Source organism: Mus musculus, chromosome Y (genome assembly GCF_000001635.26).
Source record: "Mus musculus strain C57BL/6J chromosome Y, GRCm38.p6 C57BL/6J".
Lineage (NCBI taxonomy): Eukaryota > Metazoa > Chordata > Mammalia > Rodentia > Muridae > Mus > Mus musculus.
In genome coordinates, this window is record NC_000087.7 from 25,700,458 (window position 1) to 25,772,546 (window position 72,089).

The window sequence follows — 72,089 nt, forward strand, 5'->3', positions numbered from 1 at the left end:
CTACAACTTCTAGAATAGATAAAGAAGGTTCTGATTCACTTGAGCAGATGAGGGCATTGTCAAAGATTCTAGGGCAGATGATACAGGTCATAGTGTTCCCTGTCCAGATAAAGAAATTACCATGACTCCTTTGGAAAAATGAGTAGATCCTGAAGCATCTGAAGCATATGGATCTGTTTGTTGGACCATTTGTGGAGTAATCAAATAATAATTTGGTCTGTAGCATGAAGTTTAAGACACCTCTGTAGGTTTAGAGTGATTATGTGTAAATGAATGGATTCAAAATGCTTAAGGAAAAAAGTGAGGAACTAAGATGGACAGAAATTGCAAGTTACACTGGTGAGTCACTGCATATAACATGTCCTGGGGTAGCTGTTGAAAATGATTGTCCACCTGATGCAAATGATGAATATCCTAGAGTCCCCTGGGGAGATGGCAAAGGTTCTATAGAGCCTTATGCAGTTCCTGAAATACTCAGAGGTCCGTGGATAGATCTAAAAGTCCTTGCTTTATTTGGAGCAGGGTCAGTATATCCCTGACACAGCTGGGAAGTTGGTGAGTCTTCTACTGTATAGTATGTAGATGTGGACTGAGTTCCTATACCTTGTTTATGTAAAGAAGAATTTAAAAGCCTTTGGAACATGTAGAATCTTGGGTAGACCTTTGTGGACATGTGGAGAGACATAAGGTCTCCTGTGCAGAGAGGCAGGGACTCACACCTCCAAGAGGAGAATCTGAAGATGCTGGAGTCCCTTGTTCTGAGGAGGAAAGACCTAGAGAATTAGAAGAACATTCATATCATTGGTATGTATTCATCACTGCCTATGATGAGATAGAAAGTTTCAGAGGCCCCTGGGTAAATTTCAGAGGTGCTAGATACCCTTAGCCAAATGGGAAAGTCTCTGCACATCCTTGGGTAGAATATGAATGTCTAAAAGTTTTTGGAGGTGATGGTGGCAAAGTTCATAGAGTCACTGAAGTTGAATGAGAAGGTTCTATATCCTCTATCACTCCAGGCAAATGCCCTAAACTACTCTGTGAGTCTTTTTTTTGTGTGTGTGTGTGTGTCAATATCCATGTGAAACCTGTTGAATTTTCCAGATTTATATGGTTGAAGAAAAAATAACTTTGTATGTGCAAAGTTCCCTCTTCTGTCCTGAAAATTTTCTTGGGCTTTTGAAAAGATGGAAAAGCTTCTAAAACCACATAGGTACAATATGCTCCTGAACACCTAGTAGAGGTGTGAAATCTCCTCCTTATGATGGTGAAGGACAAATGGATACTTGACATTTCTGACTAGGTGGGGAAATTCCAGTGTTTTTTGGGAAAGCTGGGAATCTTTATGCAAAATGTTAGTAAGTTGGAAAAAATCCCATATCTGTTTGCAAAGAAGTTGGAGCATTCAAACTATTTTGAGCAGATAAAACATTTTGTGCAGTCCCTTGTTTAGATGTGGACAGTTTTAGAGACATTTGGGTAGAACAGAAATGTCCAAAGGCCTCTTGGGAAGATGAAGAACTTAGAGTTCCCTGTGAAGCTAAAGAAACTCACAGAGGCCTCTGATCAGATGACACAGATTCTGGTAGCACCTGAGTATATTTGGTAGACCCCAAAGGTCCTGGAGTGGGAGGCAAAGTTCTCACAGTCTGCACAGTGTGCCCAGACAAAGAACTTTGCACAGGCAAATTTCCAATTGCAACTGTTCAGATATGTACTTCCCTATTATGGCTTGTGCAGATAAAGAATGCCCCTCTGTGGCCTGAGCAGATGTGGAATACCCTATAGTACTTTCTTTAGATTTAGTCACTTTCAGACACCTTTCTTCTGATAGACAAGAATCCCACAGTTCCTTACTCAGATCTCAAAGATGATGGTGTCATCTGTAGCTATGTAGTAAGATTCAGATGCAGTCCAGCACATCTGTAAGTGTCTGAAGTCTCTCGGAAAGATGGAGCATATTCATTTGTTTCTGATCTAGCTGGGCAAGGAGCTGAATGCAGTAGAGCCCTGTCAGTAGGCCTTGAGTGATGTGTCATTGCCTGGGCTGAGATGGAAAGTGCCAGAGGCCCCAGGGCTGATTGCAAATGTCCTAGAATTTCTGGACCAGATGGAAATATTTCTGCACCACCTTTAGGAAAAGATGAATGTCTACCAGGTTCTTGAGGTGATGGTGGCAAAGTTCATAGAATTGGCAAAGCAGATGGAGAAGTTTCTATATCCTTCATTACTTGAGGCAATGGGCCCACAGTAGTCTCTGTGTCTTTACATTGTCCCATTCCCAATATCCTTGTGGATTCTGCCAAAGGTTCTACATACCTTTGGATGGATGACAAAGAAATTTGCATAGTCAAAGTTCTCTTTGCAGCTGTGGGACATTCCTTAGACTTTAGAGAGGTCAGAAAATATCCTTGAAACTCTGGACTAGAAAGAGGGTGATCCTGAGTACCTAGTACAGATGATGAGTATGTTACATCTCGTGATGAATGATGAAATGGATTTTTGAGATTTCTGGCGAGGTAGGAACAGACCAATGAACCTTGAAAAAGCTGGGGATTTTTGTCCAAAATGTTAGAAAGAGGAGAAAATCTCATAGCTTCCTGGCAATATGTTGGATGATGCACAGTCTTTGGAGAAGATGTCACAGTTTCTACAGACCCTAATTTTGATGTGGACTGTTTTAGAGACCCTTGCTCAGAAAGGGATATTCCAAAAGCCTCTATGGAAGACGAAGAGCCTAGAGTTCCCGTTGAAGTTAAATAAATTCCCAGAGGCCTCTGATCAGATGACAATGACTCTGAGACTACAAGAGTCACTTGTGTAGACCCCAAAGGTCCTGTAGTGGTAGCCAAAGTTTCCAAGTCTGCTTTGCAGACATGGACTTTCATACTGTGGCTTGTGCAGATAAAGAATGCCCCATAGTATCCTGAGCATAAGCATACAACCCTATAGATGTTTCTTTAAATTTAGTCCCTTGTTCAGATAAGCAAGTTTCCACAATTCCTTGTTCAAATCTTGAAGATGATTGTGTTACCGGTAGTGATGTAGTAAGATCCAGATGCAATCCAGATCTTTTGGAACTTTCTGAAGTCCCTTGGGTAAATGGAGAATATTCATTTCTTTCTGAAACTGCTGGGGAAGAAGCTGAATGCAGTACAACCCCATTGGCAGATCCTGAGTTATGTGTCATTGTCTGGGCTGAGATATAAAGTGTCAAAGGCCCCTGGATTGATTGCAAAGGTACTAGATTCCCTAGACCAGTTGAGAGCATTTCTATACCTCCTTTAGGAAAAGATGAATGTCTCACAGGTTCTCGAGGTGATGGTGACTAATTTCCTACAGTAGGGAAAGCAGATTTAGAAGATCTGGCATCCTTCTTCACTTGAGGCAAAGGGTCCAAAAAAGTCTCTGTGTGTTTACATTGTCTTAATTCCAATATACCTATGGAATCTGACAAAGGTAATGGATTCCTTTGAATGGATGACAAAGAACTTTGAAAATGCAAAGTTTCCATTGCAATTGTTAAGTTTTTCTTGTGCCCTTGAGAAGTAAGCAAAAGTATTACAGCTACTCGAGTAGGTATTATATGACCCTGACCATCTGGTGCAGATAGGTAGTGTTCTGGATAACCTGGCAAATATAAAAATTTCTTCTGATTTTTCTGGCTAGAAAGGAGAGGTTCATTAGTGTGGGGAACATGATGAACATTGTATGTTGAGTACATGGAAAAAATTTGAGAGCCCTCTAGTGTGTAGATTGATATTTGAAAGACTTTGTTAGAGATGCAGAGTACCTACAGGTTCTTGTTTGGGTGTGAACAGAGACTCTTGGACAGATAGGGAAGTTCCCAGAACCCTTTGTACAGATGGTCATGATCCTACCATTCCCTCTGCAGGTAAGGAAATTCCCAGAAGTACTTGGTAAGATGGAAAAATTCCTATTTCCTGCTTGTCACTTTCTTTATAACCTGGGCTGGACAACAAAAGTTGTTGAACTCCCTGGGCAGCTATGGGCTGTCCCAAAGTAGATTCTTGATTGAGGTAAGCTTGTCCATTCACCTGAGTAGATGGTGAGAACAATGGAGAGATTTATGCTACAAGAGTTGCTTGTGAATACAAGTTGTCACAGTTTCTTTTCATAGATGGTGGAGGGGATTGACATGCTTGTATTGGTGAGGAATGTCCAATAGGCTTTGGGACTTGTAGCAATGTTCCTGTCATCCATAGGACACATGAATACATTCCCAAAGAACCTGAGACGAAAGAAAAATGTTAATGAATACACTTGGCACACTCTGATGTTCCCAGAATCTTTTGGGAAGATGATGACTGCTGGATAGACTGTTGAGCATATAGTGAAAGGCCTAGACATGCCTCAACAGATATGAAAATTTGGTAGACTTCAAAGGTGCTAGATCCCTTGGGACTTCTAAAGAATTCTCCTGAGATCATTGGTCAGGTTGTGAATATCCTGTATGACTTGAGGGATGTGGCAAAGGGACTGTAGTACTTTGGAATATTGGTGAGGAATCCTGAGATTCTACCATGTTGACTAGTTCCCTCGCTTCTGTTGGAAAGATGCTGAATGTTCTAGAAACCCCGGGAATCGTCAGCAAAAAATCCAAAGTTTCCTGGACAGGTATAGAATATTCTGGAACTGCTTGTTTACATCTCACAGTTGTTGGAGTACCTGATGTAATTAGTGGAAATTTCTGAGCACATGGTACAGAAGACAAAGGTTTCACAGTCACTTGGGAAGATAACAATGTTTTTTTTTGTTGTTTGTTTGTTTTGTTTTGTTTTTGTTTTTTGTTTGTTTTTCTTTCTTTTTTTTTTTTTTTTAGTTTTCCTGGTGGATGAAGAATTTTTTTCAGATGGAGATGTTTCTGACTTCCTAGGTTCAGATTTGGGAGGTCACATAACCTCTGTAGAAGGCAGAGGATTTGTAGTCCCATGGAAAGATGGCAAGGTATCTAGAGATTCTACCATGTGTGACAAGTACCATAGCTTCTTTTGGAAAGGTGCTGAATGCTCTTAGAATTCCTGAGATAGAAGTAAAAATCCCTCCTTCACCTGGACAGGAACAGAATCTTCTAGAAGCCCTTGGTTACATCTGACATTTGTTAAAGTTCCCGTCATTGTGCATGGAGGTTTCTGAGCATGTGTTGCAGTTGATGAAGGTTTCACATTCCCTTTGGAAGATAACAATGTTTTCTTAGTCCCCTGGTTAGATGGAGAAGATGTAAGAACCTCTGTATCAAATGGTAGATGTCACAGGGTATCTTACAAAAATAGAGAACGTGTAGAAGACTTCCCAAAAAAAAAAAAAAAAAAACTGAAAATTTTCTCAGGTCCTGGTTCAGATGGTGAATTTTTTAGGGCCTAGTTTCAGATTTGGGTAGTCCCATAGCCCCTCTAAGAGACAAAGAATGTTTCTCAGTTCCTTGAGTAGATGGAAATATTTGAGCCTTCCCATGAGCATGTTGAGTAGATCCTAAAGCCCTTGTATTACTTTGTGATAGTTCTACAGTCCCCCGTGGTGATATAGACTGTCACAGAATGTCTTATTCTGATTTGTATTTTGTACCTTTCCTTGTGGGATGATATAAAGACTCTAGTGTTCCTTGTGCCAGTGATGACATTTCAACATTTCTTTGCAAATGGAAATACCCTAGTGTAGATATTGAAGAATGCAGAGTCTGTTTATAAGGTATGTAAGTGGGCAACATGCTCTTGGGTAGACAAGAAAGTTTCCACAGTCCCTTGGTCATTTGTTGAACATTTCAAGGTATTTTAGATAGAGATGTTTTGGGACTCACCTGAGGAATAGTTGTAGCTTTTGATGTTTTTTTTTTGTTTGTTTGTTTTTTCAGCAGGACATGATGCAAGTATTACCTTTTAACAGAATTTCTGAAGTGTCCTATTTCAGAAGGATCAACAATTAACCTGGTTTTTTTGTTTGATTGTTTGTTTTTTTTTTTGTTTTTGTTTTTTTGTTTTTTGTTTTTTTTTTTTTTAATTCCTAGAAACTGGATGCCTGTGGATCACTTTGGTAGAGGGCAAATGTCTACTTCTTTCAACCAGACAAGACAAGGAAAATAAACACTCTAGGGTAGATGGAAATAATTGTAAAGCACCCTGTTCAGATATGATAGACATATGACCTTTTGCACAGATGGTGAAGGTCTAAATTTCCTTGTGTATATGTACAAGTCTTGACAATAGCTTCAGAATTAGGAGAAGGCCCTAGAGATACCTGCGTAGATGTGGCCTCTCTTAGAGCTTCATGGACATGTGTAAAAGGTCTAAGAGCCTCATGGGCATTTAGTGAAATTTTTAGACCTCCTTGTGTAACAGTGGAAGTTCCAAGAAAATTTTCTTCAGCTAGAGAATTGGATAACAACTTCTGTGTAGATATTTCAGGTGTCATAGACTACTTGATGGGCAAACAGGTTCCAAGGGCCCTTTGGAAGATGAAGTAAAATCCAGAGCTTTTTCAGGCATTTGGAATATATTATGGAGACTTATGCAGGCATGGAGAAGGACCAACAGCCCTTGTGCAGGTGGATAAGAATGTGTATTTGGAGAAGAGGGCTGATCCTCTTGAGAGATAGAGAAGTTCTCATAGTCTCCTGTGAAGTTTGGGGAGATAATATGAATTCTTGTGCACAGGTAGAATACATGGAATTCCCTTCTTAGGCTGTACAGGATGCTACAGACTCTTGTGCGTGCAAATCACATCCGATAGCACCATGTTCACATAGGATTGGATCCAGACCCTTCTTAACAGATGGAATCTGTCCTAGAACATCTTTTGAAGATGTATCATATCCATGAGCCATTTCTAAAGATGGGACTGTGGCTAGAACTCTCTTCTGTAGATTTATCCTGTCCTACAGTCCCTTTATGTGATAGAGTAGTATGCAGAGACTCCTGTACAGGTTTTGGAAATCCTAGAAACTTGGACATATATGGGGAATTCTTCACAGCCTCTAGTGTGCCCAGTGGCAGCTGAGAGGGTGATATCCTCTTAGTTGTGTATTCTACGACAAATATTGAAATTGTTTAGCTCACTGGAAGTGTTTTGGAATAATCTCTCAGGTGTTTGGGGCCTGCTGACAAATCAAGAGGGCTCTTTTGGCTGATAAGAGATATCTGAATAATTCTTGATCAGATCAGGACTTTCTGAAGACCCATTGTTTGGACAGAGCATCTTTCAGTCTTCTACTAGAATGACAATGTTTGTGTCACATTTCATAGCAGGAGAATGATATAATCTTCCTTTCTGTGGTAGAGAAAACTTAAGAACTGTCTTTGAATCTGTTCCATAGAGGGGGATAATCTTCTTGGTCCCCTGACAGAATGAGAATTTATCATAACCCCTGGGGAAGTTGCCTATGGTTCTAGTTCACTTTGTGCAGAAGTAAAGTAGAGTCCCTTTGGAGGACTTAAGTGATTCTACCACATCTTGAGTATGTGTGGAACACTCAAGTGCAATTCCATGAATGGCAAAGTACTTGAGCTCCTTGTGGAATTTTTTTCTCTCTGCTTGGGCAGGTATGAGCTGTGTGAGGCTCACTTAGGAAGTTGTGCATTTAATTCCCTTTTACTGTAAGAGATGACATGAGCCCATTTTATAATGATAAATGACTTTGAAATCCCTCTTGGTTTAATGGGGAAGTTTTGAAACCCCCTTGTTCAGCAGGGTCCGCTCTCAAACTCATTTTACTAAAAGCAGATTGCATATGGCACTTTGGGGGAGAAAGGGAACATCTTTGGCTGTCATTTTGAGAGGACCTAGCTCTCTTCCCCGCCTTGGCATCTGTCAAACATGTTGAATTCTCCTGGGAAGAGGAGGTGGGACTTGATGCATTAGGGACTAATAAGACATCACTGACATTACCGTTAGGCGAAGAAGGTTTGGAGCCCTCTTTGTCTGATGGGGCCTGTTGCTTGACAAGAGAGTTCTTCTCCAAAATGCTTTGGAGGAGAATTGGAAAGAATACAGTTATGTAGGGTAGGGAACAAACTTTTGAACTCCTTCTGGAAGAGGAGGCATTTATGAATTTCTTTTAAGCACACGTGGGAAGTCTATGGGATGCCTGGGCAGATGTGCAATGTCCCATAGAGTCTTGGAAACTTTGCGTTAGTTCTCAAAACTTTTTGGTACATAAGGACCTGCCCTGAGAATTTGAAGATCCCAGATCTCCTTGGTTAGATTGGGAAGGGTGTAGGGAACCTTGAATGTGTGGGTAAATTACCTGTCCATGTTGTCCAGCAGACGATGGCCCAGGCACTGTGTTATCTTCTTTGAATTTGTGACTGGTATCTCCAGCCCTGTGTTTGGAAGATGCTGCAGGCACTCTGGCACCCGACTGGTCAAAATCCCTAGGTTCTTCAAACCCAGTGGACATAGGCTGGCTTCTTTTCACCTATCTATGCATGGACACAGCAGATGAGGCCACTCATTTTCTGGTGGAAGGTGGTAAAACAGATTGTCTGGTACCCTACTCAGTGGGTTACTCATGAACTCAGGAAACATCAGAGAAAGTGTAACTGATCATTTTTTTTTTGTTCTCTTTTAGCTCCTTCAGAGGGCCCAGGGTCGTGTAAATGGCTAAACGCTTTATAAGAGCTTTGGGTTTCTGTAGCTTGTCTGCAACATGAGCATCAGATTTTTTTGAATGTGTGGTCTTCATAGGGCTTTAGGCACCTGAACTTGTGCCGTTTCTGTATAAGGAGCCCTGGAGGCACAAAGTCCTTCGGGTCTCTGCTGGTCAAATGCTTCCCCTGTTGGCTTAAGGTGTTAAATACAGCTGGGGGTCAGTGAAGTGGGCCCCAGGCTATTCCCCGATTGGGGTAGGGTATCACCTTTCTTTGGGCGACACTGAAGGCAGTACCAGGCTCTAGAAGCAGGGAAACCTGTGGTCTGTGGTCATAGGGTCAAGTCTGTGCTGAGGCTCGCTGCCATCTCTCCACATGTCTTGCCATTTAATCATTAAGAAAATTGTTCAAGAAACATGAAATGGGCGACTGACCCTTAAAGGGGCAAGGAATGGACTTGCCAATGGTGACTTGCAGAAAGAAACAATGAAGCAGCATCCTTTAAGAGTGATGCTCTCTCCTGAAAATTTTGGACATATCGTAAGGCAAATCGCACAGAATATAAGTAACAGTGGCCTCAGGAATCAAGCAAATTTTGAGAACGGCTGTCCTCATGCCTTCTCGGGCCTGTCCCGAGCCTAGATAATGGCTACCCTCTTGCCTGCACAGGCCAATCTGGAACCTGTAGATTGGTTGTCCTTGTTCTTGCACTGGCCAATCCTAGGCTGCCTCACTTTGCAGTTCTGCTTCAGGTAGCACGGCAATCGTCCAAAGTTTCTGAATGAGGAAGGACCCGAGGACTCTCTTCTTTAGGGTTCAGAGTGCTACCTGGTCTGGTGCCCACTCTAAGGGGTCATGACAAGGAATTGTTGAAGTCAGAGCATGATATGAAATAATGGACATGTTCTTAGGAGGCTGTGATCTCAAGTCCATTTTAAACCAGGATAGATCCCTATAACCTGTGGTAGTCAGTGAGATTTTCAGTGACGTCAGTTTCCATCTCATAAATGAATGGGTAAGTTTTATCCATACAATTCCTCCTCAGAGGCTATGGGGATAGACAAACACTGGCATACTTGCTAGGGAAAGAACTGGTGATAGTATTTGAATAGAGCAAAGAATGCATGGAATTGATATCACAGATATTATTCTGTATTTTAAAAACGAACTCTCCTAGATAAATTTGTGACAACTGTGAGTCTAACTGGATGCTGAAAGACATCTCTGAATGACTAATACTTACTGAAATATTACTGTGCAATTAACATGTTATTGTTCAGAGAATAAGGGCAAAACAGTAATCTATTTATAGTACAGATGCAAGTTTTATTTCCAATATTTTAACTGTTTTTGACTAGATTCAGAACACAGACAAAGTTGGACTCCTGAATGTAGCACTAGTGGCCTTAAAGAATTGTTTTGTCTGGCACAGTTAGCAAGTTGGGTTCTTATTCATTTTCATATTTGGATTGCTTGTTGAAGGTCATATAAATCTCCTGAAGCACAACAGGATAATGGCTCACATCAGTGGCAACACATGGAAAATTCAGTTTATGTCCAATGATGCAGCTGGAATATAGTTGCACAGGATTGTTTATTAAACACTTAGTCAAGCTGATTCTTTGAAAGGTCATGTTTTATAGAAATTGGTACACTGAGAAAGTGTAAAATTGAGGCTATAAGTGAAGATCCTACTTTACTGACACAGAAACTTGTTTTGCCTGTTTTGTACACTTTGCCAGTTTTCTAAGAGCAGTTTTTGATCTTGCTGGATGAAAGGTGTTTATTGGCTCCTCTCTTTGATTTTTGTGAAGGATTTCTGTTTCCCTTTGGCTATGCAGCAATAAAGGCTTGCATCATTCAGAAACTCAGGGACACTTTCTATCAACCAGTTATTTCCTTGTGCCATTGCCTCAGTGCTATGCCATAAGTTCTTTCTTCTTGGAATTCTTGAATGCTTTACCACCCCCTCTCTTTTTTTTTTAACTCCAACTTATCTCAGGAGTTTATATTTAAAAGCTATTTGCTGTCAGAATATCCACTCTTCTCCTACAATCTGGGGTAACTTGTATTCCTGGCTAATTCTGTATTAACTATTCTTATCTGAATTTCTAGTTGGTCTTTTGCTATCTCTGAAAACATTGAATTTAAGTAACAGAACAATCCTGGTAGGCATGAAGAACTTGCTGCATGGTAAAATGGGTAGGAAATTATATGTACCGATTCAGATAATATACACCTTTTGAGAATTAGCTGTGCAATCTTAATGTCAGAACAAAATAGCTTTCTGGATTTAAGTTACTGTTACTATGTTTCTTTCAGATAATCTATAAAGGCAAAATGAGTAGTGGTTTATAAATGGAGAAATGCTTGATTTAAGCATGGTGATATTGAAAAGAAAGTTCAATTTTTCACTTTGAAATTAAATCTATGAAGGTGATTACTTGACTTATGTTTTGAAAAGTTTTCTGTGAATTTTTCTAAATATTGGATATGTTTTTAAACATATCATTATTAATAACAGCATTATAATGTTGTTCAAATAAAATGACTTTTATTCATTGTAAATGTAATAATGAAAATAACTGAATAGGTTTGTAGCATTTAACACAGTAATTAATATTCTTTAATAAAGCTTTTAAAATCTATTCCTTTTCTTAAGTTTATTCTCTTACATGAACAAACAACTGAATGACCAGGAAAGACATAAGACCAAGTCTTTTTGTAAACTAAATTAATATCTTTTGACATTTGGCATGTTAAAAGCTTGACACTGGAAGTCAGTCAAACAAAATGTTGGTTTGGATATTTAATAGGGCCTTGGTGTACTTTCTTTTTCATGACTGGAGCTGTATTGATGACACCATTGTGCTTTTATGCTATTTCTCCTAGCAGAGTTTTGTGGGAACAGTAAGACACTCTTGTTTGTCCTGTCTTAATGTTTTCTTACAATTTATCTTCTTATGACTCCTCCTCATCCCTTCTCTCTTTCTCTCAGTCTCTGTCTTTCTGTTTTTCTGTGTCTCTGTCTATCTTTCTCTGTCTCTCTGTCTCTGTCTCTGTCTCTGTCTCTCTCTCTCTCTCTCTCTCTCTCTCTCTCTCTCTGTGTGTGTGTGTGTGTGTGTGTGTGTGTGTGTGTGTGTGAGTGTTTGTGTGTGTGTAGAGTGGATGAGGGAGAATGGAGGTGGATCTTAATGGCATGTATATATAATGTTTTTTCATGTATGAAGCTGTACATATATGTAAGTGTATATGTTCATGTGTGTGCATGTGCATGTACAGACCACATGTTAAAGCTGTGTAATTTGATGACTTTCACTCTGTTTACTGAGCAGGGTTTGGGTTGTCTAGCAAGGCAGCTTGACCCAGGATTTCCAGTCTTCCTCTGCTCAGAGTATAGGTGAGCAGACACACTCACTCACCACTGGGTACTGGGTTATCTGAACTCTTTTCCTCACATTTGTGTGGCAAGCACAATATCCCCTTAACTATTTCCCAGCTCCTATTATTTTTAAAAAAAAATGTTATTAGGAATTGGCTTTTACTTCCTTTATTTCTTTCTCAGCAAGTTCATTGATGGCATATATAAATATGTTGATTTTTTTAATGTGACTTTGTATCACTCCAATTTGCTGAAACTGTTTGTATATAAGTTTTCTGTTGAAACTATTAAGGACAGGATTGCATTTTCTACAAATGGGGATCAATTGACTACTTCCTCTCCCATATGTATCCATGGTGGTATGTAAACATGGGCAGCACTGTGTAAATTAGTACACTGGTTTTCAAAACTAGACTTATGAGATAGTCTAGCTGTCACACACCAAGACAAATACTTAAAGATCCCACGTCCTACATCTGATATATGTTCAATGCATGTTTATTGCAATATTCACAATAGCTAGGAAATGGAACCGTTTCTTTTCCATTATGAACTTAATAGATGAAATGTGGTATATAGGGCCGGTGAGATGGCTCAGTGGTTGAGCGCTCTGACTGCTTTTCTGAAGGTCCAGATTTCAAATCCCAGTAACTACTAGGTGGCTCACAACCATCCATAATGAGATCTAATGCCTTCTCCTGGGGTACCTGAATAGAGCTGGAGTGTATATATATATATATGATATAATTTTAGTCAACTGAAAGGTAGCTTGCCACAGACAAACCTCACTTGGGTCCTTGCTCCATGGGCATATCTTGGATTCTGAGTAAAGGTGGGCAAGGATTTAACAAGAAGAGAGGCTGAGAAACAGACAAGACACAAAGGAGTGTGGATCTGAATGTAATTTGTCTCAAAGGGAGCAATAGTCTTATAAGTGACTTTTACACAAAATAGAGGAATGCCTACAAAGGACTGGCAGGGACCAATTGGGATAAAATTCAATGTTAAAAACTGGGATCAAAAGTAGCCTTCCCTAAGGTTTGCTTAATCTTAGAAGTCATAGGCAATGGTTTTGCGCCCTTGCAATAGTTCCTCTTCTAGTCTATCATATAATACCTCGGGCCCCTAGGTCATTGCAAATTCCTGTGTATGTTTGAAGCTCAAATATCTATAGTTCTAATTATCTATTCTGGTTTCTTCTTATAACACAACCTTTCTTATTCCTAGATAATAGTAAATTCTTGCATATGGTAGTAGTTTGCCCTGAGAATTCTAACTCTGTGGAACAGATAGTAATGCCTGATTTCTTTCATTATCTCTCTTACAGTACTAGAGGTAAATCTGAATGTCACTGAATAGGCAGCATCCTTGGTGAATTCAAAGACCATAGTTTGCTCAAGGAATGCCTAGGACAGGAATTCCTAGGTGAGGTATCTAACTTAGCAATATGTCAAAATCAATCCTTAGAGGCACTTACAAAAACCAATATTAAGGGAAAGCACACAGATCCATTTACCGACTAAAACAAGGACATTGGAACATTCATTATACAGGTTACCATGAATACAGGAGACTAAGTTTCCGTGAAGTTTTCGCCTCGGGACCATGTCTAGGCTTTTCGGCCTGTCAGGTGGGTCACTACTGGTGTGTTTGTAGCAGTAGCTGAAATCAAGGCATTTGGAGGAAAATGGATGGAAGGAGAGTGTTTTGTTAGGTGAGTTAACACAGATTTGGAATAAGGTAATTAACATAGTTTTGCTCTCATACGGGTTTGAGGCCATTTTTATATAATTTCGTGCATGTGTGAGGTTGAGTGATAGTATTCTCTTGCAGAAAGATAGAAAACCTAATATATTACTTATCATAATGAACATAAAGGGGAGTTAGCAATTGCTGTATTATTGCTGTGATCAACCACTATTACCAAGGCAACTAGTAGAAGGAAAGCTTTTTTTGTCTTATCATTCCAGAGGGATAAGACTTTATCATGATGCCACAACTCTTCCCTGCAGCAGAGCTGGTGCTCCAGAACTCCTCCCACATACAGAGATATCTTGACTACTAGGAGGTCTGTCATAGCCAAGCTCACAGATGAGATACCGCTTGCCACAATACTGTGCCTACCTGGGACCTCAAGGGGCCCAGTGAAAGCAAACCATATCTGTCTTGCCCTGGTAGAGATACATTTTCCTTCTGGCCGAAAACTCGGCCTGGGCCAGAGCCACTGCTCCAGATCCAGTCCCACAACCATCGACAACTTTGATTCCCGGAAGCTCCACCACAACCAGTTCACAATCAGCTCGTTGGAGGAACAGGATCCAGTCAGAAACAATAAGGCCAGTAAAAATGTGAGATAAACAAATGGTGAGAGGCAAATATAAAAATTGCAAAAGACCCAAAAAACACTGAAAGTTTAAAAAAATCAGGAAAACCAAAAAAAGAAAAAAAAATATATATATATATATATATACATATATATATATATGTATATATATATATATATATATATATATATGACCCTAAAGCCCTAACAAAATATACCAAATTTCTAAAAAATAAAATAAAATAAACAATGACAAACAAACAAACAAAACAAAAGCCTTAAAAAAATAGAAATTAAAAAAAATCCTAAAATCCTTTAAAAGCCCTAAAAGACCCTAATACCCTAAAATACTTTAAAATTCAAAAGAAATCAAGAAACATCCATCCCTCTCCAAATATAGACCTCAAGAAAACCCTAAAATCCCAAAAAATCCAGAAATATTTTTAAATCATAAAAAACTAAAACCCTACATAAAATCCCTGTCATTCAAGCCCCCCATCCTAAAAACTCTAAAATACTTAAAACTCCCTAAAAGACTCCTAAAATCTTAAAAAAGAAAACCCTAAAACACTTTAGAATCTTTAACCAAACACTAAAAGAGACCTAAAAAGCTTTTAAAATAACCTAAAATACTTTATATTTATCTATCTACCTATCTACCTTTCTACCTATCATCTACCTACCTACCTACTTAACTACCTACCTACCTATCTTATCTATGTATCTTATCTATCTATATCTATCTATCTATCTGTCTATCTATCTATCTATCTATCTATCTATCTATCTATCTATCTATCTATCTATCTACCTATCTACCTACCTACCTATCTATCTATCTATATACTTTTTACGGTTTTTCAAGACAGTGTTTCTCTGTGTAATTCTGCCTGTCCTGGAAATCACTTTTTAGACAAGGCTGGCCTTGAAATCAGAAATCTGCCTGCCTCTGCCTGCCATATGCTGGGATTAAAGCCATTGGACATCACAGAAAGGAGACCCGAAAATACTTAAACAAACAAACAAAACAAAAAATAAAACAAAAATACAAAACAAAACAAAACAAAACAAACAAACAAACAAAAAAAACAGGAACTCTAAAAAGACCATTAAAAATTCTAAAAACACTTTAAAAATGCCCTAAAATTCCCCAAAATCTCAAGAACCCTAAAAAGACCTTAAAAATTGTAAAAGCAAAAAAAAAAAAAAAAAAAAAAACAAAACAGAAGAACAAAACAAACAATAACAACAACAACAACAACAACAACAACAACAACAACATGTCTTTAAAAAGTTGCCTGAAACACTGAGGAAACCCTAAAATTATTTTTTATATGAAAGAACTTAAAAAAAAAATCCTAAAAGACATAATTAAAACTTTACAAACCCTAAAGAAAAATCTAAAATTCTAAAGAGAACTCAAGAAGTCTTACTAAAAAAACAAATGAAACAAAGAAACAAAATATAAAACAAACTAATGAAAAAAAAAAAAAAACCTAAAACTCTAAAATAACCTTAAAAAAATAGAACCCCAAAAAAGACACTAAAAACCGCAATGCCCAAAAACCCTGTGTACTGTGGCATGAGAATAGGCACACACGAATATATTAAATGAACAAATGAATTTGAATAAATAAATACAAATATTTTGACTTTAGGCCATGTTTCTGCTATAAGCATTAAAGTTGGCAAAATCAGAGCTGGCAAGAAGGCTCAGCAAGTCAAATTTCTTTTTTTGCTCCCTGGCATCTGGATTTCAAGGACTGAATCCATATGGGAGAAAGGTAGAATTTCACTGAGTTATTCTTATACACAATAAACAAGCAAAAATAATCAATCTGTAATAATTAAGGCCAAATGTTGGCTATTGCATTAACTGTGGTGGAATTAGAACTGGTTATGCTATACATGTTGCTGAATTCCAAATTGGTTGATGAATGAGTTTTACTGGGATTCCTTACAGGAATAAGTGTGAGGGGTTACTTACAGGAGCAGAAATGACTCAGGGACAGCTGCACCACCAAACCCACCCCACTGTGGTCCACAAAAACGGGAACCTGGAGAATAGAGCAGACAGCTCAACAGGTTGGAGAGAATCCTTTCAATGTAGCTCAGTGGATCTAAACCTCTTCCAGGCAAGGTAGCTCCAGCTCCCTCTTGTTTCTGCTTCTTTCAGACAACTAGTCTCAACTTCACCAAGACTCTGTAAGACCCCCAAAGCTGGGCCTCCACTCAAGTCCCAGGATGAGCTGCCCAGCACCCCAAAGACTCAAGAGAAAACCACACCTAATGCAAACTGCAAGAGGTTTTATTATCAGGTAGCTGAGGAGGAACTCCTTCTGCCATGCAGGGCAGGGGAGTTTGACCCTGAGCAGTAACATTACAGGACTTTAACAGCTAGCTGAGGAATTGGAAGAAGTTGGAAGGAGAGTTGGCTATAGGTGGGGGTATAGTGGGGGAGTAGTCTGCACCTCCTCTCTATATCCATATCTTTGTAGGTCTTCCTACAATTATCGCATCTCTGGCTGTAAGGCACAGAAACAAAACGCCTTTTGCTGGCAATAGAATACAAAGAGCTTCTTTCTGATGTTTATTTAGAGATCAAGGGAAAAAAAAAAGGTTGGGAAATGTCCAGGGGCTCTTCCTTCCAGGGATAAATGCTATAAGACAGGGTCTCACATACCCTACTCCTTCTAGTAAATAGTTCTAATATTAGAACTAGGAAAATTAAACCTCTGGCCCAGCTGTCAAATAAAGCCAACATGAGGTCACATCTTCAGAATTTGTTACATTGAGAGCCCCAGAAACGCTTTAATGAGACTAAAGAGTTTCTCACCAGAGGTGGGATGGAGGGAGGAGGTTCAGTTCCTGAGCCAAGGCCAGTTAGTGCAAGCAGGGCTGGGTCAGTGGGCCTCGGTGGGGCCAATAGGAGGAGCCAGACACAGGCTGGAGGAGCAGCAGCAGAGCTTGTCACAAGCACCAGTTAGGGTCCTTTTCGTCTGGGTTTATGGTTGTTAGAAAGGTGGTGTCAGGCAAGGATAGGATGCTCTATTTGAAATTGATGTGGTCCCATTGTGGTTCCTGGTACCTATGTATTGTTTGTTTGTTTGTTTGTGTGTGTGTGTCTGTGTGTGTGTCTGTGTGTCTGTGTGTCTTTGTTTGATTTTTTTTCAGCAATTCCCAGGAATCATTTTTGATCAGTTATAGGGCCTTCAAGTGAGCTGGCAGGGGTTGGGAAAAAGGAACACCAGGTCAAACATTCTCCCTGCTTCATTAGGTCTCCCATGGAGGAGTTCAAAGGGTGTAAGTATAAATTTCCCTGGGAACAAGGCGAAGGAGTGTTGTCCAAACTTTTCTGCTGGTCTCTAAAGCCAATCTAGTTAAGGTTTACTTTAATGTTCTCTTTATCTGCTCTACCTGTCCTGAAATCTGGGGTCTATAAGCAATTGTCTTATCTGAGCAACGAAGGAGGGGATGTTGTCTGATGAAATTACCTTAGGGATGTCAAATATTGGGAAAATTTCCTCTAATATCTTCTTTACCATGACATTGGTGGTCTCCTTCTTAGTGTGGAAGGCTTCCATTCACCCTGAAAAAGTGTCTAAAAAAACTAATAAATATTTATTACTGTACTTGGCTGGATTAACGTCAGTAAAATTTATTGCCCAGTATGCCCCTAGTGTGTCACCTCTTAGCTGCTTTCCCGGGGCGAAGCCTGAATTTTAACTGTTAGCAACAGAGTATTCCCGGAAGACTGACAGGGGAATAAAACACCCAGTTCTAAGAGCCTTTTGAGGTGAGGTCTGATGCCCTTGAAGGCCTCTTTGTTCATGGGGTATTATCATACCCCAATAGGAGTCGCACCAGCTTTGAGCATCACAACTATGGGGGCACCCTTTTTGTCATTTTTATACCTGCAGTCTCTGGCCAGGCTTGAGGATATCTCTCTAACCAGTTCCCTTCTAGAACTTTTCTCTAACAGGTTTGAGGCTCACTTTATCTATATTAGTTTTCTGATTTTCAAGCTAAAATTATAGAGATGGTGGAATCCAAGAGACTGAAGTTCCTTCTGAAAAGAAACTTATGTGGGCTTTTATTTTGATAGTAAGTCTCTCCCCAACAATGGGGTGGAGCATTCAGGAATGATGAGAAAGTAATGAGTTACTTGGCTTCTTCTTAAATCAACTTTATTATCAGTGGTCCAAGAGTATGGATTCTGACAAGTAGCCACTATTACTACAGTTATCTTGTTCTTCAATTTCCCCAGTGGCTCTTTCAGGACTAAAAATTCTGCTCTGGTATCAACAAGGAAATATGTTGTGGTCGCCTCCACAGTTAGGATTACCCTAGGCTCGGGGAGGGGGGCCTGAGGCCCATCTGCCCTAGGCATTGTCATCTGGGTTAAGGACCTTGGGAGGACTGATATCTATTTTTTTTGGGGGGGGGCAGTCTTTTGCCCAGTGTCCATTTTTTTTTTTATTGGTCCTTATCTAGAGGTGGTTGCGAAGGTCCTCTGGAGTTTTGACATCTTCTTGGTGCTGTGTTACCCAGGTACACTGTCTGCCTACATCCTCCTCCCTTTCTATAATATTCCTTATCACCTGGAATTATGTCTAAAACCCTAGTTAAATTTCTTACAGCCTTCTATCTCGTATAATTTATTTTTTTTCAGACTCTCTCTTTACTCTTTCTCTTTTTTCTTCTCCAGTCTCTCTCTTATAGTACACTTTCTCTGTCTCCTTAACCAGATCTTTCAAAGATAATATTTGCAGACTCTATAGACACTGTAACCTTTTAATGTCAGAAGCAGACTGGCCAATGAAAGCCATGGCCATCGCTGCCTGCTGGCCCTCTGATGTAGGGTCAAAGTGAGTGTAAGGCCTGTATGGTTCTAAGAGGTGCTCAAAAAAAACACTGCTGGGTGCTACTTTTCCTCTTGTAGGATCCCTCTTACCTTGGCCAAATTAGTGGGGCACCTACCAGCTCCTTTCAGCCCTGTTACTAGAGCCCAGAGGAAAACTGTCAACTGCCCCCTACTGTGAGGATTTTCAGGGTCCCAGTCAGGACTTGTCAGAGGCAAGCCTGCATCTATTTCATTCAGAAGATGTGACAGCCATTCATTGACCCCTAGCATGTTCTTTCTGGCCTCCAGCAGTATCTTTTTTTTCTCCTCTGTGGTGAAAAGAATGCTCAAATTCTGTTGACAGTTATCCCTAGTGGGCTGATGAGAGAACATGAGAGATTACATTAGATGAGTATGGCTAGAGGGATTTCCAGAAAAGGGGGCATGATATGCCTTCAAATTATAGGATCAGTAGAGGAAAATGGCCAGTACTAAAGGGACTGCAGTTGTCTGGGTTCTGATGGAGGAGGGCCGTAAGTATATAAAGGCAGCACTGTGCAGTCTGTTTCCTCTAGGTTCCGAGCTCAACAGCCTCAGGTTCCAGCTGCTGGTCCCACCCCCACATCTCCAGCGGCACCTCAGACATGTTGAGAGGTCTGGGAGGGGACGAGTTGGGGATATGGTGGTAGGGTGTTATGCCATTGTGGAGGTTCTTCTAACTCTGGATATATCTTTGTGGGAGCCAGGGTTGCAGTTCAGACTCCACTATTTTTATCTCAGTTTTTTTTTTCTCTGAGTGGCAGAGAGTTAGGTCTCAGGAGTCTGGCTTTTTCCACTGAACTCAAGGTTTCAACAAGGATGGGGGGGATCCTTGGCTAAATTTTTTTAGATGAGATTCTATGGCACTTGATTTGGTTGAGACCCTGGTCCCCTCTGCCTAAACAACATTTTTAAGGGCAGAAATCACAATCAAATCAAGAGTGTCCTCTGGTGTTAAACCAACACCAAAAGCGTGCCATTCCCTAGAGCAGAAAGTTCTTCAAAATCTCTTTCTGACATCTACAGACGGGTTGTGAATCCTAGTCTTAATTTCAGTCCAAATCACAAGACTCATACGAGGGGAGTGCTAAGAGTCTGTCTCATTGTCAGAGTCACATTCAGGGAGACAAACAAGATATACACACAATAAATTACGATAACTGCAACCAGTACCCAATCAGACAGCCGAGTAAGCACACTCTTAACTTTGCACCCAGTAACAGAAACAGATGACTGAGTGAGCACACTCTCACTTGGCACCCAGTAACAGAAATGGATTGCTGAGTGAGCACCTTTCAATTGGCACACAGTAACAGAAACCGATGGTTGAGTGAGCACCACTCAATTAGCACCTAGTAACAGAAACAGACGGGTGAGTGAGCACAGTCTCAATTGGCTCCCCGATGGGAAATACCCAGGCATCCCTGGAGCTCCCTCAGACCTTCTGGGATGTCTCCCAGGTTGGCAGGCAGTTACTCCTGACACGTCTGTCAGTAACACTCCCCTCCATCCCAGACAGGGAATTTGTTGCTCTCATGTGCACAGGCTACTGTAAACTAAGAATACAAAATTCAAAAAAAGCCTGCAGACAAAGACATAGACAAAGACATAGACAAAGGCAGGATCTTACCTCTCAGCAGGGATTTCTGAGAACTGGGGTAGGCCACAAATCTCAGCAAATGAGCACCCACATGTAAGACCACCAAAAGCTGGGCCTCCACTCAAGTCCTAGGATGAGCTGGCCAGCACTCCAAAGACTCAAGAGAAAACCCCCCCTGATGCCAAATTCAAGAGTTTTTACTAAATCTAGCTGAGGACAAACTCCTTCTGCCTTGCAGGGCAGGGGAGTTTGACCCTGAGCAGTAAGAACAGGGGGTTTTAACAGCTAGATGAAGAATTGGGAGGAGTTGGGAGGAGAGTTCGGAGGAGATGGGGAGAGTTGGGAGGAGTTGGGAGTAAACTTGGCTATGGGTGGGGAGTAGTCTGCATATCCTCTCTATCTCCATATCCCTATAGGTCTTCCTACAATTATCACATCTCTGGCTGTAAGGCACAGAAACAAAAAGGCTTTTTGCTGGCTATAGAGAACTAAGAGCTTCTTTCTGAATGTATTTTAGAGATTAGGGAAAACAAGGTTGGGGATTGTCCAGGGTTTTACCTTCCAGGGAGAAATGCTCTAAGCCTTGGCCTCATATTTCTCTTTTGTACCTCATCTTTCTGCATATGAGAGGGACTCTCAGCTTTTATTCCTTTCTCTGGCAGGGAGAAGCCTACTGACTTTTGTCAGTTTGAGGGACTCCTTGAAGCTCTTTGAAGGTGTTTGCCTTCCTGCTTAAAGAGCTTCCTGGATTTCTTTTGAGTTGTTTATCTCTCTGCTTAAGGAGCTTCCTGTAGGGTGGAAGGTTTCAATCCTCTGAGGATACTATTATACAAATGTATATTAAGGGCTTTTGGAGTTATAGTAGTAATAAATTCAATGTTTCTTGTATTGTACAGTTAATAATTTTATGTCACAAAATAATATTATACTAATAATTATTTAAACTGTGTCTTATACTGCTAATATGGTTTCACATATACATGGGAGTTTGGTAGCCTCAGGACTCTGTCCAGGTAGCTGGATCATGTTAATGAATTTTACACTCAGATTGCCATTCATTTTATTTTTAGTTGCCAATTTCAAGGGCACACCATTTACTTTGCGACTACCAGTACTTTAGATTTTTTTTTTTATTTTCATGACAGGGTTTCTGTGTATACCCCCAGCTGTCCTGAAACACACTTTGAACAGCAGCCTGGCCTCGAACTCAAAAATCTGCCTGCCTCTGCCTCCAAAGTGCTGGGATTAAAGTCCAGTGCCACCACCACCTGGCTAGTACTTTAGATTTCTAAATGGTCCCCTCTGGTAAGTTGGAACAGGAAGAAAATTGTACAGCTAGTCCCCAAAACACACAATCCTGACTAGGTGAGAAAAAGTATAATCGAGGCTGTGTACCCAACATATCCAGTATAGCCCACAAAGGGCATGGTACCTGATACCTGCATTGACATTTTTTTTCGGTCCTGTCAGAGATTAGAGAAACTAGACAAGGAATAGATGTTTTGTTCAAAGTGGTTTGGGAATCCACACCATTGAATTTCCCAAGTGACTGCATTAAAGAATGTTTGGCCCAGGCATTGTGGGGCTTCCAGCTGAAGTTTAAATCACCCTTCCATTAGGTAGGTCAGTTTTCCCCAACAACTTAAGTATTAGTTCAATTTTGGTTTTGGTTTTGTCCAGGATCTCATTATGTAGGTCAGAGTAATCTGGAACACACTGTGTAAACCAGGCTAGCCTCAAAATCACAGAGGATTCTGACTCTGGAGTGCTTAGGTTTAAACACATGTGCTATTACCACTCCTAGTCCCAATAATTGAAGTTTTAGTGAGTCAAGATTTGTAGCAGGACCGGGGAACCTTGTCTCATACAAAGGATTACAGGAATCCAGTTCTTTTTTTTTTTTTTTTATCTATCCAGGCCATAGTTCTTCCATGTTAGTTTTTTCACATGCATGGCCAAAATACACCCTTAGCTACTGGACTCTAGTGTCTACCAGGATGCCGCACATGCACACTGTAGTGAAGTCTGCTTGGCAGTCCAAGAGCCCTGGAAGCACTCATGAGTCAAAGAGTTTCAAAATGAACTCAACTCCTGGAGCTTTGGCATTCTCATAACCCACATATTCATACCCTATCCCCTTGTTAGTCTGGTGTACAGATCCATGTGCTCTCTTTTAGTAATATCTTATTATAAGTGCCTTTTAAGATTGATTTCTGACATAGCTAAGCCTTTGCCAGTGTTCCAATGTCCTAGAAAGTCCTTGAGCTGACCATGGGTTTGGAATTCAATGTTGCCTATTCAGTGACATTCAGAATTGCCTTTGGTATTACACTATCACTTAGAATAAAAGCCAAATCACTCCCACATACAGGAATTTACAATGGTTTAGGCAGTAGATCTGGCTGTGGTTTTAGGGTAATGAGATGGTTAGCTAGAGCCAAACTCCCTAATTAGAAATATGACTTGGGTGTGAAAGCCATTGCCCTAGGAGTGTAAGACCTCACACCTGGCTTCTAAGACTTTAGGTGACCTTAGATAGGGCTGACTTTGTCTCAGTTGTTTTATTGACCAGTTCCTACCTGTCTTTGTGTTTACATTCCTCTGTTTTGTGTAAGAGCCATTAAGCACCCAGTAACCTCATTTGTACTTTGCCAATGTGTCACCTAACTTCCCTATTTTCTTGTGTATAAAAAGTTTGATGCTCAATTTGACAAATGACATTCAGATAGTACACAATCTCACGTGTTCATCTTTCTGTCATTCGCAGACTCTTTGCCCATCTCAGACTAGTGACTCTTTCCATGCAGAAAGAGGGACCCAGAGGGTCTGTGGCAACAGGACCAAAAACAGATTTCTTGCTATGGGAGCAATGAGAAATGGGCTAATTTTTATTTCCTCATGAAAAGAATGGAAGATCTGGATGTCACTTAATGCATGATAGAAACTCTCTTGACATTTAACACAGACACTGTGATCGTGCCCTTTCCAATCTGCCAGCCAGTATTCTGTCAGGGGTTTCTTAAGTTAGTGATATTGAAATTAGAATGTTTCCAGGTCCCTAGTTGACAGTCTGATGCAGAAGGCTCCTTTTGAAGGAGCTCCATTTTTGCACTTGTAGTGCCAGGTTGTTCATAAGATGTGCTTCCAGTAGGAAATGTAAAAATGGGCTTTAGGGGTACATCTGGCCAGAGTTGAAGGATGTTCACATATATAGTTATCATTTAGCCTGTATGCCCACTCTGAGTGCTACCACTGACTCAATGAAGTTGATCAGCCATAATCTAGGTTTGCAGAGACATATAAAATTATTGACACTGGTTGTCCTAGGTTAGAGAATAGTAACTTTTGGATCATTTGTCCCTGTCCTAAGGGATGGCTCTGGTCGTCTTGTCATTCCACTGTTGGGGAAAACTGCATATCAAAAAATAATGTCTCCCATGTTGGTAGATGGAGTTTGTGATTTTTTTTATACTTGAAAAGTGGATGTGACAAATGAAGCTGGGTCCAAGTAAATCCTTATCCCAAATGAGTCAGACAAATACAGTAGATAACAGAATTAGCAGGCTGGGCCCACAAAGCAGGGGAAGATCAGTCCAAGCAAGTAGTTAAAAAAAAAAAATCTGTTCATGCTGTAGGCAGCCAGCACCTAAAAGATGGTGCTGGTCTCCGGTACACCATCGCAGTAAACAACACCACTGAGCAGGTGCTAGACCAAATCTGGCACCAACCCCTCCTGAGTGGGTGCATGCAAATTAACATGTCTGCAGACTGACCAACCCTAGCAGGAAGCATAGCCCTCCCCAGTGCTGGGGTGTATTTAAGCAGTCCTCCCTGGGTTCCTGGGGTTCCTGTAGCATTGAGGCATTCCTGCTCTTAAGCTGTTGAAAAGAATTCAACTGTGTTGAATTCTCTTTACCAGGAAGAGGTAGGCGAAACATCACCCCAGCAATTGTGTTCCTCTTTTCTTGCCTTTGGGAGGGCCTCAGCAAACCTAGCCCTTTCTGAGCTTCCTAAAACTTGGAAGTTTTATTTGCTTCTGAGTTGTAGGATCCTCCATCCTCCTTATAGGAAAAAATGTATGAGAATTTTGCTTCCTATAAAAACCCAGCAATGTTATATGTGTATTTTTTTTATTTTGTTTTGTTTTAATCTCATGTCTGTCCCCAGCTGCAGATAGTTTTTGTTTGAAATTCTAGTGATTCTTGAGAGTGAATAAAAGAAAGAGCTCCTGAGAGGACCTAGGGCAGATGCTGCTCCTGCTGCACCTGCTTTTGTTATCACAGGATTAAATGAGCAATGCTCTTGTGAATGGAGCAAGTTTGTGGATTTATTTGTGTCAAAGGGCACTGATGGACATACATTGTTGCAAGGAGAAAAACAAGTGCATAATTTAGCATTCTTAGTGATTAGGTAAGGTTAGGTTATCTGAATTTATCTGAAGGCCAAGCCAAATGAAATGTTGTTTTGATTCCTTTTTGGGAATACAAAAATCCATGTCTCAAACTAATATTTATAGATTTTGTCAGTTGCTTTTAATGTGTTAGTGTTATGAAATATTACATGGCAAGGGAATACATTTGCTGGACCCATGCATGTTGTGACCTTCAGAAATTACACCACGGAACAGACCTGGTATAAAGGGAATGATTGGGAGAGGGTAGAGGAGTGAGGAAATGGGGGAGGTATAGAGGCATAGAGGCAGAAACAAAACCATTAGGTCAGAAAAATGTGGGGCAAAGAACAGATAGAGGGCTAGCTGAAAACAAAGAGAGAGACAGAGCTATAGAAACAAGAACAATGGGAACAGAGAGGTTGGGCCTAGAACAGAGAGAGGGGGCTAATCAGTCCTTTTATCCTGCCTCGAAGTTAGCAGTTTAGTTTCTTTCAAGAAAGAAATATATTTTCTATGAATTTTGTAAGTTAACAGGAAATATTTTCATCTCTGAGAGCAATGTTAATTTTAAAGTGTTTATAGGAAATTTTTGTGGGACTACTTTCTTAAGAACAATATAAGCCTGGTATGTTGTCACATACCTGTAATAATACCTACATGGAATGCTGAGATCACCTGGAACCTAAACATTCTAGAACTTCTTGGACAATACACAACATACTATGTGCCTATTTCAAAAATGAAATGAAGTGAAATAAAATCAACCCAATGTACCTTCTTTATTTGTATCTCTTACCTTTGGAAACTAATAAGATAATGAATCAAAAAATAAATAAATTTCAATTATCTGTATGAATGAAAACAATTTTAAATGTTAAGAAGGTTAAAAAAATCACTACAGTGATGGGGAGGAAAGAGCCTGGGTGGGAAATGGGACAAGAAGGTGAACATGATCAGGTATTATGTGTGTGGGGAACATAACTGAAGTGCTGAGGAAAAGCAAAAAGAATGGAAACAGGCAACTTTTTGAGGTAGGAGGTGAGAAAACCCTCGGTTATATCAGAGACCTGGGAGGTGAGAGACCCTAAGGACTCAAAGGGAGGGACCTTAGAAGAAATGCCCTACAGTGGGGAGAGGGAACTTGTAGAGTCCTCCTCCAGTGGAGGGACAGGACATCAAGTGGAAAGATTGAGTTACCATCCCACAGTAAAAAGCTCTAACCCAGAATTGTTCCTGTCTGAAAGAACTGCAAGGAAAAATCATGGAGAAAAGCCTAAAGAAAAGGAGATCCAGTGACAAGACCAAATTGTGATAAAGCTCAAGGAGAGGCATCAAGGCCTGACACTATTACTGATGCTATTCTGTGCTCACGAAAAATGGGCTTATCGTGACTGCTCTCTGAAAGACCAAACCAGCAGGTGAAAGAGTCAGATGCTCAAATTTATATGCAACAAATAGACAGAAGCTGGGAACCCCTGTGGATGAATTGGGGAAAAGCTGGAAGAAGCTGAGGAAGAGGTCTACCCGGTAGGAGGACCAACAATCTCAAATAACCTGGACCTCCCAGGATGTCTCAGACACTGAGCCAGCAACCAGGCTTCATACACCAGATGATATAAAGCCACCAACACATATACAGAAAAGGACTGCCAGGTCTGGACTCAGTCAGATGAGGTCCATCTAATCCTCAAGGGACTTCAGGCCCCAGGGAGCAGGGAGGTCTGGTGGAGAGGGGACAGGATGGTGGGGACATACTCTTGGAGATGGGGATTGTGGGCTTGGGGCCCTGGGAGCATGGGGGCATATAGGCAGGAGATATGGGGTGTGGAACAGTAAGAGGGGGAACTAGGAGAAGAATAAAATCTCGACTTTAAAAAAAGTATAAGAATAAATTTTAAATAATTCAACTATATTAGTGTGTGGAATTTCAGTCCACGGGACTATATACCATTCACATATTCATTTAGATTTCCTTTGGAAGTTAATATAAAGATGCACTTACACTTAAACAAGAAAATGATTAAAGATATTTAAAAATAAAGAAGTTCTATTTTAACTCTAAAGGTATAACTGCTAGTTAACTTTGTAATCACATCACTGGGATTAACTTCCTTCTCAGAATCATCAGAATAACAAGGATTAAAGAAACTTTAAAACTCTGTTTCATAGGAAACAAAAAAGTTAGAGATTTTTTTATTTGTTTTATATATATACCAGCAAGTGAAAATTTTTCATGCTTCATTTTTCTGAAGATGGGAAAGTAGAAGAGTACTTCAGATTATTCTCCATGATGGCTCTTTCAAACATAGACATTTTTTTTTCTCAGTTCACCATCTACACCAAAAAGCATATCTTAGTTCTTGGTCCCCAAGTTCATCAAAACCTAAAACAGAAAAGTACCTCTTATTAAATAAATTCCCAAGGATACAAATATGAAAGATTCTGTGCAGATGATGTATAGGGTAAAGGTTAAGGTCAGGATTAGGATTAGGGTTAGTGTTAGGGTTATGTTTAATAAAGCAGGATAATTATAGTGTTATTAAAGTATGAGGTACATCTGAGGTCAAATTCCCATTTTATCATTTTATATCTTTAATAATTCATACAAAGCCATTAGGATTTTATGGATAATAGCAGTCATTTCAGTAAGAAATAATTCAAAATAATAAGTAGTTAAAACTTTATGATTATTAAAACATATTTAGATTCCTAAGGTCATTTTATGGACCATGTGCAACATACCTCCATGGACTTCTCATGCATTTCTTTAACTGCTTCCAGGGTCTGGTTCTGACTACATTTGGACAGTTTCAATGCTTGTTGTTCTTTTTGACAACTATTCTACAAATGTAAAAGGAAAACATTAGTATAACAATTCTGTTTATTTTTGTTGTTACTGCCATGCAACATGCATGGCAGTCTAACAATAAAACACTAAATGTATATCTAATACTAAAACATTTATGTAAGCAAAAATAATTCTATATGAAAGTTAAAAGGAATAGTTTTCCAACTGATTTAAAATTTTAACAACTATTTACTAAATATATATATATATATTTACAATAATATGAAATAACATTATGCTACCAATTGTGGGGTAGGAATTTTTTTTAATGTGAAAGAGTTTTTCATAATGCACAGACTGGCCTTAGCCTCCCAAGTTCTTATGTTTATAGGCATGCACCATGTATACATGAACTCGGTAAAATCCTAGTCTTGGAAGCTTAGATTGGTTTTCTCTAGATTCCAATCTCAAGCAACATATAGAAGTAGTAACATAAAGTTCTCATTGTATTCTTTAGGGTTGCGCACAACCTTGATAATTTGCATTTAAAAAAAATTAAGACAAGCCCTTTACACCTTTTCACCTTGGGCTACTACAATCCTGTTTTGCCCTTTATTCACTGTGATCAATTTTTTACCTCACATTTGAACTCAAATCATCATAATTAAGTAAAATTACCTCTAATTTGCAATGCTTATCTTTAAAAAAAGTGCACCTGCATACATTTGGAGACAAAGGGTTAATATTGGGTGTCATCTTTGATTTCACAGTACTGTTTCAGAGACAGAATCTCACTAAACCTAGAGCTCATCATTTATGCTACACCTGGTGGCTACAAAGATCTGGAGATCTTCTTTTCTCTGAACTAAATCTGAGATTGGTTGTTTTAAAATGCTCACAACCACACCAACTTTTTTTTGTTGTTGTGGTGGTGGTTTGTTTTTAGTGTTGCTAGTTTGTTGTTGTTTATTTTGTTGTTGTTGGTGGTGCTGTGGGCATTCATCCCAATGCAGGGAATATAAGCTGGGGTCTCCATGCCTACACGGGAGAAAGATTACCAATTAAACCATCTTCCAGCCCTGTAAATCAATCTTATTGGGCCCACATGCAGCATATGACACATTTAGGGATCTTTTCTTCTTTAAAACTTTCCTTCACTCATGGTAGTTTTCTTTCTACCAGTGGTTCTCTTCCTTTACTGGCTCCCTCTCACCAGCTGCCATATGCAGAATTACAAATTTTGAAGTACCCTGCTGTTCTGTCTTTAGACTCCTTATTTACAGGGATGATCACTTTCCCTTGAAATGTCATCCAGAGTCCAATGTTTAAAAACTGTCTTCAATTGGAGTATTTATTATTTATCTTTAGTTCCTATCTCTTTCCAGAACTGACTCATAATGGCAGGTTCCTCAATGCCTTCTGAGGCAAGAATGAATTTGCTGTTCCTTTCAAATTGAATACTTTCCAAACTATTAACCAGTAAATAAAATAAAATAGTTAATATGATTATCGTTGTCTCAGATCTTACTTAGAAACCAGGTGATGACTCTACAGGTAGAGTAATGGAGACGTGATCTAAAATTGTTTGCTGATATTCTTCCACAGGAAAATTCTTCCAGGGCTGTTGAGATTGTTTGTTTCCATCCTCTGTTGTTACTAAATCTTTACTAAATTTAGGACTGTAAGAACTGATTTACCAAATTGAGTTGGTTTTTTAATATAAACAACAGAGTCCAGGTGAAACCAATAAATAAGCTTTCTCTCTTCTTTGAACTCTGATATATTGTGGTTTTTTTGTTTTTTTGTTTTTTTGTTTTTTGGTTTTTTTTTTTTGTAGTCACTGGTAATCATCTCTTGATCTTTCTGCAAATGTCTGCCTCTTGAAAATTTATGATCTGGTATACCATAAAATGCCTAGTCGTTTTCATTGATATAGTATGCAATCAATAGTTTATATCTCAGTAAGACTAGAACAGAAGCAAGGATAGATAGATAATGGAACTTAATTTAGTTTCATATGCTCAACTCAAGGCTAGTTGTTCCATTCCTACTTAGTAATACTAGGTTAAATATTAAGTTTTTTTTTATGGTACCAACCACTGATTTTTCTTTTTCTTCATTGAATTTCTGTACATCCATATCAGACTTCTGAAATGTAGTTATATACTGCTCACAAAATTTGTTGTTGATGTTCTTCCTGTAAAGCACAGTAACAAAAGCAGGCACATTTCATACCAATATGAAAATGAACACTCAGAACAAATTCAATTGAACATTTCATACTATAAAAAGAAAAATAGCAGTATAAAATATCTAATGGGAAATCATTATAGATTTTTCCGCTAACATATTATCAGAGAGGTTTTCATTTACGTTTTAGCTTTTCAAAATTAAAGAAATATAAACACACACAACACACACGTAACACACACACACACACACACACACACATATATATATATGTATATATATATATATATATATATATATATATATATATATATACATGTACAAAATTTAATTATATTTCAATGTGTTTTTTTTTTCATTATTTTCTACCAAATATAAGTTCTAATTTATTTTTCATACATTGCCTTAGTAAAGACAGTGCAAAACATGTCAACTAAAATATACAAATTGTCTGCATATGTAATTGTAGTTGTTCCTTTTGAATATTGTTAAACATAATAATCCATAAATTACATTCCTAAGACTATGTGCAAGACTTCTGTATTTCCACAATGAATGTAAATTAAAATTTAAATCTCATTAACATTGACTTAAAGCAGAAAATAAAATTTTCATAGATTTCTATGAATTAGATTTAGTTTGCTTGAAGGCATGATGTTATAGGGTTAACTGTTTAGACAAAATCAAAGCCACACATTTTTACTAAAGAATCAGACATGATATATTTTTTTTAAACTTCAGCCACATATAATTTTTAAAATGATACACATTTGACCCTACAAATATAACAACTCTACCTCTCTCGTTCGTTCGTTTTGCAAAATCTTTCTAATTTCTGGTTGCTGCCTTTGAAAGATTCTTTGACATAAGTTTCCATCCATTTTCTCTTTATGTGAAGCGTCTTATAAATGTCATCTATATTAAAAATAAAGAGTCATTTTGAAGAAAAATTAGATGATTCCATGTATTCAAGTAAAAATAGATATAGATAAATTTCATTCAATAATGCTATGGAAACTTAAAATTAAATGATAGATATCACAAACATGCTTCATACTTTAGAATACTTAGGGTTTGGTATGTTCAGATGAAGGATGTTCAACCTGTAAAGTCTACAGAAATGTTCCACAACATAGAAAAAAACAGTCCATGTATTTTGGATAAGAAATATCTAATCTTATCTGAATTTTAATTTCTGTAAGGAAAATAATTTTGAGCTTCAAGAACAGTTTTCAAAAGAACAAATGCACAAAACAAAGGATCAAAAGTATACTTAATTCTTCATAAGGAAACACTTTTAATAAAGGCTAATTCTTTTCCAAATCTAAAAAAGATGATGCAACTGAAAGAACAAACTTGACTGTGGAACTGTTAGACCCATTGTTTAAAATATTCAATTAAAATAAGAGGGCAACCGGTCATATTGGTTCCCATGTTAATCCTAGTATTCTGGAGGAAAAGGCAGAGAGATATTTGTGTGTTCCAGGTTAACCTGGTCAACATACTGAGTTCCAGGACAGACAGAGCTACAAATGAGACCCTGTCAGAATCAAACCTGCGTTTGATTCCTAGCACCTACATAATGTGCACAAATATCTCCAACTCCAGTTCCAGGGGATGTGATGCCCTGTTCTAAATTCTGCATGCACCAGGTACATATGTATATGACTCACAGACATACTTATAGGCAAAATACCTATATAAATAAAAATAGATAAAAATGTTAAAATCTATGTTTAAAACAATGATCTCCAAGTTTTTTTTTAATCAAAATAAAATTATTTCTAAAGTGAATTGGTAATTATATTTCAGAACATATCCTTTAAAAAAACACTTGAAGAAAATTATGGTAGGAACTTTTGATCAGTAACTGCTGCAGTTAATGAAAATTGTAATGCTTCAGAAAATGTTTAGTACCTTTCTAGCATGCACAGTTAGCTTTCAGTAACTAGGATGAAGCTATATTTCGGTGTACATGTTTAATATTCTCACCATACATAGTACTAGACAAAATCAGATTATTAAATGATTATTCTGCCTCCTCTAAATAGAGCAAATCCTTCAGTTGAAAAAAAATAATTTGGTAAAATGGGTAACTTGAAAGAAGCAAAATATTATTTTTTAAAATATAATATTGTTTCATGGGGGTAGAGATATGGCTCAGCAGTTAAGAGTACTTCCTGTTCTTTGCAAAGGACATAGGTTTGGTGTCTAGCACTCATATGGTGGCTCACAACTATCTGACTCCAGTTCCAGGTATCTGAAATAATCAACTGATATCTGAACAACAGGTACACATGTGGTGCACATATATAACTGTAAGCAAAACACTAATACACATAAATAAGTCCAAAAATAGGTATTAGGAGCATTGTTTAGTAAGCCATGTAAAGATGTTTTTTTTTGTGTGTATGATCCTAGTATTGGAAGCTTAAGCAGGAGATTTCCAGTGTAAAGACTGCATAGGTTAAATAGGAAAATGCAGGCCAGCCTGAACTACATAATGACACCATATCTCAAAGACAAGTTACTGTCTTCTGAGAAAGCTCACTTAGCATTCAGTTACATATAATTTAAAACAGATACTTTAGAATCTGAGTATCATTCTCTCATTGTTTAGTAAGTTGTCTTCCACTTACAGTTACATAATTCATTTCATAAAAAGAAAAAAAAAACCAATGAAGGGATTGGAGAGATGATTCAGCAGTTAAGAGCACTGGTTCCCTTCCAGCTTTCTGAGATTGGAGTACCAAAACCCACAAGGTGGCTCACTACCTATAACTTCAGTTTCAGGGGATTCAAGGCCTTCATCTGGCTTCCTCAGGTACAAGACACACTAGTTGTGCACATACACACGTGAAAGAAAAAAAAAACAATAACCATAACATAAAATTTAAAAATAAGTTATAAGGGTTACATTAAAGAATTCAGTTTTGCACTGTGCCATATAAAGAAGGAAGCACAGAAGACTCCTAGAAAAGAAACTGACTTAATATAAAATTAGCACTGGATCAATGAAAATATGTTTCATGTACAGAATTTTGTATACATATCACTTAGCTATGAGTACATGGAACTGTGAAATTGTTTACATCTATTTTTTTTCCTTTTAAAATTCCTTCAAAGCTGTTACAAAAAAGCCTCAGTAGTCAAGAGGGCCTACTGTGAAAAGAGGAGGTTCACAAAGTACTTTTTTTTTGTTTTTTAAGGTAAGTAATGTTACTTCATGCTTATCAAAGGATAATTCATCAAAGATGAACTCACAATTCTGAATATCTATGCTCCAAATACAAGGGCAACCAAATTCATAAAGAAATTTTACTAGAACTCAAAGTACATATTGTACCCCATATAATAATAGTGAGAAACTTCAACACCCCACTCTGAGCAACGCAGAGGTCCTGGAAAAAAAAGAAATGAAAAAGAGACACTGTGAAACTAATGAGAAGTTATGAAACTATCGGATTCATCAGATACATATATATGTATCTGTCACACACACACAGACACACACATCCAAACATGCACACATATATTGAAGCAAATTCACACACAGTTCTCACTAGATGAAGAGAAATTATTTGAAAAAAAATCAACAAACCTTCATGATAATAGTCTTGGATAGATTAAGAATTTTAAGCACATACCTAAATATAGAAGCAAACCAGAAGCCAACATTAAATTAAATGGAAAGAAACTTGATGCAATCCCACTAAAATAAGACAAGACAGGACTAGACAAGGCTTCTTACTCTTTCCCTACCAATTCACTATAGTACTACAAGTTCTAGACAGAGCAACTAGAAAACAAAAATTGGTCAAAGGAATAAAAATTGGAAAGGAATAAATCAAAATATCACTATTAGCAGATAATAAAATAGTATACTTAAGTGACCACAAAAATTCCATCAGAGAACCCATAAACCTGAAAAACAACTTCAGCAAAGTGGCTAGATATACAATTAACTCAAACAAAACAGTACCTTTCTTCTACTCAAAAGATAAACAGGATGAAAGGCAATTATGGAAACAACACCTTTCAAAAGTCACAAATTATAGTTCCTTGATGTGACTCAAACCAAGCAGGTGAAAGATTTCTATGACAAGAACTTCAAGTCTCTGAAGAAAGAAACTGAAAAATCTCAGAAGATGGAAAGGTCTCCCATGGTCATAGATTAAGTTAGTAAAAATGGCTGTCTTCCCAAAAGCAATCTGCAGATTCCATGCACTCTCCATCAAAATTTAAACTCAATTCTTCGTAGAGACAGAAAGAGCAATATGCAAAACCATTCGGAATATCAAAACTCCAGAATATCCCAAAACTATTCTCAACAATAAAAGAACTTCAGGGGGAATCATCCCTGACCTTAAGCTGTATTATGCAGAAATAGTGATTAAAAAAATGTATGGTAATGGTACAGAGACAATGCCTTCATGAAATGGAGAGATCTAAAATATATCATCCTGTGTGATCTCAAAGGAAAAAAAAAACATGGTATGCACTCACTGATAAGTGGATATTATCCTAAAAGCTCAGAATACCCAAAATGTAATTCACAGACCACATGAAGCTGAAGAAGAAGGAAGACAAAAGTGTAGGTGTTTCAGTCCTTCTTAGAATGGGGAACATAATATTCCTGATAGGAAATGTGGAGATCAGGGCAGAGACTTAAGGAATGACCATCCAGATTCTGTCCAACCTTTGGATCCATCCCATATACAGAAACCAGGCACAGTCACTATTGTGGATACCAACAAGTGCTTGCTGATAGGAGCATAATATGACTGTCTCCTGAGAGGCTCTGCCAGGGCTTGGCAAGAACAGAGGCTGATGCTCACAGCCAACAATCAGACTGATCATGGGGTCCCCAGGGGAGCAGTTAGAGGAAGAACTGAAGGAGCTGAAGGGGTTTGCAACCTTACAGGAAGAACAACAATATGAACCGAGCAGACAGACCAGAGCACTCAGGGACTAAGCCACCAAACAAAGAGGGGCACCCATGACTCTAGCGGCATATAGAGCAGAGGATGGTATTGTCAGACATCAGTGGGAGGAGAGGTCCTTGGTCCTGTGAAAGCTCCATGCCCCAGTGTAGGCAAATGCCAGGGTAGGGAGGTGGAGTATGTGGGTGAGTGAACAGGCTCATAGAAACAAAGCAAGTGTCAAATGGAATAGGGATTTCCTGGGATTAAACCAGGAAATGGCTGATATTTGAAATGTAAATAAATACACACTCACACACACACACACACACACACACACACACAGATGGCTTTAACTGTGTCTTCAGGTGGGTTTACATCTAATCACAGGATGATCTAAATTTTTCCCATTCCTGCTAGTTTTTTGATAAATTAGAGTAAATGTGTCTGCATCTCAATCTCCAAATAAAATCATAGTTGCTCTTATCACAACCAAGCTCCTCAACCTTTTTCATCACAATACAAATCTAAGACAAATCTTAAATATAAAATTCTTCCTGGCTGGACAAATATTTTACTGCTACAGCAAGAAGCTCTGGTTTCAATCTTCAGGAATGAAAAATAAAAACCCCCAAAATTTAGATATAAAAAATAAAGAAGGCATGATTCCTCGGGCCCCATTACATTTCTGAGGCTGAGGACTTCAGGTACAAGGCCAGTCCAGGCTGCAATTGAGGTTTCAGACAATCCTGAGATATAGAGCTAGAGGTTACTTTCCTAAACCAAAACAACAAATAAATAAAGACAGCCTGGTCTGAATTATGTCTGAATTCCCAGCACTTCTGAGGCTGAGAGAAGCCTCTAGTATTTGAGGCAGTTTGGAACCTATATATAGAAATTTCGGCAATGTGGCATTTTCACAACACGTTAAAATGTAGACTGGTCTTCAGTTTCTTTTTAATAAATTCCTGGTGGGAAGCAGTTGCACAGAAGAGGGTTTTGTCTGTTTCATCCACTAAGTGAAGTCCAGTTTACTCACACCTCACATCCCCAGTCCCCAAGAATACTTTCAGGGTCTCCATTTCCTTGGCCTTCCTGATTTCTGCTAGGAGCTAGTCTGTTCAAACTCTTGCACTTACAGTGAAGTTCTCAGTTTTTCTCAGCAGAGGCCTAAGTGGGAAAGGTCGATTGTGAACCTTGAAGTAGCAACTTCCTGAGTCCAGTGAGGGTCACCTAATCTCATTACTCCTGAAGAAACACCTCCAAAACTCCACCTTCATCCCCACCCAGACCCCTAGCTGAACCAGGATTAACCAACAGACAATTGACTACCTCCACTGAGACTTCATCCTACCATGATTCCTCAAGAATTTTGCTTCCTCAAGAACTCTTTGTAGCCACCATACTGGGTAACAGGGTTTGAACAGCAGGAAAATAATCTCAGCCAAGCCCATTGCTGATTGGCTGTGTTTGCACATGAGTACTAAGGGTAAGAGAGGCTCTTTCAGTCATCTGTGATTAAAGCTTCAAAAAGCGGGTAGTATTTTAACTTCCACTACTACCCAGAGGCTTTCCATTTTCTAAGTTTGCAATACTAACTTGAAAGTTAAAATAAAATGAACTCCAAAGACGACTCTCCTACTTTGTTTCAGATGAAGGGACTGTTCTGTGTAACTCTAAATTGTTTTTTTTGTTTGTTTGTTTGTTTTGTTTTTTTGTTTCTTTTTTTTTTTGGTTTTTTTTTTTAAACTAAAGTGTTTTTGCATGTTTGTATTTATATAACATGTATGACTAGTTCCCCTAGAAACTAGAATAGGATGCCAAAATCCCTGGATCTAGAATTAAAAATGATTTTGAGAATTATGTGGGTTCCAGGAACTAAACCTTGGTTCTGTACAAAAGCAACAAGTGTTCTTAATTTCTAAGCCATCTTTCCATTCCTATCCTGTGTGTGTTTTAAGGTGTGCTGGACCATTTCTCACGATAGATGTTTAATTTTACTATATAATGGAGAGTATAAAAAATGACTTTGTTAATGTTGTCTATTTCCAGAAACAGAAAAACAAACAAACAAACAAACAAAACAGCAACAAAAAAACCATAATTTTAATGGATTGTGTAAATCATAAATAGTTTCAGGATAAAAATGGAGTGTATACATTTCAGTATATGGGTGCATAAGGAGGCCAGATATAGACATCTGTTTTATTCTCAATTATATTCCAAATTTCTTTTTCATTTTCAGTTTTTTTTTTCAAGTCAGGGTTTATCTGTATAGCTCTGGTTAACCAGGAACTCACCCTGTATACCAGGGTGGCATCAAAATCAAAAATCTCCCTGCCTCTGCCTTCCAACGTCTGGGATTAAGGCATGTGCCACCACTGACTGACCCAACTTAAAACTTGAGATAGGTTCTCTCTGAATATGCAGCTAACCAATGCCACTACCTCGGCTAGCCAGCAAGCTGTCTCCACCTACTCAGCACTGGTTGGCAGCCTGCATTTTAGAAGTGGATTCTAGGCCCCCACTTTTATTTTCAAGAAAAACATTTTACTAAAACAGCCATCTCTCTAGCCACTCTTCAAGGTTTGTTCTGTTGCTATAGACACTGCAATTTTTTGTTTGTTTGTTTTTTGTTTGTTTGGTTTCTTTTTCTATTTCTCTAATCATGGCTAAGTTTAGGCTCCTAAAATGCTTAGTGGTGGTTTTGCTTGTTTCCTTACAACAGCAAATTGGTTTTCTTGCTCACTTTACAATTTGCAGCTAATTTGGCACACTGGACGAACTGACATTTCATTTACTAGTCTTATTGCTGTGTTTTGTTTCTTTGGTGCTTTTTTTTTTTTTTTTTTTTAATTTGCTGGGTTTGTTTTTTTTTTGCTGGTTTTCTGTTTTTGTTTTTGTTTTCACCACTGAAGATGAAATTTATAACTTTTAATGGTGCTTTACCACTGAGCTACATCTTTAGTTAATCTTTAGTTTTGAATGTTGGATGAGAAGTTATCTGTGTGTATTTTTTAACGAAAACTATAATTTCTGTGAAGCCTACAATTATCCCCCTATGCTATAGGTTCTATAGAGATCTGTTTCCCTCGTTTGGCCTCTTCAAGAAACAGGGAAATATTTCTAAAACACATACCTCCAGATTTATCCAACATACTGCCTACTTCATGTCTGTGAAGACAGAACAATAAAAAATTAAAGCAAGAAATATAGTAGACTGGTAGGCCATTTTTTTTTACCACACACAAAACTTTACACAGAACCTTCTTTAATTTTTTATAATAAATATATAATGTTTGGTTTGGAACAAATGTCATATGCATATAAAATATATGGTGGACTACCAACTTGAACTTGAATTATTTACTTTTAACAATTCATACGTTTACACCCCACAAGGAGTTTATTCATAACTCTCCCACAATTGCCAAGACCCTTTTTTCCCCCAGATAGTCCCCTACTTATTTTTATGATGTTTCTCCTTTTCTTTGAGTGTGTCAAAGATCACATGCAGGTGGTCCTATTGTATGAGTTCCTATGTGTTTGTGATCACAAAGTCTAAAGGATCCCAAGCTGGGCTTGAACTTAACATATATCAGCATCTGACATTGAAATGCTGATCTTCCTGAATCTAGTTTTCCAGTGAAGGTAACACAAACACTACTTTTGAAGTACTCTATTGAACTGGCAAAAAAAAAAAAGAAAGAAAAAAAAAGAGAAAAAAAGAAAAAGAATTGAAAATATTACCCCATGTCTTCATCTCCTTTTACTTGAGGCGATATATTTTCATCTTTACCAATTGCTGGATTATTTACTGTATTGACAATAGAAAATGTAAACATTTGAAAGTATGCAATATTAGTAATAGTTAATAAAGTACTATCAATTTGAATTTCTTTGGAAAAACTGCCCATTTTGAGTTTTTGAAACAGATTTTAAAAATTAATTAAAATTAAGTACATCCAGGAAATCTAGGACACAAGGAGAAGAAAAAACATAAGGATAACAGGTATAGATGAGAAGTAAGATTTCCAAATTATAGGGCCAGTGAATATCTTCAACAAAACTATAAAAGAAACCTTTCCTAACCTAATGAAAGAGATGTCCATGAACATACAAGAAGCATGCAGAACTCCAAATAGTTTGGACCAGAAAAACAACAACAAAAACAAAAATCCCTGCTATCATATATTAATCAAAGCACCAAATGAACAAAAGAAAGAAAGAATATTACAAGCAGTAAGGTAAAATGGTCAAGTAACATATACAGGAATTCCTATCAGAATTACACCTAACTTCTCCCCAGAGACTATGAAAGCCATAAGATACACGGTAGATATCATACAGACACTAAGAGAGCAGAAATAAGAGCCAAAGCTATAATATGCAGTAAAACTATTTTACCATAGATTGAGAAAACAAGGTATTCCGTGAAAAAACAATATTTACACAATATCTTTGAACAAACCAAACCCTTCAAGGGATAATAAAGGGAAAACTCCAATATAAGGAGGGAAATCACATGCTAGCAAAAGCAAGATATTAATCTTGAAGTAAACCTAAAAGAAGATAGCTACATGAACAAAATTCCAACAAAAATAACAGGAAGAAACAAAGACTTTGTCTTAGTATCTCTTAATATCACCATATTCTATTCACCAATTAGAAAGAAATAGACAAACAGACTGGATGTGTAAGCAAGACCCAGCATACCAGAAACAAACCTCAGGGACAAAGACAGACATTTCCTCACAGTAAAAGGCTGGAAAACAATTTTCTAAGCAAATGTTCCAAAGAAACAAATTTGGAGTAGCCATTCTAATATCAAATAAATTTGACTTTCAACCCAATGTTATCAAAAAAGACAAGGAGTGGCACTTCATATTCATCAAAGTTAAAATTTACCAAGATGAATTTTCAATTCTAAACATTTATAGTCCAAATGCAATGGCATCCATATTCATATAAGAAACTTTAGTACAGCTCAAAATGCACATTGCACCACACACAATAATAGCAGAAGACTTCAACAACCCTCCTCATCAATGGAAAGATCCTGGAAAGAAAAATTAAAAAAAGACACAGTTAAACTAACAGAAGTTATGAAACAAATACATTAGTTGATATCTATAGAACATTTTATTTTAGAACAAAAATTGTCCATTCTGCTCAGCACCTCATGACGCCTTCTCCAAAATTAACAATATAATCAGTCACAAAACATGCCTCAACAGATATAAAAATATCCAAATAATCTCATACATCCTATCTAATCACCAAGGACTAAGGCTGATCTGAAATAATAATATAAATAATTGAAAACCCATGTACACGTAGAAGGTGAACAAAAATCCAGTCAGTGATAAATCAGGTAGGGAAGAAATAAAAAAAAAAAAATAAATGTAAGACTTTTTAGAGTTTAAAAAAAAAATGAAGTTACTACATACCGAAAGTTGTGGAACACAACTAAAGCAGTGTTAAAGGGAATCTCATAGCTCTGAATGCCTCTAAATAGAAACTGGAGAGAAGATACAGTAGTAGGTTGACAGCACACCTAAAACCCCTTGAATAACAGGAAGGAAATTCACCCAAGAGGAGTTGAAGGCAGGAACTAATCACACTCAGGGCTGAAATCAAACAAGTGGAAACAAAGGAACTATAACATAAAATCAAACAAACTAGGAGCTGGACCTTTGAGAAAGTCAACAAGATAGATAAAACATAAGCCAGACTAATTACAGGGCACAGGGAAAATATCAACATTAACAAAACCAGTAATGAAAAGGGAGACATAACAACAGATACTTAGTAAATCCAAAAAAATCATCAGATCCTACTATATAAGCCTGTAACTTAGCAAAAGTGGAAAATCTGGATGAATTGGACAATTATCTAGACAGATGTCAGGTACTAAATTTCAATCAGGTTGAGATAAACCCTGTAAACTCTCCCATAATCCCCAAAGAAATAGAAGCAGTCATTAAGAGCTCCCCCCTCAAAAAAAAAAAAAAAAGCCCCGTATCTGATGGGTTTAGTACAGATTTCTATCAGGCTTTCAATGAAACACCAATACCAACAATCTTCAATCTATTATGCAAAAACAAAAGAAAATGAACACTACTTAATTTGTTCTATGAAGCCACATTTACTCTTATACCCAAACCATACAAAAACCCAATGAAGACAGGATACTTCAGACCAATTTAACTTATAAATATTGATGCAAAAATACTCAATAACATCCTGTTAAACACAATCCAAGAACACATCAAAATGATCATCCTTCATGATCAAGCGGCTTCATCCCAGGGATACAGGAATGGTTCAATATATGGGAATCCATCAATGTAATCCAATATGTAAAGAATCTCAAGGAAAAAAACACAGTATTATCTCATTAGACGCTGAGGAATCATTTAAAAAAAATCAACACACCTTCATGATGAAGTCTTGGATAGATTCAGAAAGCAAGGCCCATAACTAAACATAGTAGCAAACCAGGATCCAACATCAAAATAAATGGAGAGAAACTCGATGCAATCCCACTAATATATGACAAGGCTTCCCACTCTCTCCCTACCTATTCACTATAGTACTATAAGTTCTAGCCAGATTAAATAGACAACAAAAAGAGGTCAAAAAGTTAAAAATTGGAAAAGAACAAATGAAAATATCACTATTAATAGGTAATAAGATAGTATATTTAGTGACCCCAAAAAAATCCTCTAAAGAACCCTTAAGCCTGAGAAACAACTTTAGCAAAGTGATTGGATATACAATTAACTCAAATAGATCAGTAGCCTTCCTCTACTCAAAGGATAAACAGGCTGAAAAGGAAGTTATGGAAGCAACACTCTTCACAATAGTCTCATATTTTAATAACTTGGTGTGACACGAAAAAAGCAAGTCAAAGTTCTGTAGGACAAGAACTTCATGTCTCTGAAGATAGAATTGAAATTCTCAGAAGATGGAAAGATCTCCCATGGCCATAGATTGGTGTCCCAAATAATTTAGTAAAAATGTCTATCTTGCCATAAGTAAGCTCTGATTCCATGCCCTCTCCATCAATATTCAAACTTAATTCTTTATAAAGATAGAAAGAGCAATATGCAAAATCATTTAGAATAACGAAAATCCAGGATATTGTAAAACTATTCACAACAATAAAAGAACTTCAGGGGGAATCATCCCTGACCTCAAGCTGTATTATAGAGAAATAGTGATAAAAATGTATAGTGACCATAAAGAAAAAATGACTTCAGGAAGTTCACACGCAAACGGATAGGTCTAAAGTATATCATCCTGTATGAGGTAACACAATCCCAAAGGAAAAAATATGGTATGCACTCACTGATAAGTGGATATTATCCTAAAAGTTCAGAATACCCAAAATGTAATTCACAGACCACATAAACCTTAAGAAGGAAGAAAAAAAGTGTGCATGTTTCCGTCCTTCTCAGAATGGGGAACAAAATACTACTGGGAGGAAATATGGAGACAAAGTGCAGGCCAGAGACTGAAGGAACGACCATTCAGAATCTGCCCCACCTGTGGATCCATCCCGTATATAAACACCAGACCCTGTCACTATTGTGGATACCAACAAATGATTGCTGAAAGGAGCCTAATAAGGCTGTGCCCTTAGGGGCTCTGCCAGAGGTTGGCAAAAACAGAGGCTCATGCTCACAGCCAACAATCAGACTGATTATGGGGTCCACAGTGGAGGAGTTAGAGGAAGGACTGAAGGAGCTGAAGGGGTTTGTAATCTTACAGGAAGAACAATAATATGAACCAAGCAGACCGCCCCCCTCCCCCCAGAGCACTCAGGGACGAAGCCAGCAAACAAAGAGGGGGACCATGGCTCCAGCTAAATACATAGCAGAGGATGTCCTTGTCAAACATCAGTGAGAGGAGAGGTCCTTGGTCATGTGAAGTTTGGTGTCCCAGTGTAGGCAAATACCAGAGCAGGGACATGGGTGTTGGTGGGTGGGGGAACATGCTCATAGAAGCAGAGGGAGGGTGGAATGGTAAAGGGAATTTCTGGGGTGAAACCAGGAAATGACTAATATTTGAAATGTAAATAAACACACACACACACACACACACACACACACACCTAATATGATGGCTTTAACTGTGACTTCAAGTGGGTTTATATGCAATCACAGGATGATCTAAATTTTGGTCCCATTGTTGCTAGCGTTTTGATAAATTAGAGTAAATGTGTTTGCATCTCAATCTCCAAATGAAATCATGGTTGCTTTTATCATAACCAAGCTCCTCAATTTTTTTCATCATAATACAAATCTAAAGCAGATCTAAAATATAAAGTTTTTCTGGCTGGACAAATATTTTACTGCTACAGCAAGAAGCTCTGGTTTCAATCTTCAACAAGGAAAAAATGAATAAAAAACAAACAAACAAACAAACAAAAATTTAAATATAAAAAATAAAGAACACATATTTCCTCAGGCCCAGGTACATTTGTAAGGCTGGGGACTTCAGTTTCAAGGCCAGTCAAAGCTGCAGGTGAGGTTTCAGACAATCCTGAGATATAGAGTTAGAGCTTACTGTCCTAAACCAAAACAACAAATAAATAACAACAACCTGGCCTGAATTATGTCTGAAGTCCCAGCACTTCTGAGGCTGAGAGGAGCCTCTGTATTTTGAGGCAATTGGAGCCTATACATAGAAATTTCGGGAATCTGCCATTTTAACAACAGGTAGAGGTAAATGAAGACTGGTTTTCAGTTCGTTTTTAATGAATTCCTGGCAGGCAGCAGCAGCTAAAAGAAGGTTTTAGTCTGTTGGCTCCACTAACTGACTTCCAATTTACTCACTCCTCACCTCCCCAAGCCCCAAGAAGACTTCCAGGGTCTCCAATTCCCTGGCCTTCCTGCTTTCTGTTAGAAGATAATTCTGTTCAAACCCCTGCCCTTAGCGAAGTTCTCTGTTTTTCTCAGCAGAGAACTAAGTGGGAAAAGTTGATTGTGAGCCTGGAAGCAGTACCTTCCTGAGTCCAGTGAGGGTCACCTCCTCTCCTTACTCCTAAAGTAACACCTCCACCCCTCCACCTTCTTCCCCACACAGGCCCCCAGCTCAAACAGTATTAATCATCTTTCAACAGACAATTGACTACCTCTACTGAGACTTCTCCCTACCATGCTTCCACAAGAACTCGGCTTGATGACTACCACAAAGCATACTGGGTAACAGGGTTTGGATAGCGGGAAAACAATCTCAGCCAAGGCCCTTGCTGATTGGCAGTGTTTGCACATGTGTACTAAGGGTGAGAAAGGCTCAATCAGTCGTCTGTCATTGAAGAGCAAAAAGGAGGTAGTATTTTAGCTGCCACTACTACCCAGAGGCTTTCCATTTTCCAAGTTTACAATACTAACTTGAAAGCTAAAATAAAACGGACCCCAAACAAGACTCTCCTACTTTGTTTCAGATGAAGGTGCTGTTGTTTGTAATTTTCAATTGTTTTATTTATTTAAGTAATTTGTTTTTGCATGTTTGTGTTTATAAACATGCATGTGTGGTGCACATAGAAACTAGAAGAGAATTCCAAAACCCATGGATATAGAATTAAAAATGGTTTTGAGCCATTGTGTGGGTCCTAGGAACTAAAACTTGGTTCTGTCCAAGAACAACAAGTGCTCTTAATTTCTAAGCCATCTTTCCATCCCTGTCCTTTGTGTCTTTTAAGGTGTGCTGATCATTTTTCTTGAAAGATGTTTCTTTGTACTATACAGCGGAGATTACAAAATTATAACACTTTCTTAATATTGACAATTTGCTCATAGAGAAAAAACAAAAAGACAAAAACCATCATTTTAATGGATTGTGTAAATCAGATAAAGAGTATTGTAAAAAACTGATGTATATACATTCCAGTATAAGTATGCATAAGAGGGCGACAAATAGACATTTGCTGCATTCTCAATCACATTCCAACTTCCTTTTTTTTTTTTTCAAGGCAGGGTTGTAGTCCTGGACCTCACCCTGGTTACCAACTGCTGGGATTATGGCATGAACCACCTCTGACTGCCCAAATTTAAAACATGAGACAGGTTCTCTCTGAATCTGCAGCTCACCAATGCCACTAGCCTGGCTAGCCAGCAAGCTGTCTCCAACTACTTTTCACTGGGTTGCAGCCTGCATTTTTAAAGCCGATTTAAGACCCCCTCCTTAATTTATATACTTTCAAATAAAGCACATTACCAAAACAGCCATCTCTCTAGCCCCTCTGAGAGGTTTGTTCTCTTGTGGTAGCCACTGTATATTTTTTTTTATTCTCTAATCATGCCTAAGTTTAGGCTCCTAAAATGCTTATTGCTGGTTTTGCTTGTTTCCTTACAAGAGCAAACTGGGTTTCTTGCTCATTTTACAATTTGCAGTTAATTTGGCAAACTGGACAACCTAACATTTCATTTGCAAGACTTATAACTGTGTTTTGCTTGTTTGGTAGGATTTTTGTTAATTTGGTGCATTTGTTGGTTTCTTTGGGGTTTTTATTGTTATTGTTTTGTTTTGTTTCTTTGTTTGTTTTTGTTTGTTTATTTTTGCCACTGAAGATGAAACTCATCACTTTTAAATGGTGATTTACCACTGAGCTACATCTTCAGCTAATCTTGCATTCTAAATGTTTGCTGAGAAGTTATCTCATATGTGTTTTAAAGGAAACTACAATTACTGTGAACCCAAAATTATCCCCTTTTGCTATACAGTCTAGAAATCTGATGCCCTCTTCTGACCTCTTTAAAAAACAGGCAAATACCTCCAAAAACACATACCTTCAGATTTATCCAACATACTGTCTACTTCATCTCTGTGAAGAAAGGAAAATAAAAAAATTAATGCAAGAAATATAGTGGACTGGTAGGCATTTTTCTTACCCACACAAAACTTTAAAAAGAACTTTCTTTTAATTATTTATAATAAATATATAATGTTTGGTTAAGAACAAATGTCATATATATATATATACATATATATACATATGTATATGTATGTGTAGATATATATATGTATGTATGTATATATATATATATGTATATGTATATATTACATGGTGGAGTATCAAAGTGATCTTGTATCCTTTACTTTTACCAATTCATACATTTACACCCACAGTAGTTTATTCATTACTCTCCCACTCTTGCTGAGACCCTTGTTCTTGCCAGATGGTCCCCCTCTTATTTTCATGATTTTTCTCCTTTTCTTTGTGTGTATATCTTGGAAGATCTCAGGCAGGTGGTCATATTATACTAGTTGCTATGTGTTTGTTATCACAAGGTCTGAAGGACCTCAAGCTGGGCTTGAACTCAACATATAGCAGTGTCTGATTTGTATTGCTATCTTCCTGAATCTACTTCTCCAGTGAAGGTAATACAAACACTACTTATGAAGTAATCTATTGAGCTGGCAAAAAATATTGAAAATGTTACCCCATATCTTCATCTGCTTCTGCTTGAGGCGATATATTCTCATTTTTATCAAATGCTGGGCTCTATACTGTATTAACAATAGAAAACAGAAACATTTGAAAGGATTCTATATAAGTAATAGTTAATAAAGTACTATCGATTTGAATTTATCTGGAAAAACTCTCCATGTAAATTTTTGGAAGAGATTTTAGAAAGGAAATATTTACACCGAGAAAATCCAGGACACAAGGAGATGACAAAACTTAAGGATAATAGGTATCAATGACAAGTAAGTTTTTCAAATTTAGGGACAGTGAATATATTCAACAAAATTATAGAAGAAAACTTCCCTAACCTAAAGAAAGAGTTGCCTATGAATATACAAGTAGCCTACAAAACTCCAAATAGTTTGGACCACAAGAGAAATTTCTTCCATCATATAGAAATCAAAACTCCAAATGCATAATAAAAAAAAAAGAAAAGAAAAAGAAGAATATTAAAAGCACTAAGGGAAAATGGTCAAGTGACTTATAAAGGAAATCCTATCAAAACTATACCTAACTTATCCCCAGAGATTATGAAAGCCATAATATCCAGGGCAGATGTCATACAGACCCTAAGGGAAAAGAAATGCCAGACAAGGCTACTAGATGCATCAAAAAATTTTACAATAGATTGAGAAAACAAGGTATTCTGTGAAAAAAAAAACGATATCTACACAATATGCTCGAACAAATCCAGCCCATCAAGTGGGTAATAATGGGAAAACTCCAATATAAGGAGGGAAATTACACTCTAGAAAAACCAAGAAATTGATCTTGAAGCAAACCTAAAAGAAGAAAGCTACATGAATCACATTCCAACTCTAACAACAAAAATAACAGGAAGCAACAACTACTTTTCCTTAATATCTCATAATATCAGCGGACACAATTCACCAATAAAAAAACATAGAATAACAGACAGGATGTTTAAGCAAGACCAAGCATACTAGAAACAAATCTCAGGGACAAATACAGATATTACCTTAGAGTAAAAGGCTGGAAAACAATTATCCAAGGAAATGTTACAAAGAAACAAGTTGGAGTAGCCATTCTAATATCAAATAAATTCGACTTTCAACCCAAAGTTATCAAAAAAATAAAAGAGGAGGGACACTTCATATTCATCAATGTTAAAATTTGCCAAAATGAATTCCCAATTCTGAACATTTATACGCCAAATGCAATGTCATCCACACTCATAAAAGAAACTTTAGTAAAGCTCAAAAACACACATGAATAGAGCATTAAAAGAAACCTTGACTAAATTGGTTTTAGAGACCTGCAGAAAAGATTATGCAGCTCTTTTTCCCTTCACCTTGTTCTGAGTATGGAACACCACAGGGAAATTTAAACTTACACCATTCGAACTCCTCAACTGGGGACCCCCCCCCCTTTAACAGAAGCAGGTGGAATGTTTGACCCTCATGTTTCTTTTTCAGAACTCCCACTAGCTCACTTGAAGGACCTACAACTGGTCAGAAAAGATGCCTTGGAAATGTTGAAACACAATAAAAAACTTAAACAAAAACAAAAAAACAAAAAGCATACGAACCAGAAACCATCTTGGTGCCCCATAAATTTCAAACAGGAGTACCTGTCCTGGTCTGGTGCCACCATTCTGTCAAACTTGAACTCAGATCAAAAGGACTTTCCCTGATGATTCTCACAAGCCCTGCTGCCACACCTCCAGTATGTGCCCAGTTCTGGCATCCAGCCTGCCATGGCCCACTGGCCTGGCACTGCTCACACACAGTGGGCACTGCACAGGAACCTCCCTCCCTCCCTCCTCCCAATGGCAAGAGGCTCTTTTGTCTCATTCAATGGGCTTCTGAGGTTCTCAATCTTACATATCCTAAAGCTGTGACCTCATGTTGGCTTTGTTTGGCAGCTGGGCCAGAGGTTTAATTTTCTAACTTATAAGATCAGAACTATGTACTAGAAGGAGTGGGAAATGTGAGACCACAACATAGAGCGTTTCTCCCTGGAAGGTAAAGCACCTGGACATTCTCCAAGATTGTTTTCCCTGATTTATAAAAATACAGCCAGAAAGAGACTCTATGTTCTCTACAGCCACCAAAAATCCTTTTGGTTTCTGAGCCTTACAGCTAGAGATTCAAAATTGGAGTTTTGACAAGGACATCTGGGCAGAGAAGAACACTCCTCCCATCTCTTCCCAACTCCTCCAAACTCTCCTCCCAACTCATCCCAATTCCTCAGCTAGCTAATAAAAACCTTCTTCTGTCACATCTCAGAGTCATACGCCCCTGCCCTGCACAGTGGAAGGAATTTGTCCTTAGCTAGCTGATAATAAAAACTCTTGCAGTTTGCATCAGGTATCGATTTCTCTCAAGTCATTGGGGTGCTGGCCAGCTCATCCCGGGACTTTACTGGACTTGAGAGGAGGTCCATCTTCGGGGTCTTACACATGGAGACCTAAGACCAAAATTCTTCAAACTAATATGCAAAATCAAAAGAGAAGGAACACTATTGAATTTGTTCTATGAAGCCAGATTACAATTATATTCAAACCATACAAAAACACAATGAAGAAAGGAAACTTCAGACCATTTTCCCTTATGAATTTCGAAGCAAAAATACTCAATAAAATCACTGCAAACCAAATAAAAGAATACATCAAAACGATCATCCATCATGGTCAAGTAGACTTCATCCCTGTAATGCAGGGATGGTTTAATATATGGAAATTTGTCAACTTAATCCACTATAGAAACAAACTCAAAGATGAAAACAACATGATCACCTCATTAGATGCTGAGAAAGCATTTGACAAAACACAACACCCATTCATAATAAAAGTCCAGGAAAGGTCAGGAATTCAAGGCCCATATCTAAACATAAAAAAAAAATACAATAGACAGCAAACGAGTAGGAAACATTAAACTAAATGAAACAATCTCATTAAAATCAGGGACTAGACAAGGCTGCCCACTTTCTTCATACCTATTGAATATAGTAGTTGAAGTCCTAACCAGAGCAATTAGACAACAAAAGGAAAACAAATGAATAGAAATTGGAAAGGAAGAAGTCAAAATATCACTATTTCCAGAATATATGATAGCATGTATCAGTGACCCAAAAATGCACCAGAGAAATCGTAACCATATATATGACTTCAGTGCAGTAGGTGAATATAAAATTAACTCAAACATATCAGTGGCCTTTCTCTACTCAAAGGAAAAAGAGGATGAGAAAGAAATTTGGGAAAACTCACCCTTCACAATACTCACAAATAATATAAAATAGCTTGGTGTGACTCTAAATTAGAAAGTGAAAGATATATATGATAAAAACTTCATGTCTCTGAAGAAAGAAATGAAACAAGATCTCAGAACATGGAAAGAACTCCCATGCTCATGGATTGGAAGGATTAATATAGTAAAAATGGCTGTTCTGCCAAAAGTAGTTTATAGATTCAATATAATCCCCATCAAAATTCCAACTCAATTCTTTACTGAGTTAGAAAGGGCAATTTACAAATTCTCCTGGAATTTGAAAAAAACAAACAAGCAACAACAACAACAACAACAAAAAACCAACAACAACAACAACAAAAAACAAAAACCTGGTATAGGAAAAACTATTCCCAACAATAAAAGAACCTCTTGTGGAATCACCATGCCTGACCTCAAAGTGCACTACAAAGCAATTGTGATAAACACTACATGGTACAGGTATAGTGGTAGACAGGTAGATAAATGAAATAGAACTGAAGTCAGAGAAATAAACCTTTAGTCACTTGATCTTTGACAAAGGAGCTAAAACCATCTAGTGGAAAGGAGACAGCATTTTCAACAAATGGTGTTGGTTCAATTGGCAGTTAGCATGTAGGAGAATGTAAATTGATCTATTCTCATCCCCTGTGCAATGCTCAAGTCTAAGTCGATCAAGGGACTGCACATAAAACCAGAGACACTGAAACTTATAGAGGAGAAAGTGGGGAATAGCCTGGAATACATGGGCAAAGGGGGGATATTCTTGAAAAAAAATACTACCAATGTCTTGTGCTATAAGATTAAAAATGGACAAATGGGACCTCATAAAACTGATAAGGTTATACCCAGAAGTTCAAACTTGTAATAAGGAAACATGCTTCACTTTGTCCATAGCAGCCTTTTGTATAATAACAAGAAGCTGAAATGAACCCAGATGACTCTCTTTAGAGGAATGTATATAGAAAATATGGCACATTTACTTAATGAATTACTACACAGCTATTAAAAACAATGAATTCATGAAATTTTTATACAAATGGATGGATCTGGATGATATCTTCCTAAGAGAGTTAACCCAATCACAAAAAACACACATGATATTCACACATTGATGAGTGGATATTATCCCTGAAGCTCAGAATAACCAAGGTAAAATGTGCAAAACCCATGAAACTGAAGAAGGAAGACCAAAGTGTGGATATGCCGTTCCTTCTTAGAATGGGGAACCAAATAATCATGGAGGGAGTTACAGAGACAAAGATTGGAGCTGAGAATAAAAGAATACAGAGACTGCCTCACTTAGGGATCCATCCCATATACAACCACCAAATCTACTGAAGATGCCAACAAGGGATTGGGTGCAGGAGAATGATATAGTTGTCTCCTGAGAGGATCTGCTAATGCCTGACAAATAAAAAAGTGGATGTTCACAGACATCCTTTGGACTTAGCACAGGGTCCCCAATTATGGAGCTGGAGAAAATACCTAAGGAGCTTAAGGAGTTTGCAGGCCCCTAGAAGAAAAAACAACATGAACTAACAAGTACCCCACAATTCCATGGGATTAAACCACCAATCAATGAAAACAAATAATGGGATATATGATTCCAGCTTCTTATGTAGCAGAGGATGGACTAGTCAGGCATCAATGGGAGGAGAGACACTTGTTCCTGTAAAGATCCTATGCCCCAGTATGGGGGAATACCTGGGTTAGGAATTGGTAGATGATGTGTTGGGGAGATGGGGGAGAGGGGAGAGGACAGGAGATTTTTTGGAGTGGAAACTAGAAACGGGGATAATATTTGAAATGTAAATAAGGAAAAGTTATAATAGAAAAAGAAAGGAAATAATTTATTTGCAAGTTTTATGAAATAAATTCATGTTTGGCAAACATATTATACGAACAATGTTCATGTCTTTTCTTGAGGTGAAATCAAGAAAGTTCTTCTCTCTCAACATATGCTGATATAGTTCCAAGAGTAGGTTTATGTGCTGCAAAACCTTGTATATAGGAATAGAGAGATATAGGTAAAATTAGAAATGAAGTATATGTAAACTCTTAACAAAGACTTCTTCCATTTCAGGTGACTAGGTAAAGTCTAATGAACTGCAGGACACAATTAATACTGGAAATGCGATACCTTCCGAAAGAGCCTCCTCTGAAACTTTTATGTCATCGTCCTCATCATCAAAGTCCAAAAGTAATAAGTAACCTTCCTTTGGTATCACCCTCAATTTCTTAAGAGCCATTCTTCTCATAAGAACTCAGTAGTCTTCTTAGTTTAAAAAAAAAAAACAATAAAAATAAAAAGGAAAAAAAAAGAACTTAGTTACCTGATTAAAAATTATCATTTAAATAATTAAAAATAACAAAAAATCAAATAATTATTTTAGCTCAATGAAAGATCATTTCTTTTTTTACTTAACATGTATATTTTTAATCAATTGCCTTTATCAGAGAGTTCTGTGTACATATTCAATATGGTGATGCATATATATATACACTTACCCGTACCATTTCCTCCGTGTATCCCATTTATCATGTCCCTCTCCCTCACAACTTGTTTTAAAAACTTCTTTAACTCACTTCTTTAAAAACCTCCTTTAGAACCTAAATTATTAGTCTGCCATTTCTCAGTTTAAAAAGAGACAAAAACTGGCCAACCTTCAACATATGAGTCCTCCCCTCCTCCCAAAAAACGATGAGCAACATCCTTTAACCTTTGAGGTATCTGAATTTTGGTCCTATCTCTCACAGAATATTTTTAAACAAAACATCAGCAATTCTGTTTACCAGTTTATCTCAGTCTAACGTAAACTCACAGTTCTATCCAGAAAGATAAAGAACATGGTAACTGTATATTCATATCAAAAAGATCCACCACTAAGTCTACAAAAAAACATGAACTACCACCACCACCCACACAGAAAGACCTTATATTGGAGAAATTAGGGATTTGGGGAAGCCGAGGATTTCAAACATCTGAAGATTGTAAGTTCAAGGCCAGGCCAAGCCGGGCCAGCTGAAACTACAAAGATAGATCCCATCCTACAGAAACTAAACTGAGAGAAAAAGCTGAACTTGGTGGTGCAAGTCTTTAATCCCAATACATGGGAGACTGAGACAGAAAGATCTGTGGTCAGAATCCATCCCCAATGACTTATGAATCTCTTACAATTATCTCCTCTTCTTCTTTTCATTCATCTTCCTATGCCATTCTACTGTCTGCAATGTTCATACAGTCTATACTAAAGGAACACACCATAGAGAAGACAATGAGGAGGGAGGAATCCTCAGTGTGTTTCTAAGGGATCCTGAATATCACACAGGACAATCGCCAAGGCATCTCACCAATGGCTCCCTGTTCCCTGACCCACAGTCCTGCAGCTGGTTCTCTGATCCTATCCCCAGGCCCCAAGCTTTTCTCTTCCAAGGGTTCCCAATTCTCTATGGCCCTGACCTGTTCGATCCTCTTCCATGAATATGGTCCTCCACCTTCCATTCACCCTCAGATTCCACAGAAAATGGCGATCAGGAGGCTTTTCCTCACATAGTGGGCTCCTGGGCCTGAGATTCCCCACCCTGTCACACCTCGATTAACTGTCCAACAACCCTGATCAGGGCAGACTATCACTTACAGCTCATCTAAGAGGAGAACACCTTCCAAACCGCACCCTTCTGTGCTTAGCTCCTCAATGGCAAAAAAAAAAAAAAAAAAAAAAAAAAAAAAAAAAAAAAAAAAAAAAAAAACATTGTCAGGGGCCACACCCAGACAGAAGACTCAGAGGATCCTTTGTGATGCCAGCTGGAGCAAATAGGTCTCACCAAAGGACTGTGCTGATTGGCTGAATACACCCTGCGCATGCGTTCACGGAATACCAAGTACTTTGAAGGGAGATTTTAGAAGGTGGGAGTAATCTACTGGCTTTAAGACAAATGATTTCCAGTTTGTTGGTTGACAATTGCTTACAAACTTGAAAATCCAGAACAAATATGTAACATATGAAATACAGCAAATGGCTCTACTTAATTTCAGCTGTAGAGGCTCTTGTAAGCATTTTTGGTTTTTTATTTATTTATGTGCATAAACATTTAATAATGTGGACTTCTGCATGTACACACGCACACCAGAAGAGTCTATGCTGCCCTAAGAGTTCAGAAGGGAACATGCAGATTTCCTACAACCCCTGGTACTCTCCTTTCTCTACTTTCCTAGTCCTCAGCTTGATAGAAGAGTGTGCTAGGCAGTGCAGGCCCTCTCTCTCTCACTTATGTGCTTGGCCACTCAGGCCCACTCTCTCACTTAGGAGTTAGGCTGGGCAGGTCCTCTCTCTCTCTCTCTCTCTCTCTCTCTCTCTCTCTCTCTCTCTCTCTCTCTCTCTCTCTCTCTCTCTCTCTCTCTCTTAGGTGCTAGGCTTCACATGTCCTCTCTCTCTCTTATGTGCTAGACTGCCCAGGGCCCTTCTCTCTCTTATGTGCTAGGCTTCCCAGGACCTCCCTCTCACTTAGATGTTAGTCCTTGCAGGCCCTCTTTTTCACTTATGTGCTAGGCTGGGCAGGGCCTCTCTCTCACTTATATGCTGGGCTGCCCAGGTCCCCTCTCTCACTTATGTGCTAGGCTGAGCAGCCCCTCTCTCTCACTTATGCCTCTGTTGCCTACAGACGCTGCAAGAGAGCACTGTTTCTCTGAAACTGTGATTGTGCATATGTTATGAGCCACAATGTGGGTGCTTTGTGCCTGGTCCTCTGCATAGAATAGGTGCTTTTATTATTATTATTATTATTATTATTATTATTATTATTATTATTATTATTATTATTATTATTAAATTTCAAGACAGGGTTTTTCAGTGTAGCACTGTCTGTCCTGGAACTTACACCAGGCTGATTTTGAACTCAAAAATCCTTGTCCTCTGCCTCCCAAGTGCTGTGATTGAAGGCATGAACCACCACTGCCTAACCAAAAGTTGCCCTTAACAGCTAGTTTTTCCATTTTTTCAACTAGTCTAGTGTGTATTTCATGTACCCAAGAGCATTCCGCCCATTAACTTGCAGTGTTTTCCTACTTGTGCATTAGATTTCCAAGGCTGGTTTGGTGGAAAGAAATGAAAGGAAGTAGTTAGACACTTTAATAATAATAATAATAATAATAATAATAATAATAATAATAATAGAAACATTTTAATGTGTTTAAGTCTATCATTTTTAAAATGTATGAGTCCTCTTTTTATGGGTTCACCTTCATGAAAGAAGGGGTCATCAGATCACTTTGTATATGGTAGTAAGCCACCATGTTGTTGCTGGGAATTGAACTCAGGAACTGTAAAATAATAGCCGGTTCTCATAACTGCTGAGCAATCCCACCAGTTCTAGAAATATATTTTGATTTAATTTTTATTGCATTATGATAAGAAAATATACATAATTTCAATTTATCTGAATTTGTTAACATCTAAAAACATATTTTGAGTAAACAGACTTACATCACATTCTTCTTTTTATTTTGTACCCCAACTCTTCCAGCTGATGCCCACTCAAAACCTATCAACCTTCCATTTTTTATCATGTTCCTTAATATTTATAAAATATTGTAACAATAAAAATGAATATTAAAAATGTTGTTTGATAGAAACAACAATCAATTTATATATTTGTCTGCAGCAATACTGAAAATTCTTTTTTCTCATAAATTTTAAATAACTGCAAATATATTAACTGTATGATATATTAAAATAATATATCACTATTAGTTTTTTTGGTGAACATAAATAGTCTTTTGGTTTGTTTGTTGTTTGTTTGTTTGTTTGTTTGTTGTGTTTTTAGGAGATCTTAAAATTCTTGACTTACAGATTATGCTAACAGGACCCTGAAGTTGTCTTGTGTGAGGATAGTCCAGTGACTGGCAAATACAGAAGTGGATGCTCACAATCATCTATTGGATGGAACACAGGACTCCCAATGGAGGAGCTAGAGAAAGTACCCAAGGAACTGAGATGGTTTGAAACCCTAAATAAGAACAACAATATTAACTAACCAGTACCTCCAGAGCTCATGTCTCTAGTTGAATGTGTAGCAGGAGATGGCCTGGTAGGCCATCTGTTGGGAGAGAGGCCTATGGTTTTGTGAAGGTTATATGCCTCAGCTCAGGGTACTGCTAGGGAATGTAGGTGGGAGTAGGTATGTTGGGGATCAAGGAGAGGTAAGGGGGGAGGCGGGAGGGGACTTTTGGAATGTAAACGAAGAAAGTATATAATAATTGTAAAATTTAAAAAAAAATCTTGGCTTACTGTGATACAAAAAAAAAAAGAAAAGAAAAAAAGAAGAACAATTTATGGACACTGGATTTCATTGTAATAAGGCTGTACTTGAATGTCCCTCACATCACCAAAGTATTTTACCTCCATAGTACTAAGGGTTACTAAGGGTAGAGTTGATATATCTGCTGTGGCAAGGAATGAACTGTAGGCATGATTTTTGGATACTAATTTCCTGCTATGTTCAAAGCTATTTGATTTGAGTGATTGTTGTCATTCTCAGGCCACATGTAACAGGGTACAATCACTTATGGAATGGGTGTTTATTAAGATGGTCTATCCATGAAGTCATTGATCAACTGTTTCAATGAAGAATTGTTCTGCTTGGAGAGTGTCACAGAAGTTAGTTGATGATAGAATTCAGTTTTATTGGATGTGATGTTTTTTCAAAAGCATTCACCTTAGAATAATAGTAACTTATAAAGTCCTCTTCAGAATTTATACAATAATAATAAATATCAAGCAAAGCCTTTAGTCTCACTCTTTGCTGTTCTCTTATAAGCCACCTCCCAAATTAATTGTCTACATTTATTTTGGTTTATAAAGAGTTTTGAAAAATTTAAGCTGTTCTGAAAACCATAGTATAGTGTAAAAATATCAAATAAACAATCCTACTAATACAGAGGCTGAGATAGGGGAACCATGTTTTCAAGACCATTATGTGGCACACAGCAATACAGTGTTATGTATAAACAAGAAGAAAGAATATATGGATTATACAATATTGGACTTATTAATCCTATTTACGAAATTAGGAACAACATAATGAAAAACGGACAATTTCTAATTCCTCATATTTTTGAATTTCATTCAATTAGGTTATGATGGTAATATTAATTTTCATATTAATAGATATTAAGGTAAAGTGATTGTTACTTTCTATTAGTTTTATTCTTAGAGGTGGAAGCATGTTTTTGTGGATTTGTTGTAAGATTACTTTCTTTTTTCTTCTATGGTGTAGTTTCACTCCTTGTGTTGTTGTATTCCACCTATTATTCTTTGTAGGGCTGGATTTAAGGAAAGATTATGTGTAAAATTGGCTTTGTCGTTGTATATATTGTTTTCTCCGTCTATGGTGATTGAGAGTTTTGTTAGGTATAGGAGCCTAGGCTGGCATTCATGTTCTCTAGAGGTGGAATAGATGCTGGGATTAATATCTTTTTTATGAAAATACATCCATGAGTTGAGAGAGGAGGACTTCCACTGGCCTTTGTACCCTAGTGCCATGTTCTAGGTGCTGCTAGTGAATGGGGAAATAAGTGACACCCCAGTGACAACAGAAACCACCTCTTTCAGAATCCAACCTAAGAATGTCAGGCAGAGTTTATTTTGGCTGACTCATGGTAACCAGATCTTATATAGAGAGGGTGGGACTCATGTATCGCTTCAGAAAATGCTTTTAAGTTTAGTCTTATATATTTTACAGAGAAGGAAAAGAGAGAAATAACTTCATGAAGGATAACACCCAAGAAAGCAAATGATCAAGGCAGCTTTATAGCAACACACAAATCTGCCCAACAGTAGTGTTTACTAGTGGTTTGTTGGTGTTAAAAAGCCATGGAGGCTACTGGACCATAGAGGGGCTGGAGAAAGTCAGATTGCTTTTTGTTATTGTTTTATTTTATTTTAACATTTCCCTTTTGAATTCAGGCAGTCTCATTTTAGATTTTTCCTGCTGCTAAGACCACTAGTGTTCTCTGGTACATTCAACCTTACTGATCTCCAGGCGACTAGACTTGTCAGGATCAGAGTGGAAACTGGATATTTTACAACCAATTATCTGGTCCACTTGCCTACCTCTGGTTATCCCAGTTTCTCCACCTAAATTCGTTACTGATAATTTCCTCAGTATGCAGCCTGCCATGATTCACAGACAGGTACAACAACTGCTTCTGACTCAGTATTAAATTCAAGTCCTTTCTCTTCTTCAGGAATGTTAATATTTGACGATATACAAATTTATTTATCTGAGGTAGAATGGGCTATGCTAACCCATGGAAGAAGACACTCTACAGTGTTGTAATGCTGGCCATCTACAAGCTAACCACCTGACTAATTTAACTGGTTAACTATAACTCCTTTCCTTTGTGTATACATTGTGTAACCTGGACTGTAACAGTGAAAAATATACTCTGGGCGATATTGCCTTTTGGATTATAATTGATTTAGATTGCTTCTTCACTGTTGAATCAGGAACTGCTACAGAAAAATAAAATATTTTCTATGTTATTTTTTGTTTTGGGGTTGTTTGTTTTCTTTGTTTTTTTAACATACAATTTCTCTGCATAACCCTGGCTGTCCTCAAGATCAATCTGTACAGCAGGTTTACCACAAACTCACCTGCCTTTGTGTCCCAAGTTCTGGGTTTAAAACACACACCACCACCATCCAGCCCAGCGTGAAAGTTCTTAATTTTAGTGAGGATCAATTATTTCTCTTAGAATGAATATTTCTTCCATGAAATCTAGCACTCTTAACTCTCTTAATCATACATATACTCCAATTTTCCTAAATTTTTTTTGTTCTTACCTGCCCTTGTGAATTATTTTACATACAGTATGAAGTTGAGATTGAGTGTGAGGCTGACTCTTTTACCTATTATGTGTCACTGCTCTCGGGTGAAACAAAACATACAGCACAAATTATATATATGCATAATTTTATAAAACTATGGTGTATATATTATATATAATTTATTTTATATGTAATATATTTTATCATTTATAATATTTTGTTATATAATATACTGTAAATGTAGTTTAAATATACTTTAAAGTGAATTACAGGGTGTGATCCAACAATAGCTGTCTACCAACTGATATTCTAAGAACATAATAGTTATTCAGTCAATGAGGTGGATTGTCTCAGGTAGTCTCCAGTGTATTATGGAATACTGAAAATGGCCTGTATTGACAGTGAAGAAATGGGCTTCCCAATGAGGGCAAACAGGCAAAGAAAACAAAGTTTCTTCTTCCATGTCTTTCATATAGGTTGCAGAACATTTATATAAGTGTGTGCCAGGTTTAAAGTGACTTTTCCCACTTGAAAGATTCAGATTCAAAATGGATCTTGCCATCTCAAATTACTAAGAAAAAAATCCATTAATGTCTTGCCCAGTCATTTGGATTTTAGTTAATTTTTGATGCAGTAAAGTTCAAACCCAAGAACACTCATCACATTGTCCAATTGGCTCCCCATCATTTATTGACATTTATAGCCTTCCTTCATTGAATTGCTTGTGTGTTTTGTTAAAAGTTACTTGGCAATTTGTATACATATGTCCAGACTGAGCTGATTGACTTTTTGTTGTTATTATTTAACTCTTAAACAATTATAGATAAGCCCTCATATCTATTATACAATATTTTTCTATTTTATTCATTCTTGTTATTCTTTGCATTGTGAAGAAAGAGATGGCTCAATTCTTAAACAGTACATGTTAAACTTCCCGTTCTGTTTATAGCACCAAATATAGTTTAACAAAAAAACTGTCTAATGTCAGGCAGTGTGGGAACAGGTCTTCAATCCCAGCATTTGGGGGGTGGGGGCATAGGCAGGCGAATTTCTGAGTTTGAGGCCACCTTGGTCTACAGAGTGAGTTTTTGGAAAGCCAGGGGTAAACAAACAAACTTTGTCTAGAAAACAAAACAAAACAAAACAAAACAAAACAAAAGAACAAAAAAAAAAAAAACAAGAATAAAAACCTACTTGTGTCTCTAAGTCTTCTGGTCTCTTTGGATTCTGAATACATATCACACACACACACACACACACACATGCACCCTCACACACAGAAAAACACCGTTCAGATTTTAAAATACATTATCTGACTCACTAAGAAATAAAACTACATCTGTGTTCCTGTTGCCAGAAAACCTTTAATCATAATACAAATTTAGTTGAACATGAATGATTTTATACAGGAGAGAATCCTGTTTAACTGTATTGAATGTGGGAGACCATTCCTTCAAAAATGTCACCTCATTAAGCACCAGCTGACCCACATTGCTGACCATCCCTATACATGTAACCTGTGTGAGAAAATGTTTAACAGATGATCAAGGCTTCTCAGACACCAGAATGTACTTAGTCAGAAAACTCAGACAGAATGGCCAAGCTAAGGAAAATTAGCATATTGCAGGGACAGAATGTAAAGAAGGTTTAAAATCTAGAAAATTTGGGAGAGTTATGTTTCATATCATAAAAAAAGATACAATAGAATTCTACATTGTTTCCCACTGTCTTTCATTATCTGTGTTATCCACACATTTTTTTTGTATTAGTAATAAAAGAAATGAGTATTTGTTTGACATTTGTATCCATACCTATGTTTTTGTTAGACATCTGTGTCCATAGCAATGTTTTCTTAGACACTATCCTCTGGTTTCAGGTACCATGGACTATGATTTAATTCTTCACCTTTCTCAGAAGAGATGTAAAATGCTATTATGGCCCTTGAAGTCAGAAAGAATTAATATTCATGGCATAGTTTCAGTGGCTATAATGTTGACCGTCATAGAATACCAAAACAAAGATTCAGGTAAATTTATGAACAAGATGATAAGACTGTGTCTTCCTTCAGTGTAAGCATGGTAGTTGTCACCTCAGTTTCTCCCTTGACATTGTCTATTTTCAAGGAAGCTTGGGGAACACAAGAAGACCTGAAAGCCAGCACAAACCTAAGAAAGTTGTAAGCATTTGAAGTCCACTTACAGATCTCACTGTCCATACTAGTTATCCATCTCTGTGGAAGTAAAAGAGAGCAGTAAAGTGACTTTGATTATTTTGGCTTTTATTACACAAATTGGAATTTTTAAATGATTGCATACCACTCCTGTGCCTAAAGGGATGTACAATTTGTGATTTCTTAATTTTAAATGAGTATAGCAGTTTTCTCTATAGAAAAGTTTGAGCATTAATTTATTGATAAGGTCAGTGCATGGGAGCTTCTGTACCCTCTCCAACATGGTATGCATCTGATACTCGAGGGTCTCATCCACTAGTAGTCTGGCAGAGAAACACATGTGGCTTATACATTTGGTCCCAATTAGAAGCAGGGTAGATTGAATCCCAGGTTTATGTTGAAATAACAACTGCTTGGTCAGGAGGATACTTCTTAAGATGGCTGTGTAGTCAGAGAAGTGAATCCTGGCTTGTGAGTTCATGAAAGACAAATTATATTTTGCTAGCTACTTTAAGCAACATAGTAGGTTCACACACCAAGACACACAGACACAGACACAAACACCAATACGAATTCACTGTAGGATCTCAGATAATAAAATTCTCCTTAATAATAATTGTTGAGATGAGTTTTCTCTAACACCAGAAAATAATCTGTCCTGGAGCTGATTTTTTAAATTAGTTAATCAATCAACATCCCAAACCTAGTATTCCTTCTCTTCTCTGCTCCCTGACTTCTCCTCCACTCCTGCTACCCCAATCCACTCTTCCTCAATTTTTCTTCAGAAAAGAGATCTTCCATGATAACTTCTAGTTTTGGCTATTGTAGTTGCACATCCACTCATATTGATGATAGACAAGGCCTGGCAGAATTTCATTCCATTGGCTATGGAAATAGAGCTAAGTGGAAGACAGGCTATGTGAACAAATCTTAACAAAAATTTACTCTCATTAACCATAAAGTCTTTTTTATTTCTCTTTTTATTAATTAGGTATTTTCCTCGTTTACATTTCCAATGCTATCCCAAAAGTTGCCCATACCATCCCCCCACTCCCCTACCCACCCACTCCCCCTTTTTGGCCCTGGCGTCCCCCTGTACTGGAGCATATAAAGTTTGCAAGTCCAAAGGGCCTCTCTTTCCTGTGATGGCTCACTAGGCCATCTTTTGATACATATGCAGCTAGAGACAAGAGCTCTGGGGTACTGATTAGTTCATATTGTTGTTCCACCTATAGGGTTGCAGTTCCCTTTAGCACCTTGGGTACTTTCTCTAGCTCCTGCATTGGGGGCCGTTTGACCCATTCCAATAGGTAACTGTGAGCATCCACTTCTGTGTTTGCTAGGCCTCGGCATAGTCTCACAAGAGACAGCTATATCTGGATCCTTTCAGCAAAATCTTGCTAGTGTATGCAATGGTGTCAGCGTTTGGAAGCTAATTATGGGATGTATCCCTGGATATGGCAATCACTAGATGCTCCATCTTTTCGTCACAGCTCCAAATTTTGTCTCTGTAACTCCTTCCATGGGTGTTTTGTTAACTATATTACAAGTACATCTTTACATTTTTCTCTTTAATATTTTTACATTTTCTACATCTTCCAAGCCTGGTGGACAAAGTGCTCTTTTAGTCAAATTGTATTAATTCATACCAATATTGTCCAGGGAAGTTTCTTGGTAAGCCCTTTAGAGCATCAGTTTCTTGCTTTCAGCTGTTCCTTCATCATGAGGAATAAAGTATAAACACAGTACATAGCCACAGTTTCTGTCATCGATGAGGACTTGGTCTGTGAAAGATACTATGCAGATTCTTAGCCTCTGAACTTGGCAATGGTTTACAGATGCTGATGTGAGCAAAATGAGGAACTAAAGGACAACTTTGTTAGGTCTCAGGTCTTCTTGTGCACACTGTTAACAGATAATAATATGGGGAATGAGATCTAGTTTTTTAGTGCAGAGTCATTTGCCCCTGGTCAATATTAAAAGTTTTAAACTTTTCTTGAATATCATTTACTGAAATTGAATAAATTTTAAATTTAAATTATGTAATTATAACAAAAAGAAAAACAACAGCAATTAATAATAATAATAATAATAATAAAAATAAACAATAATACAGTGAGACTGATGAGCCTTCAGTGACAGGACTTGAGTGTCTATGATAGAATTTGAGTCAGGCATTGTGTACTCACACATTAATTATGAGGATCTTGCTTAATTTTGTGTCCATAGAACTGGATTATCACATGGATATTTTCCCCCTCTTATATTCTGAGCATGTGAAGAAAAGTGATGTTTCTCTTTCTTATACAATTAAACAGATTCCATAAAAGCTTATCTTCTCCCACTTCTAAATAAGCATTTTCGTTTAATTTATTGCCATGTTGTATGCTTTAACTGTTTGGTAGTTGTCTGTTAATTTTTGGTTTATCTTACATATAAAGCAAGTTTGATAAAAATTTGGTACGGAATTTTATGCATTTTATAATTGTAAAAATATTATTTTCACTCAACTCAAAGTGCTCTGTGGTTATAAATTGGCCTCTCAGTTAGTAATACACAACACAAATTCAATTCCACTTAACCCTTCTGAAAATGAACTTGCATGGTATTGTCTGATTTGAAGCTAATAAATCTATTTAACTAAACCAGAGACATTTGTGTTAGGAAGGAAACTACTACTGTCTGTTGTTTAAAAAATGGAAAAGTTACTTCTACAGTAAAAGAAAGAAAGGAGGGCCTGCCTTCAGCAATTGTGGGAAGTCTGTGTTGCATGTGCATTTTTCAGTTCAGCAGCATCTAGGGCACTCAGAATACACAGAGATTTCTTCATATGTGGTGAGAAAAACCAAATCTACAGGAATCCCAGGCAAGTGCTTCAAGCGAAGTCTTAGTCGTGCGAAAGTAGATGTAAAACCTCCCTTCTGCATGGGAGGTTTGTAGGAAACAAACAAGCTCCAAATCCTATAAATGTAGTCTCTCTGAAACTTCCAGTAGGAGGTCTGCTTGTTTTTATATGATTTTATACATTTTAATGTACTTACATTATGGGTACATGTGTTTGATTAAGTACATATGTGTGTAACTGTGCACAAACCACTGCACATGTGTAGAGATTGCAGGACAGTGTGGAAGAGACAATCCTCTTCTTCTACCATGTATATTATTTCAGAGATGAAGTTCAGGTACGCGGTCTTGAGTGGCTAGTAAACTTACTTGAGTGGCTAGTGGGCCACCTCATACATTCCTTCAGCTTTAATTCTTTACATCCTCTGAAGATTGCCTGTTTATTCATCATGTCAAAACCCACAGAGACTATGAAGGTGGTCATGCTGCAAACCAGCATGAGTATAGAAAATGAAGCAACCAAAGTTTAAATGAGCCATTGATATTTCTTATCATTCTATCACTCCCATAGGTCGAAGTGGTTAAAACTCTCACCCAAGGCCTTCTACTATCAGTTGCATTGAACTAAAAGTGTCTGTAGCAGTATCTGTATGCACAGCGCCTGCAAGGTCTGAGATAGAAAGAGCCCAAGCAATGAGAGGGAAGGGCGTGCATGCCACTATCTTTATCTCAGAAGTTATTTCTAGTTTGTAGCTTGGAAAGGAAAACATTCAAATTTCCACTAGGGTATCACTGGGTATGCAAACCATGCTTAAATCTAAGTCTCTAGTTCAGCATTGCCTGGCAAATGAAAATCAAACTGGATAATAATCTTGGAGGTCCTTTATATAATAAGGTATTGGCAGGGTTCTTTAAAGAATACCTTAAGGGTCCTTTGTTTATATATTATGGTTTGCAGTTTTTTTTTGTTTTTATGGGATTTCTGAGTGTTTGTGAACATATATGTCTCTGTGTCTACATGTATATTTCTTGTGCTTTTTCTTTGCCTCTTTTTCATTATGTTTGCTTTGTTCTGTTCTGGTTCATTTGTTTATTTTGTATCTTAATCTTCATTATTATTGTCATTAGTATCATTAATAGTATCATTATTATTTAGATGCCTGTTTGTATTTTAATAAAGGGAGAAAGAAAAAGTGTGAATTTGGGTGGGTCGAGAAGTGGAGAGGTTGTAGAAGGATTTGGGGGGACAGTAATCTGAATCTATTGAATGAAAAACTGTATTTTCAATGAAAAGTGTCTTCCCAGAAATTTTGATCTTACTATTAGTACAAAGGAATCAAAAACTTATTTTTTAAAGAATCATATTGTATACAGAGGAAAAAAATGAGAGCTTTTCCAACTGAGAAATGTTTCATTTTGCAAGTATGGTAAGGACCCTAGAGGTAATAATCAAGAACACAGAGCACAACACAAAGCAGAAAAAAGTACAAAGCACACACAAATATACAGGCAGGAATCAAATTAGTCAATTTATTGACCTTTTTAATGGAGCACAAATCCTCATCCATTCTCCATTCGGACAAAACAGATTTGCTGTTGTCTCCAATGACTTTGAGTAGGAATTCATCCAGTAACCTTTCTCATCTATTTCATTAGAGCTGACTCATCCCTGCCAAGATTCCAGGACAGGAAAAATAGACTCCATCATCCACTTGGGTATGTGTGTTTCCAAGTTCCTTCATATATATTCTTCCTTATGCTTGGTGAACCCCTACATTAAATTATTTTTTCCTACCTCATAACTATAATTTCCTACTGTTATAAATCCTAACATACATACCTGACATAAAGATAGTCTTAGACAACTCCAGATGATCACATGATTAGACAACTAAAATAGATCACATCTATCCTAGTACAGTTCTGGAAGGCAGAAAGTGTAAAAATCAAGGAGCTGGCTAGTCTTACTAGTATTTCCTGGCACTGTGAATGGCAACCTATAAGTTCTAAGTCCTTGTGACACTTTCATGGGAGTTGTCTAGGACTATCTTTATGTCAGGTATTTATGTTAGGATTTATAACAGTAGGAAATTACAGTTATGAAGTAGGAAAAAAATAATTCTATGTAAGGGCTCACCAAGCATGAGGAAGAATATATATGAAGGAACTGTAGCATTAGAAAGGTTGAGAACCACTCTCTGGATGCTTGAAAACAGAAAGCATAATGGAGTCATAGGCTGGTCTTGGCATCAGTCTGATATCTGCTTCAGACTAATATCTTGCTTCCTTTTGTTTCTTGTGACCATGAGGGGAATAACCTAGATAGTATAGTCAAAGGACCAATCTGAGGACATGTTCAGAATCCATTTTGTGAAAACATGTGCTGTTGTATCATTTGGACAGGGCTGTCTTTGGAACCAGTGCATGCACATGAGTGCTTTGGTGCTTTGCTCTTTCTTTCTTTCTTTCTTTCTTTCTTTCTTTCTTTCTTTCTTTCTTTCTTTCTTTCTTTCTTTCTTTCTTTCTTTCTTTCTTTCTTACTATCTTTCTTTCTTATTTTTTTTGAGGCAGGTTTTCTCTGTGTAGGCTTGGCTGTTGTAGAACTCATTCTGAAAACCTGGTTGGCCTTGAACTCATAAATTTGCCTGCCTCTGCCTACCAAGTCCAGGGAATAAAGGCTTGCAACACCACACCCAGCTTCTTTGATTTTTTTTTTATTCTGCTATTAACTTATTGTTCCCAAGGTTTTTTATTTTATTATTTTATTTTATTAGATATTTTCTATATTTACATTTTAAATGTTATCCCATTTCAAGTTTTCCCCTCTAAAAACCCAATAACATGTCCCTCCTCCCCCTACTGACCAACCTAAGCACTCCTGCTTCCCTGTCATGCCATTCCCTTACACTGAGGTATAGAGTCTCTCAGGACCAGGATCCCCTCCTCTCACTGTGTCCAACTAGGCCATCATTTGCTACATATTCGGTGGCAGCGATGGGCCCCTCACTTTGCATTATTTGGTTGGTCTTTTTTTTTAATTACATATATTTTAACTTACATTTCAAATGTTGTATTCTTTCCCAGTTTCCCACTCCTCCAGAAACCCCCTATCACATCCCCTGTCCCCCTGCTTCAATGAGGGTGTTCCTTCACCTGTGCACCCTCTCCCACCTCACAGTGTGGTGGCTAACAAGTTTATATCTCTGTATCCTTATCATTCAACACCATATTGGAGATCCTGCAGCTTATAGGGAAAAGATGTCCAGATTCTGAGAACTGCAGGGTACCATCCAATACATCAATCTCAAGCCACATGTGGGTACATATTCCTAAAAAACATGTCGTCCTGTTAATAGCTTTCAGTTGGATCTTTAAGTACCTCAGCAAAGATTGAGGTGACTGCTCCCTGCATAATCACTGCCCACTTCATTTTGGGGAGCATCTGTGCCAGGAAGTCAGGGTAGATATCCACATAGTTGATGCGGATTTCAGTGGCCTGCAGGCACAGATGGAAGTCATGCATGTCCAAGCCTTACACATTTGAGCTTAGGAGATAGTATGTGAGCAGTTTCATGTTGTCATTTTGGATTTCTGCATAGGACATATTGTCTTTCATTAATTTTGGGATTTATTTACATTTTAAATGATAGCTCCTTTCCCATTTTCCATTCAACAAATCCCCAACCCATCCACCATCTCCTCCCTTCCCTTTGAAAAAAGGCTTAGTTTGTATTATATTTCTATATTGCACTCCAGCACTGAGTGAAATCAAGACAGGACACATGTAGGAGTATAGGCAGGGTACATGGAGAAAGGCTGCTTATTGGATTGCTTTCTCAGCACAGTTTTCTCAGCTTTTTTTCTTACAAAATTTAAAAGCTTTTTTTTAACTTTTATTTTAATAACATACCCACAAACACACACACGCACACACACCCACACACACACACACACACACACACACAAGACATAAGATCACTAAAGAACAAGCGAAATGATTGTAAAGCAATGTCCTAAATGTATTTCATTATCTCCAGTGCCACATTTATAAGTCAATTCTAGAGGCCTTATGTCTAATCATATTTGGCAAATGGATATAACCCATTATGCAGAATTTGGAAAACTAAAATATGAACATGTTTGTATCGATACTTGTTCAGGATTTCTTTTTGCTTTTTTCTGCTTCTCTGCATAAAGGAAAGGTTTCTAAAAACGTAATTGATCATTGCCCACAAGCATTTAATGCAATAGGATTGCCTAAACATATCAAAACAGATAATGGGCCATCCTATTCTAGTAAAAATTTTATTTCATTCTTTAAGGAATTTGGAATCAAACATAAAACTTGAATTCCTTATAAGCCCATGGAAACGGAATAGTTCAATGTGCTCATCAGACCTTAAAAAATTGGCCTTTTATGACAAAACAGTGGCAGTTATATCCCCCAAGGTCACCAAAGGCGCATCTTGCCTTTACTTTATTTGATCTAAATTTTTTGCAAACTGATATTAAAGGTCAGTCTGCAGCAGATCACCACTGGCATCCAGTTACTTCTAATTCTTATGCATTGATAAAATGAAAGGACACACTAACTAAGGAATGTAAGGGTCCAGATCCGGTTCGAATCTGGGGAAGGGCTCGGTTTGCATTTTTTCATAAGAACATGGAGCACAGAGGCTGCCCAAGAGATTAATTTGTTAGCTGAACACAGATCCTGAATCTTCTTATAATTATCACTCTGAGAACTAAAATTCCTCTTTTGCATAGAATTTAGTTGGGGACTCAGCCTCCCAGAAAAGCTGTTTTCTTGCTACTCTCAGAGCTTTGCAATTTGCAACTGAATAAAGTATCTGGACTTCCCCAAAAGAAGCTTTGCATTGCTACTTTCTCATTGTCTGGGTCTCTTTTTCTTAAGCAGGTCAATCAACATCCTCCAATCAGACTGCAGGGGGAGTGCATCCCTGCAAACAAAGGCTTAAGGTGGCAACTGCTATTTTCATTCTAAAGACATTCTACCATGCATTTTGGCTTTATGTCTGATTTGAAAAATAGGTTTATTAGAAGGGCTAGGAAGGCAGATATTTCAAATATTAGAAGAGATTGGTTTTTATTCTGATAGATGGTCTTAGTCCCTTTGCTGGTCTCTGGTTCTCCATCCTTGCTGTTATTGCAAGCTCCCCTAATTTCCTCAGGCTGTGGGAATAACAGAGATGAGGAGGATGACCTCCAGCTCCTAATATAGCCTAAAAGCCACAAATTGTGATGTTACCAGTGGTATAATTCTTGTTGAGGCCTTGCTAAATCTGCTGTTGGCAATACTCCTTTAGGAGATGCACAGTACTGAGAACTGTGCATACTGATTCCTGATGATATGAATACAGTATGGGTACAGCTTCGGTGCAGATATTTACTGTATAATATCATGGGTATTCAGTGTTCTTTGTCTAATATCCACGTAGCAGTGAGTGCATACCATGTGTGTTCTTGTCTTAGGGAGAGATGTTCCACATGTATCTGTTAAATCCATTTGGTCCATGACTTCTATAAGTTTCACAGTGTCTCTGAGTTGAATGGTAGGGATATAAAGTAGGGAAAGAATTTGTTCAACCCATATTACATGAAAAAAATTAAATTAATATATACTTTTTTTAATCCAAAAAGCATGCCTATAGACCCATCTAATGTAGGGAGATCCTATTTGATGTTTCCTCTTCGTAGGTGACTCTAGATTTTCACAAGTTGGCATAAGATTACTAGCACACTCAGATTAACATAAACACATTTTCAGTCATGTCTAAAACCATCACACCAATCAACCGAGATATTCTCTGTACATTCCATGGGCTAAATGTCAGAAACATGTGTGTTTTACAGTGTGTCTCAGCTTTAAAGTGTAAATCCTGAAAGGAGGGCCATGGTCAACCTTCCTACTTCCTGCTTCTAGGCCACTATTTGCTGCACTGTGGCACTACAAAGGCTTCTTTGTTAATCAGGTACCACTGTGCCATAGATATCTTGAAGTGACAGAGTGTACAAGCATCCATGGGACCTAGATGCTGATGAGAACACTCTTACACCATCTCCTGCCTTCACAACATACTTATTAAGATGGTGAAATATTGGGAAAGTCATGGTAGAACAAATTCTTTAAAGCCCAGGGCTGTTCTCAACAGTCATCTCCTGATTTTCTATATGGACCTCATATGTTACACTTTGAAGTCAACCCACAATCTCATGTTTCTTGTGCAAGTCATTAGAGTGTCAATTAAATCTAGACTTTGGGAATATATCAATAAGTCTGCATTATCTTCATATTCCCTGCCCTTAATTATGGTAACCTTGCCAAGAATAGATGTCTCACCATTCTCACTGACAGTTTACCTGGTAAATAGATAGTTGAGAAAAAGACATTCTTCTAAGGCCCAAATAGCCTAGTTAATCAGTATATGAGAAGCAGGGCTGACATCACTCAGCACAAAAGCTAAAGAGAGTCTCTTGTTTTGTGGAGAACTGAGAGAACAGCAGGGACAGGGGCCTTAATGATAGTCAGTCCAGACCTGGAGGCTGGGTCTAACAGCATCCAAAGGAATACAGGCCAATTTCCTCCAGCTTCCTGGAGGAGCACTGTTTCTCTTCAAAATGTGACAGGGATGGCACCCACAAGGGGGAAGAATGCAGTGTGTTCTAGACTTATTTTGAGCCATCAGGGTAATGATCCTCCCACATTTCCCTTGCTATTACAAATGATCAACCTCAATAGGGGTCATGTAAGCTCTGCTGACACCAGAATCTCTAATTGCAAAACCCTTACAGGAAAGACCAGTTTTCCTCCACTCTAAGGATAAAAAGCAAGGATTGGGCTCATATGGCTAAGCATTTTCTGACTAGCTTTGAGAGAACAGCGTGGTCCAAGGCCCAGATTTCAGATTTGGTGATTACTGACAGTTTAAAAATAAGTACCTGTAACGTTTGCTCTGTGGTACTGAAAAATATTGTCCCCAAATGTATGAACACAAAACGGTGAGCATGTAGCCTAAGGAGCAACATTTCCCTGATTTAACACCAGGCACTTGGCATTCATTCTATACACAGAATTACCCCCCGAGTCTCCAGACCACCCTCCTCAACTGTACATTACAAGCATTACAAGTTTTTGTTATAGCCCATAAGATACAAGTCTTCAAGAAAACACAATCAGACACAAGGCAGAAACAAGAACTCATGTATTGATCAAATTGCATTATCAATAAAAAAATGTCAGCAATGGGTTGACATTGCTTAGTGTCTGCATAAAATTGGTATAAATGGACCTAAAAGTTCTGTAACAGTTCATGAGTACAAGAAAAACAAGATTATAATTTCTTAGTAATAAAGAGAGAAACACTTTCTGTTAAAGTATTCAAAACCCTGTCTAAGGTAGATTTGTCACTCAATGGTAGTATTTGATTTGTAACTTCAAAAGCTGACCCGTCCAGCAGGTCCAGTTATTCGAGGGTCTCGAGAGGACTTTCTCCTAAGAAATAAATGGGGTGTAGAGAGAGATGAGGATATTGTGCGAACAAAGATATGGAAATGTTCTGAATTACATCAGGACCCCAATGTATTAGCCATGACCAAGGTTTAAATGCACAAGCAAAAGGGGAAGTGCCTTTCAGCAGGAGAAATGGGGCAGAAGCAATGCACCTCAGCAGGAGGGATGGGGCAGCAGGGTGGGGGGGGAGAGGAAGTACTTCTCAGCAGAAAGGAAGGGGCAGCGGAAATTTTTCTTTTGGCGACTATTGGTGGAAGCAGGAACTTGGTGTTATCAGGGTACATCTTTAGGTCAGGACATCCAGCACTGACTTAGGGTTGGAACAATCTGTAGTTGTTCTCGGAGCAGTGAGTCTGTGGCCTGCTTTTAACCCTCTTTTCTTATCGGGGGGGGGGGGGAGAGACCCAATTCAGAGATCAGGACAATAGCGTTGCAGTAATAGCTCCCAACAAAAAGCATAGATGCACTCCCCACCACCAGAAAATTAAAAAAACAAAACAATACAAAACAAAACAAAAACAAACAAACAAACAAACAAACAAGCAAAAAAAGCAAAAGATACTCCAATGCACTGTATCTGCTTTGTTGTGAGTAAATCCACAAACTTGAATGGATAGCAACACAGGAAGGAATTATGCACAGCAAGGCACACACACACACACACACACACACACACACACACACACACACACACACACACAAAAGTAAAAAGAAACAGTCCAGTCAAGAAGCTATTGAAGAGAGTCCTTTAAAATTTATGATAAAGAAGATGAAGTGTATTTCTTCACAATTGATGATTTCTGGTGGAGGGCAAGGAAGATTCATTTTTATAGCTTGTGTTTGATATTTTCTAGGTTCTTCTTTTTATACTCCAAAACACTAGATAGGACAGAAATAAAGGTAGAGAGAGGAATTAGAAAATCTCTG

At 37.8% G+C, this 72,089-nt stretch overlaps 1 pseudogene across 1 annotated transcript; it reads right to left on the bottom strand.

Annotated features, from left to right (window-relative positions):
* Positions 1-27,477: 27,477 nt before the first annotated feature.
* Positions 27,478-53,483, bottom strand: Gm20858 (predicted gene, 20858; annotated as a pseudogene). The gene is made up of 9 exons (NR_038298.1): positions 53,428-53,483; positions 51,930-52,064; positions 46,534-46,600; positions 45,880-45,914; positions 38,220-38,254; positions 30,956-31,073; positions 30,066-30,165; positions 27,923-28,021; positions 27,478-27,562 (listed from the first exon to the last, which is right to left on the bottom strand). The product of NR_038298.1 is annotated as a predicted gene, 20858 (transcript).
* Between the last annotated feature and the right edge of the window lie 18,606 nt (positions 53,484-72,089).